At 49.1% G+C, this 67,545-nt stretch overlaps 10 protein-coding genes across 15 annotated transcripts in view; 4 read left to right on the top strand and 6 right to left on the bottom strand.

Moving 5' to 3' along the window:
- LOC120951299 (nose resistant to fluoxetine protein 6) overlaps positions 1 to 234 on the bottom strand; it is a 14,993-nt gene extending 14,759 nt beyond the window's left edge. The window contains exon 1 of the mRNA XM_040369930.2: positions 1 to 234. This exon is cut by the window's left edge and continues 862 nt beyond it. The gene's annotated coding sequence lies outside the window, so the exon portion shown is untranslated.
- A 12,351-nt stretch (positions 235 to 12,585) lies between these two features.
- On the top strand, positions 12,586 to 14,668 carry LOC120949736 (AP-3 complex subunit mu-2). The gene is made up of 9 exons (XM_040367223.2): positions 12,586 to 12,704; positions 12,772 to 12,854; positions 12,924 to 13,011; positions 13,082 to 13,407; positions 13,489 to 13,648; positions 13,714 to 14,014; positions 14,083 to 14,234; positions 14,299 to 14,345; positions 14,418 to 14,668. Exons 2-9 carry the CDS (start codon positions 12,820 to 12,822, stop codon positions 14,551 to 14,553), a joined length of 1,245 nt encoding a protein of 414 aa, XP_040223157.1. The 5' UTR covers positions 12,586 to 12,704; positions 12,772 to 12,819; the 3' UTR covers positions 14,554 to 14,668.
- A 110-nt stretch (positions 14,669 to 14,778) lies between these two features.
- LOC120949734 (retinal homeobox protein Rx-like) lies at positions 14,779 to 22,299 on the bottom strand. The gene is made up of 3 exons (XM_040367220.2): positions 20,709 to 22,299; positions 15,348 to 15,553; positions 14,779 to 15,276 (listed from the first exon to the last, which is right to left on the bottom strand). Exons 1-3 carry the CDS (start codon positions 21,415 to 21,417, stop codon positions 14,875 to 14,877), a joined length of 1,317 nt encoding a protein of 438 aa, XP_040223154.2. The 5' UTR covers positions 21,418 to 22,299; the 3' UTR covers positions 14,779 to 14,874.
- Positions 22,300 to 22,380: 81 nt separating this feature from the next.
- Positions 22,381 to 34,081, bottom strand: LOC120949731 (biotin--protein ligase). The gene is made up of 11 exons (XM_040367218.2): positions 33,559 to 34,081; positions 32,987 to 33,445; positions 32,729 to 32,928; positions 31,763 to 32,665; positions 31,529 to 31,674; positions 31,329 to 31,467; positions 31,056 to 31,262; positions 30,806 to 30,991; positions 30,579 to 30,728; positions 30,353 to 30,496; positions 22,381 to 24,243 (listed from the first exon to the last, which is right to left on the bottom strand). The coding sequence occupies exons 1-11, from the start codon at positions 33,683 to 33,685 to the stop codon at positions 23,734 to 23,736; spliced, it is 3,171 nt and encodes a 1,056-aa protein (XP_040223152.2). The 5' UTR covers positions 33,686 to 34,081; the 3' UTR covers positions 22,381 to 23,733.
- LOC120949730 (kinase suppressor of Ras 1) lies at positions 24,952 to 30,053 on the top strand. Its single transcript, XM_040367217.2, has 2 exons — positions 24,952 to 26,127; positions 26,225 to 30,053. Exons 1-2 carry the CDS (start codon positions 25,722 to 25,724, stop codon positions 29,530 to 29,532), a joined length of 3,714 nt encoding a protein of 1,237 aa, XP_040223151.2. The 5' UTR covers positions 24,952 to 25,721; the 3' UTR covers positions 29,533 to 30,053.
- A 596-nt stretch (positions 34,082 to 34,677) lies between the features above and the next one.
- On the bottom strand, positions 34,678 to 44,432 carry LOC120949729 (uncharacterized). 6 transcript variants are annotated; one of them, XM_040367210.2, is made up of 9 exons: positions 44,318 to 44,432; positions 40,527 to 40,957; positions 40,319 to 40,436; positions 38,992 to 40,197; positions 36,955 to 37,635; positions 36,089 to 36,878; positions 35,742 to 36,012; positions 35,411 to 35,670; positions 34,678 to 35,232 (listed from the first exon to the last, which is right to left on the bottom strand). In XM_040367210.2, exons 2-9 carry the CDS (start codon positions 40,955 to 40,957, stop codon positions 35,045 to 35,047), a joined length of 3,945 nt encoding a protein of 1,314 aa, XP_040223144.2. In that variant the 5' UTR covers positions 44,318 to 44,432; the 3' UTR covers positions 34,678 to 35,044. The 6 variants fall into 6 exon arrangements, with proteins under 6 accessions (XP_040223144.2, XP_040223149.2, XP_040223147.2 ...); XM_040367215.2 differs by lacking the exon at positions 44,318 to 44,432 and adding an exon at positions 44,224 to 44,315; XM_040367213.2 differs by lacking the exon at positions 44,318 to 44,432 and adding an exon at positions 43,945 to 44,213.
- A 536-nt stretch (positions 44,433 to 44,968) lies between these two features.
- On the bottom strand, positions 44,969 to 51,697 carry LOC120949733 (glutamate [NMDA] receptor subunit 1). The gene is made up of 12 exons (XM_040367219.2): positions 50,852 to 51,697; positions 50,514 to 50,636; positions 50,078 to 50,299; positions 49,771 to 49,973; positions 49,512 to 49,677; positions 49,341 to 49,446; positions 49,104 to 49,264; positions 48,624 to 48,840; positions 47,967 to 48,536; positions 47,615 to 47,888; positions 46,895 to 47,321; positions 44,969 to 46,816 (listed from the first exon to the last, which is right to left on the bottom strand). Exons 1-12 carry the CDS (start codon positions 51,017 to 51,019, stop codon positions 46,553 to 46,555), a joined length of 2,901 nt encoding a protein of 966 aa, XP_040223153.2. The 5' UTR covers positions 51,020 to 51,697; the 3' UTR covers positions 44,969 to 46,552.
- A 1,242-nt stretch (positions 51,698 to 52,939) lies between these two features.
- LOC120949735 (innexin inx7) lies at positions 52,940 to 54,780 on the top strand. Its single transcript, XM_040367221.2, has 4 exons — positions 52,940 to 53,227; positions 53,305 to 53,579; positions 53,700 to 54,237; positions 54,325 to 54,780. Exons 1-4 carry the CDS (start codon positions 53,088 to 53,090, stop codon positions 54,665 to 54,667), a joined length of 1,296 nt encoding a protein of 431 aa, XP_040223155.2. The 5' UTR covers positions 52,940 to 53,087; the 3' UTR covers positions 54,668 to 54,780.
- Positions 54,781 to 57,076: 2,296 nt separating this feature from the next.
- Positions 57,077 to 63,074, top strand: LOC120948406 (innexin inx1). The gene is made up of 5 exons (XM_040364683.2): positions 57,077 to 57,814; positions 60,939 to 61,324; positions 61,413 to 61,520; positions 61,592 to 62,100; positions 62,210 to 63,074. The coding sequence occupies exons 2-5, from the start codon at positions 61,076 to 61,078 to the stop codon at positions 62,454 to 62,456; spliced, it is 1,113 nt and encodes a 370-aa protein (XP_040220617.2). The 5' UTR covers positions 57,077 to 57,814; positions 60,939 to 61,075; the 3' UTR covers positions 62,457 to 63,074.
- The window catches only part of LOC120948405 (C2 domain-containing protein 5), a 5,157-nt gene continuing 612 nt past the window's right edge, over positions 63,001 to 67,545 (bottom strand). The window contains exons 3-14 of the mRNA XM_040364682.2: positions 67,359 to 67,528; positions 67,116 to 67,276; positions 66,856 to 67,040; positions 66,580 to 66,782; positions 66,347 to 66,511; positions 66,110 to 66,278; positions 65,696 to 66,034; positions 65,006 to 65,623; positions 64,521 to 64,912; positions 64,279 to 64,451; positions 63,914 to 64,186; positions 63,001 to 63,557 (exon numbers count right to left, since the gene is read on the bottom strand). Of these exons, the coding sequence (XP_040220616.2) occupies positions 63,492 to 63,557; positions 63,914 to 64,186; positions 64,279 to 64,451; positions 64,521 to 64,912; positions 65,006 to 65,623; positions 65,696 to 66,034; positions 66,110 to 66,278; positions 66,347 to 66,511; positions 66,580 to 66,782; positions 66,856 to 67,040; positions 67,116 to 67,276; positions 67,359 to 67,528 (2,914 nt within the window). The 3' untranslated portion in view covers positions 63,001 to 63,491. The remainder of the gene's footprint in view (positions 63,558 to 63,913; positions 64,187 to 64,278; positions 64,452 to 64,520; positions 64,913 to 65,005; positions 65,624 to 65,695; positions 66,035 to 66,109; positions 66,279 to 66,346; positions 66,512 to 66,579; positions 66,783 to 66,855; positions 67,041 to 67,115; positions 67,277 to 67,358; positions 67,529 to 67,545) is intronic.

Here is a 67,545-nt window from a genome sequence, read left to right as displayed (position 1 = left end):
CACACACTTTTCACTTTTGTTTCACTTTCCTTTTTTGATATCGCCACCCCGAAAATCACAAACTATATCGTACAAGCTCGATCACAACACCCGCAACGCACTGTAGCGAAGGGAGGGGTGTGGGGAAAAAGGTGCCACAAACAACAAGCGAGCGGCAGGAACAAGGAGCGAACCGGATGCACACAACCTGCACGCCCGAAGACTGCAATCGGAATGACCACGCTGCCGCTGAGCTGAACCGCCCGTTGCTAAGGCGTTGCTTGCTTGGATGGTGTAACGTAACGCACGGTAACGTGTCTACGTACTTCCCTCCCCGGGAGGCAGGTTGTGTGAACGTAACGGTGTGTATGTGTGTGATACTACGACAGTGACGACGACGATGTTGCTCTTATTCGTTCCCTTTCTCCAGTTCGGCGGTTTAGTAATAGTGGTTGATCCCCAATCAGGACGAGAGAGACAGAGAGAGAGAGAGCGCACGAATGCTGCAGACCACTATTGTCCGATCGATCCGATGGTGCGAGCTTTTGGGGTGCTTTTGGAGAGGGTGGAATAGCTTGCTTTACTCATCTTGCGCCTGTCACAACCTGTGTACTGAGATGGCCACTTAGATACTAGACGTCAACATGCTTTGCCATATGGAGCAACTGTAGTTAGTGCTTGTTTCGCGTACTTCAGCGAAACAATAGAAGCGGTTTCAGTTTCTAGACACGTTTAATAGAGGAAATCAAAACTAAATATTTTGACATGTCATTGTGAGATGCAAAACCAAACAATCTGTAGACATTAAAAAGATACCATCATCCTAATAGTGTACCGCTGAGATACAAATAAGCTTTTTCTGAATGACCTTGAAGGTTTATTTCCTCGATATTACGCCATCTACTTTACGCTCGTACTCGAAATTATCAAAGCGTCTGGATATGATAAGTAGACATCACATCACATGCTAGACAGAATCATTTGTTGTACTATATTAACTGTTTCTAATGTCTGTGTCCAAGTGTCCAACTGTCTACTATATCCATCTCCAAACAGTACATGAACTTGCCCGAGTGTTCGATTCTGCATTTGCATAACTGTACGACCGCACTCCCGGGGACGGATCTGCCCGAGGTCAAGTGTGCGGCAGTGTTTGGTGCCGCGATAGGCGACTCACACCGCAATCTACCCCAAGCATGGTAAACAATTACCCTCCAAAACCATAGCAGCCGATCCGAAGAAAGATGACACATCACAACGCACGGTTGAAGTACGAATTCGAGCCGTAACTCCCCTGTTAGCGAGACACCGCTCAAGTGAGGACGCACAAAAACAGTGGCACAATTTAACTGAACGTCAGCAGCCAGGTGACAATGTTTTCCGCTACTTTATTATTATTTTTATTTTATTAACACTGACACTCTGGGTGTGGGTCAGTGGGAAAGGGCCAACCGTGGCCCGCAAAACTCCATGGCCGGACAGACGGATGGCCCTGTCAAGAGTGGTGTGCTTAGTCGGACGGAATTATTGTTTACTGTTTTTTTTTTTTTTCGTTATAACCTTGGAAATGCATTCTGAGTGTGTGCATGGACGATGGGTCTCGAAAAAGCTTCCAAACACCGTTATGCAATTGTTCGGAAGCTAATGCGAATGCTGCTGAACCCCCCAATACGCACAAGGATACAAACCGATCTAATCGAACACGTGACTCCGCAGGGACCGTTAACGGACGCTCGAACAAGCAGCACGTGCACACCATGACACACATGTGCAAATGTGTTCTACCAGTACACCAACATACTAATATCTTGTTCTGCCTTTTTTTTTATTGTTTTATTTAGCCGTTATGGATGTTTATGTAGCGCACCTGCTGCTCAATAAAACAGACGAGGGAACGCCAGACTGACGAGCAGCCTGCTTAGGCCACCCTCGATGCGTCGTGTGCGTTTGATTGAAACGCATATCATCACCATAGCAATACCCTCTCCCCCACTCACTCTCGCTCTCTCTCCCTTTGTCTTTCTAATTTTGCGCACAGCGCACGCGCGCTGCACACGAATTTCGTACAATTCGTGCATGTGTGTGAATGCATGCAGCATTTGGTCTTAGTGGCGCAAGGTTAAACCCTTGAAACCCGCACTGAATCCATTACGCACGCACGTGTCCGAATTGTGCGCAACCAGCAAAACGGGGGCCCACCAGTACGCGCCAGCCGCCAGCGAGATACGCGACTCGGATGCGCAACGGTTCCGGTCCGGTTTTAAGAATGTGCATTTTTACGAGTTGAAAAGGTCAGTGCGGACCGTTTGTTTTGTATGTGTGTGTGTGTGTGTGTGTGTGAATTTAGTTTCGAAGGAAATCGAACGTACAACGAACGTAAAACATCTGGAACTTTTCTCATGCAATGCAATGATACCAAAGGAAACCGTTGGAGGGCAGGGTGAGAGCTTCACATCCCAATGCAACCCTAAAGGTTGGCGGCACAAATTGGCACAAAAAAGAGAGAAGAAAAAGTGAAACTTACACAGCAGAGAAAAATGACCACAATCAGCAGCATCATATCAGCTGCTAATCCAATGCTTTTTGGCTCAGCGCCGTCCTCTTTCTCGCCAGCCAAAATGAAATGAGGTAGAGAAAATTCGCATTTTAATTTACAAAATTTCCCACCGAAACCAATTGTTTTTTTTTTTTTTTTGTTTGCTATGATAACAAGAGGGAAGGGTGTTTGTGTGCGGGAAATAGGATTGCAGCGGCAGGCTGGAAGCATAAGCGTTAAAACAGCTGTTACGCGCTATATGCGCGATACTATCAATCTGGCCAAAAACCGTTTCGAAAGACGCCCCAAAAACGTGCCGTGGTTTGATTGTTTGTCAATATTTTTTTCGGGTTATATTTTTTTGGTGAGCCCGTTCACATACTCCCCATCCCCCCTCCCCGAAACGTTATTCCGCAACAGCAGCAGCAGCATCGCGGTAACACGGAGTGTGTTGATTGAACCGGAAAGAAAGACCACGGAGTGAAAGACGCCAAGAGTGGGGGGTGAAACAAACCCCAAAACTGCCTCTCTTGCCCCTCTCCCATGATTAAAGGAGAAGGTGGGAGATTTATAATAATAATAATAATCCACCGAAAATCACTGCATCACATAACGGCGAGGGCTCCGTCGTAACGATCGCGTTGTGTAGTTTGGCACGAGATTTCCTCCATCCTTCGGAGTCTTGGTGGGATCCCTTCCGCAAGCGTTGCGTGTGTTTGCATACATACACCCCTGTTCCGATCGGGTGCACAAACACACACACACACACACACACACACACACACACACACAAACTCCACTTCATACACTTCCGAGAGCGCCTCCAAGAGAGAAGAAGAAGGTTCCCCTAAATCCATCGTTTATGTTGCACATATTGGGAGGAATGGCACAAAGAGAGCTGTTACAAACTCGCTGTATCACCAGCGAACGATCGCAAAAGCGTGCCGAAGCGTACACAATCACATAATCATGTGAAAAAAAATGAAAAAGACAAAACTGAAAGAAAATAAAGCCGTGCGTAGCGCGCACTTTGCTAAACACATCTAAACACAGCGGCATTGCGCCGCCAACCCTGCTACACGTACGTAATCGTATAAATGAAAAATAAATAAGTGATATCGATAGGTTCACTCTCCACCCCACCCACCCGGCCAGGTATAACATAACCTACCCTTACTAAAGAGACTTTCGGCAGAGTGGGGTGGCTGTCGGGCATTGCATTTCATTGTTTTACTTTCTAAAAACCCGCTAGGTTCGTTTCACTCGAACCGCGCGGCCAGCCTCCACGTGGTCGGGCTAATGCAGCCTGTCACCACGTGTTTGGTGTTTGTGTGTGTGTGTTTGGGTAAGATGGTTGCACACATTTCTTCTGGAGCACTTGATTTTGTTGCAGCTAGTTGCTGTGATTAGTCACGTAAGGTGCAAGGGTAGTGATCGGTTTTTAATTGCTGTCTAATTTTACGAGCTTCAAAATACAATACAACGAACACCTTCCAAACAAACGACACACAAAGAGCCATCTTTCCCACCATCGCATAGTATCATCAAAGTAGCCCATGCGTCGTTAAGTACTGCGCGCTCTCCGTACCTGTCACATCAATACCGGCAGTGGTGCTTAAATGTGTCTCCATGGCAACTGCACACACACACACACCAATGTCCTTGTGAACGCACGCCTAATCACATCACTCATTAACAGCCCGTGTAGCTGTGATCAACCCGCTTTCCGGACGGCACACTATCAGCGTTTTGGAGTGTTCCATCGGTATACCCGTATTGAGGTTAGCGAAGATCTTCTATTAACCCTCTTTTTTATCGCTCACTTTAAATACTGACCTTTTGTGTATCCTTCCACAACGCGGTGGTGCGGCTAGGTGGCCCGGGCTGGCAAATCAACGGAATCGAAAATTTAAAATTGGCTACGCATCGTTTCTTGCGCCATCGGAGGGGCCAGCCAGTGACCTTTACTATCATTAGAAAAGCCTCACCGAACGAACTACCGATCTCTCAAAAGATGCGAATTGTGACGACGGTTTGCTGGTGCGTCCTTGAGCATTTGGTGGATGTTTTATTTACGTAAGATCTCTGTATTGATCGTGCGTTATGACGCGACACGACCCTTTTACGCAATGGGAAGGATATCGTCAAGGATTGATTTCACCGCGTGGTTTGGCGGTGCGTGCGTGAGTGAGTAAGCCGGAACTTATGATATAGGAAGTCTAATAGCCAAAACGATTAACGATAATCCTACTTGCCTTCGATGTAATTTTGCCTAACCCGCTGTGTCGTGTGTTTTGTAATCACGTTCTAAGGACCGCCTTGGCTTACGTGTCACTTGGCGTCGCAATCACACCTTTCGGTTGGCTAAACGGTTCACCTTCCGCGTGACTTTGCCCTGCGTTCGATACTTACTTTCGTTTCGGGCCAAAATACCAAACGATGGCACGCGGGCCCTGGCTTACCTCACCACACAGGCCTGTGTGCTATATGATTATGGTGTAGTGGGCGCCCCCTTCTACTGCCGTCACATCGCGTGCGGTAGTGTGTGTGTGTGTGTGTGTGTGTGTGTGTGTGTGTGTGTGTGTGTGTGTGTGTGTGTGTGTGTGTGTGTGTTTGTAAGCTAGAATTCAAACGATCCTCGTCTCGGTGGCGCAATCGGTGGTCGGATTGGAGCATTGTTCACCAAACAACTGACACACACACATGGCATCCTGCCGCGGGCTATAACCCTTCAACCGGCTGGTAGGTGCAAGTTCCTGTTTTACTTGAACCATAATTAAGCTCGATCTTGGAGACTACTACTACTACCACTACTACAATCGATCGATCGGTACTTAACCCTACATACAAGAGACAGACTTATATTGCAATGCAAAGGAGAGAGAGAGTGAGAACGAGAGACGATGTAATGTACACAAAAAGCCATTCTCTACGGCCAAGCGTTGTATGGAAATGACCTGTCTAGTTACACCTTTAGGATTGGAATCAATCATCACCCCGACCGGGCAGGTTTACAAACGCTCTCCAACACTCTTTGATAGTTGATAATTACATAAAAAAGCAACCTCCTCCCCTACCACTCCCTTGATGTCGTCGGATTGATCCTACTGGCAGTGTCGCGTGGCAGAGAGATGATGTGCACTTAGCACTTAATGTGCAGCGATTCCTCTAAACTCCTCATTAGAGATATTATCCCCATTAAGAAAAGATGAGTTAAGATACAAAAAAGCTAACCATATTGAAACACACACACACGAAATCATGCCCAAAAGTGCGCCAAGAATCGGGCAGGAAATCAATGTCATATCTTACTGCTGCTGCTGTTGCTGGAATACATAATCAAACATCTTTACGCCATCGCGTGCGTCTTTTCTTGTTCAACGCCTGCTGGTCTTCTCCCTTTCCATGCCCAATCTCCCAGCGATCGTTTAGCAATTCCGTTGAATGACAACATTGTTGACAAAGCTTCAGCTCCTCCACCACGATCGTCGTTTGGTTCGGTTCTGGTCGTCCCATCGCTCTTCGCCCCAAAACTCTTACCACTTCTCCCACATTGGCATTCGTTGGCGGAAGATGTCCAATTAAAGAGGATCCTTGTCTAGGTACTTTGGCTACACAGTACACCGTTCCGCGTTCTACCCCTGCGGCTCCATTCCAATCTGACGGAGTCAACAAAAGGTCGTCTCAAGAGTGAACTCACGGATCTCGCTAATCGTCACGGGTCTGCAGATTCTTCCCATCGGAACGATCTCGCACAGGTGGATAAACACACGGACGACGAACGGTAACACGCCTTCCTTCAATAATGATGCACACACGCACGCACGTACACACACACACACGCGGTTGAGATCGCGTTGAAAAGTTCGAGAGTTTCTCGTTTGATCATGACCGTGACCTCTCGAGCAAACACCGGTACGGATCTTGGTCGTCGGTTCTCATTAAAGTCCGCTTTGGTACCGGTTCTGTGGATAGTGCGGATACTATTACTGGTGACTTGTGTGACGATTTCAACGTAGTTTAGTCGATAAGCGACAAACCGCGTGCCATGCGGTGCGTGTCTGTGTTTTATCAACTTTCGTTTGACAAAATTAGCGACTACTTACTAAACTGTTGAAGAATTAATTTTAAAATATGACTCACTTTACACCGCTGTAAATGGTGGTTTGAAGGTGAATTTATTCATTCGTTACAAGGTACATAATACACGCAAAAACCACATTTCAGTCTCAGGAAACTGATATAATGTGAAACCAAGATTTTGCCATTCTGCGATCATTACGTTCACACATAAACACTTCCTGGATTGGTTGATTGAACGACACGCCTGACTGTGATGAGCCATCTCGTGCAGACAAGTGAAAGTGTTAAAAGAGATCGTTAAACTTGCTTCTCACGACTTGACACATATTTTAGCATGAATGCCATCTGATCCAGAAGACACTTTAATGTAGTAAAAGTGAAACTCATTGATAAAGTGACTCAAGGGCAGGAAATTGTGTGAACCTCAGTTTGAACCATTTGATTTTTTGTAGAAATTGATAACAATTTTGTGAACTTTTGAAAATAAAAACACAATAAGAACTTTATGTTGGCGAGTTTTCAAATCAAGTTCAAATCATTTGTATAGATCAAACTGCGCTCTAGAAACTTATCCATTAGCAGTTATCCATTAGCAAAGCACTCGATCGCTTAGTCTAAAATAGATACGAGATACTGTTGATAGTGTAACGTCCGGACTAATATCGCCCACTGTGCACTCAACCTGAATCCCGAACGCAGCGGTATAAACGCGTTATACATTGACCGCTGGAGCACCCGGTGTGCTAGATGAACTGTCATAGAATAAAGCTCTCTTCTTGGCGCGACATTGAACGAAACAGACGTAAGCCACTGACTTCTGCGTATAATTATTTGTGTGCTCTTCCGAATTGTGCTAAATCTTATTAAAACGGCCAATTAACCTTCCGCCAACCGTAAAACGCTTGGTCGTTACATCTCAGAAGTGGGATTACCAACAAAAATCGCCTGCAAAACCGCCTGCAAGCCGCCTAACCAGCCTGTATCCGTGTGTACCTGTGTACGTGTGTGTATGACACAACGCCATTTTCCATCATGCTGAGGAAAAAAATACTTCGTCGGGCGCTTATCGAGACCGGTGTCGACGTGCCGGATTCCGCTACCGTCACACAATTCCGACAGCTTTATGCCTCCCACGAGCCGGTCGCTCGTTCCCCCCGTGCGGCGCCGCCCACTACCTCAGAGACGACACCGGCTCCCGCTTGTGCAAACCACCAAGATGCCGCCATTTTGTGCCTTCCACATTACAATGGCGACGACGATTTTGCGCATCACGAAAATGTTGCGAACGCTGCCGCTTCGATGCAAAATACCACTGATGCCGTTTCCGCCCTTCCTTCTGCCCATGGTATGGCCGCCGCCCTTCCCCGCGGCCCTGACGACATCGAGGCCCAATTTGAGAAGCTGCGACAGCAGCAGCAGCTAGCTGAATTACGCCAAAAGGTGCACCAACTTGAAACGCCGCAGCCAGTCGCCCTTTGCGTAAAGGACTTTGAAGCTTTTATCGAGCCACTCGATGTCGATAAGAACCCCAATGTCATCCGATGGTTCCGCGATTTGGAGCGTCTCTTTGCACTTTACCGAGTGCGCGATGCAGATAAATTTTTCTTCACCCTTCGGCTCCTCACCGGCACAGCCGCTAACGTCGCAAAAGAACTTGTTGTAACCACTTATGATGAGTTGAAGAAAGAGTTGATCAACAATCTTCACGTCGTTGCTACGCCCGAATCTGTTTATCACCAACTCCGTAACCGTCGATTGCGGCCCCAGGAATCCGCCCTGCACTACTTGTTTGACATGCAGCGCATCGCAGACCAAGCCAGTTCAGAACTGATCCCGATCGTCATCGACGGCTTGGGAAGCCCGTCAATTACGTCGAGTCTGCATTTCATGCCTCTTACGATGAACGACTTCCGGAAGAAATTGAAACTTTTCGAATCTTGCCGTCATCTTTGCACCACCCAGCCCCCTTCCGCTGATGCCCGGGCCACAACGAACAGCTGTATGGAACGGCCCCGCCCATCGCAGGAACCCATCCGCTGCTTCAACTGCTCCCGATTCGGACACCTTCAGAACGCGTGCCCGCGACCTAAGCGCCCACCCGGCGGATGTTTTCGTTGTTTCCAGACTGGACACGTCTACCGTAACTGCCCTGAACGTCGGGCCAACGCCACTGTCGAGGGCAATACTAGTTCGGACGAAGCTCTCGCCACAAATCAAGAGGTGAGTTTGACATTTTTCCACCCTTCTGCTAAGCGTACCACCCTTCCCTGCGTTCGTTCCCTTCTCGACACAGGAAGTCCTGTGAGCTTCATTAGCGACACGATAGTACCAGTTAAGATGCTAGGACCTCTTTCCGGTACCGAATACTGCACTATGATTAAGGGACCACTTTACTCTCGAGGAAAAATCGATTGTACTATCCGATTTAAGAATCATTCCGTTCGACACTCTTTTATTATATTACCTGGAATTGCGTGGCCAGTCATTATCGGTCGCGATTTACTGAACTCACTTAATATTTTTCTTACGTATTCATCTCCTACAACTTCATGTATTACTAAACCTCTATCGACGGAACTTAAAGAAGTAGATACGATTCTTCCAGAAAAATTAGACGATGCTATTAGGAGTATTTGTGCGCTCGATGTGGCTGAAGCCGATAATGAATTGGATTTAGGAAAAACACTATCTTTGGAACAACGTTCAATAGTCAATTCTATTGTTGAAAACTCATACCTCAACTATACTTCAGATGTTATACCGCTCAAACACCCTATGAAAATCAATCTGACTCATGATACACCAATATTTACTAAGCCGCGAAGACTCTCTTATGGTGAAAGACAGCAGGTTAAGCAAATTGTTGGTAAACTGTTAGCAGAAAACATCATCCGGCCCAGTAATTCTCCTTATGCTTCTGCGCTTGTCCTCGTTAGGAAAAAGAGTGGCGAGGTTCGTATGTGTGTGGATTACCGGCCCCTCAACAAAATTACAGTTCGGGACAATTACCCCCTACCCCTTATCGAAACTTGTTTGGAGCATCTGTGTGGAAAAAAATTCTTCAGTTTGCTAGATTTGAAAAGCGGATTCCATCAAGTCCCAATGAGTGAGGAGTCTATCCCCTACACTTCTTTTGTGACCCCAGATGGTCAATTTGAATATTTGAAAATGCCATTCGGTCTTCGTAACGCCCCTTCCGAATTCCAACGTTTTATTAATTCTATTTTAAGGGAATTCATTGATGATGGTAGAATAGTAGTGTACCTCGATGACATCATCATCGCTTCTACTGATCTTAGCTCTCACTTCAGTACTCTCCGGTCCGTATTAGAAAAGATTAAGCAGAACAATTTGGAACTTCGTCTTGACAAGTGCAAATTTGTCCATGAAGAAATAGAATACTTGGGCTACAAAGCTAACTTTTCTGGAATTCAGCCTAGTGATAGGCACATTAAAGCACTTACTAATTACCCTATGCACACTAATTTAAAACAACTCAGACGTTGTCTTGGTCTGTTCTCATACTTCCGACGGTTTGTCCCATCTTTCTCTTGCATCGCTAAACCTATGACAAAACTCCTTCAGAAGGACGAAGTATTTAACTTCGATTCAAATTGCGTGCATGCTTTTGAAACCTTACGTGACAAACTTGTACATTCTCCTATCCTTTCCATATTCGACCCAAAACGGGAAACCGAATTACACTGTGACGCAAGTTCCTTTGGTTTTGGCGCTATTCTCCTTCAGAAACAGGATGTCAATAAGTTGCACCCTGTTGCTTACTTTTCCAAAACCACTTCAAAAGACGAGTCCAAGTTACACAGTTATGAGCTTGAAACTCTTTCCATCATTTACGCTCTTAAGCGCTTCCACACTTACGTTCATGGGCTCCCCATTAAAATAGTTACCGATTGCAACTCCCTGGTTGAAACCCTTAAGAACCGCAATGCTTCCGCTAAGATTGCCAGGTGGTCCTTGTTTCTGGAAAATTACGATTACACCATCTGTCATCGCTCAGGTACCTCTATGCCCCATGTCGATGCACTGAGTCGCACCGAAGCTGTAGGTGCCATCGGTGAGATTGACCTTGACTTCCAGCTTCAAGTAGCTCAGACACGTGACCCATCTATCGAAGCTCTTAAACATCAGTTAGAATCAGAAGAAGTTGACGGATTCTTACTTCAAGATGGGCTTGTCTATCGCGACATACCTGATGGTCAACCTCAATTGTATGTCCCTTCGGAAATGGTCGACAACGTAATTAGACACACTCACGAGCGAATTGGCCACCTAGGCATTAACAAAACCTTTAGCAAAATTAGTCAGCATTATTGGTTCCCCCATATGAAGCCCACCACCGACAAATTCATTAAGAACTGCCTCAAGTGCATTGTTTATTCTGCACCTCATCATACTAATGCCCGGAATATGTATAGCATCCCTAAAGAGCCCTTACCCTTTGATACCATCCATATCGACCATTTAGGTCCGCTCCCTAGTTCTTCCTTACGCAAGAAGTATATACTTGTTGTTATCGATGCTTTCACTAAATTAACTAAACTTTACCCAACCTCCTCAACTAATGCGAAGGAAGTGTGTTCTGCCCTTTCCCAATATATGTCTTACTATAGCCGCCCTAGGCGGATTGTTAGCGATCGAGCTACTTGTTTCACCTCCACCTTGTTTGAGGACTTCTTGGAATCGCATAACATTAGCCATGTCCTCAACGCCACCCGATCCCCACAAGCCAATGGACAGGTAGAACGGGTGAACCGTGTGTTGCGTCCTATCCTTAGCAAACTATCTGATGCTCCAGACCAGACCGATTGGGTATCCAAGTTGCGGTCAGCCGAATACGCTTTAAACAATACCGTCCACACATCTACGAACTTCTGCCCCTCTGTCCTACTCTTTGGTGTCGAGCAACGCGGTAAAGTTCCAGACGAGTTAGCCGAATACCTGGATGAGAAATTTGATCGAGCCTCTAGGGACTTAGAAGCCATTCGGGCTAAAGCGTTAGAAAACATAGAAGAGTCTCAACGGAAGAATGAGGAATACTTTAGCAAAAAGCACAAACCACCACAGTGCTATAAGGAAGGTGACTTAGTGGCTATACGTTACTCTGATACGACCGATAGCGGTAATAAGAAGCTCAATCCTAAATTCAGGGGACCTTACGTCATCCATAAAGTGTTGCCCCATGATAGGTACGTGGTACGCGATGTAGAAGGATGTCAACTCACACAACTACCCTACGATGGGGTTCTAGAAGCGAATAAGTTGCGACGTTGGACCGAGTCCAGTGATTAGGAAATTGAGGGCAATTTATTGTTCAGGATAGCCGAGCTGTAACGTCCGGACTAATATCGCCCACTGTGCACTCAACCTGAATCCCGAACGCAGCGGTATAAACGCGTTATACCTTGACCGCTGGAGCACCCGGTGTGCTAGATGAACTGTCATAGAATAAAGCTCTCTTCTTGGCGCGACATTGAACGAAACAGACGTAAGCCACTGACTTCTGCGTATAATTATTTGTGTGCTCTTCCGAATTGTGCTAAATCTTATTAAAACGGCCAATTAACCTTCCGCCAACCGTAAAACGCTTGGTCGTTACAATAGCAAAAAAATGGCATTAAAATGATCATCTTTTTGCATTCTTCCTCCACCATCATAATTTCGTTTCTGCTGTTTGAATGAAACTGGTATAAATGCTTCAAATGGTGCATATTCCTGATTTATAGCAATCAGCTTACATTGAAGCAGTACAAAACTACTAATAAGTGACTGCCTAATATCAAAAATATAAATTTAATCATCCTTTTCGTTCTCTTCTACGATAATTAATAATAAATCTCTTCAATGAAGAAAATATAACCGTAACATCGAACAAAATGGTCTAATTTAAATTCCTCATTTTTAACCAAACGTCAAACGTTTTGTCCCGTCGAGCGCCAGCTGTATCACCCCGTTTGACAGCTGTATCGAACGTAAACAAAATTTATCAAAATCTGCTGTTTGTATTCGTCATCGCTTCGACTGCAGCTAATTTAATCCAATATTTTAAATAAAACAAATATTTCGCTTACTCGCGCCCATTTTAAAAGTAAAGAGTGTAGTAGAGGTGTGTTAGGAGTCGTGCTTTTTCAATCCGTGTGCTTTTTTTGTTACAGATCAGAGGCGGAGCACAGCAGCAGCTGTCCGTGACCGGTTCCACTAAAATGATACACAGCTTGTTCATAGTCAACAGCAGCGGGTAATAGAACGATCGTTTGTATCCCAAAACCGAGTTGAAACTAATCCCCAACCAACTCACCTTTCGCAGGGATGTATTTTTAGAGAAACATTGGCGCAGTGTTGTATCACGCACCTGCGTGTCCTACTTTCTCGATGTTCACCGTGAATCGGCCAATGTACGTAACAGGGAACGATCCCATGACTGCTCGGCCAGCAGCAACTTTATCTTGTTTGCTTACTTTCCAGAACGTACCACCAGTCCTGTCCACGCCTCACCACTACCTCGTATCGATTCAGCGCAACGGCATCTCGCTGGTGGCCGCCTGCAAGCAGGAGTTTCCGCCACTGTTCGTGATCGAGTTTCTGCACCGTGTGGTGGACACGTTTGAGGACTACTTTTCCGAGTGCAATGAGAATGTGATAAAGGAAAACTACGTGATCGTGTACGAGCTGTTGGACGAAATGCTGGACAACGGGTTCCCGCTCGCGACCGAGTGCAACATACTGAAGGAGCTTATAAAACCACCGAACATTCTGCGCACCATCGCCAATTCGGTCACGGGAAAATCCAAGTAATTTGTTTGCTAATTTGTGTGTGTCTCACTGTTGCTTTAATGTTTCTTTCCCACGCACGCAATTTCTTTCATTCGCAGTATCAGTGGTACACTTCCGTCGGGACAGCTGTCGGCGATACCATGGAGACGCACGGGCGTGAAGTACACCAACAACGAAGCATACTTTGATGTTGTCGAAGAGGTTGATGCCATCATCGACAAGAACGGACAGACGATCTTTGCTGAGATACAAGGCTATGTAAGTGTCCGGTACACTGGCATCAATCCGATTGCAGCCGAATTAATGGCACTTACCTTTTCCAGATCGATTGCTGCATTAAACTCAGCGGTATGCCGGATTTGTCTCTTTCGTTCATGAATCCGCGTCTCTTCGACGACGTTTCGTTCCATCCGTGCGTCCGCTTCAAGCGCTGGGAATCGGAACGTATTCTTTCCTTCATTCCACCCGACGGTAACTTCCGGCTAATGTCGTACCATGTCGGGTCCCAGAGTATCGTAGCCATTCCGATCTACGTGCGGCACAATCTGGTGCTGCGTTCGGGAGAACAGTCCCGATTAGACATTACCGTCGGTCCAAAGACGACAATGGGTCGTACGGTTGAAGGTAAGCACAATGGCGACGGGTTGCTAATGGGGAAACAGTACTGATCGGTTTTGTTTCTTATCCTTCAGGTGTTAAGCTGGACATTTGCATGCCCAAAGCGGTCACAAACTGTTCGTTGGTGGTGAACCAGGGCAAGTACACGTACGACACGGTGAACAAAGTACTGCACTGGGACATTGGACGGATCGATGCGGCCAAGTTGCCCAACATTCGCGGCACGGTAAGTCACTTAAGTTGCACTAAACTTGTGATTGGTTGATTTAACTCCACACAAACTTTCCCAGGTTTCTGTTGCCGCCACCAACTCGACGCTTGAAACGACGATCGACAGGTGAGACAAATCAAGAGACATATGCCTTCCTACCGTTGCAGTAAACTAATCGTCTCTCTTCCCATCTTCCAGAGTACACTTCACCATCTCGCAGATGGCCGTTTCGGGGCTGAAAGTGAACCGGCTGGACATGTACGGCGAAAAGTACAAACCCTTCAAGGGTGTAAAGTACGTGACAAAGGCAGGCAAGTTCCAAATACGTATGTAAGAGCCCTCGAAACTTTATTTGCTGTAAGCGAACACTAAAACCTATATGCAAGAGCAGACGAACAATGAAAATGGAAATATGTAACAAGCACGTTCAGGTTCGTACCGTTAATTAATTATCGTTTTTTTTCGTATTCTTTATTTACTCAGTGTGAAGTAGAGAAAGAAAATGGTGTTAGCTTTTTCCTCCCTCCGTTTTTTCCCCCCTAATCGGTAACATAAGGTTAAAAGTGTTTAAATCTAAAGCAAAGCTACACTCCGGACGTTTCTGGCCACTCAGCAAGACCGTGCTGTGTTAAGTTGTTTTCACTGTGCATTGGTTTTAGGTTTGTTGCAGATTGTTTAAATATTTTAAGCTCGGAAACTGGTACGACTGGCTGCAGAAGTTTGCTGCCTCATCGTGCTGGGGTTTGTAGGCTGTATAGTACTGTCCACCAGCACGAACACTACCCGGCGCGGGATGGTGATGTGCATGATGGTGCTGCAGCTGTGAAACGACGGGCGAAAAGATGGAACTAAGCGTAGAAAAGGACAGCGAATAGGGGCCACTGTCCGGTTTGTCTACTACCCCCGCAAACCCAGCAAGTCCACCACTTGTCGCTGAAGGTGGTATTGCGCCAGGATGGAAGAAATCTTCGCCCTTGCTAGCACTACTACCACCCCCCGATGACTGTGCGCTACGCTCATTGCGACGAAACTTTGCCCTCCGGTTCTGGAACCAAACCTGTGAAGCATATGACATGTACATAAATACATATAACACAGTTTTAAACGTATGCATGTCACCCTCTGTACCTGTACGCGAGCCTCACTAAGCCCGACCTTGTTCGCCAGCTCCTCCCGCACGAACGCGTCCGGGTAGTGAGTTTTTTCGAAAATTTTCTCCAACGCCGTCAGCTGGTTGGTGGTGAAGGTGGTCCGATTGCGTCGGGGCTTTTTCAGCGTGCACGACTTTGTCCTCATCGACAGGTCGGTCTTGTGTGTTGGACTGTCTTCCAGATCTAATTGGGAAGGGAAAAGAGAATGGTTTAACACTTCTCCTCTTAATGCTAACGTCCTGGTTAATAATTATCACTTAATCCACAGCACCAGATCCGACACGAGACACGGGCGATTAATGTTTTGCGCTAATTTAATTTAGCTACCATGCACAATTAACCGTCGTGTTGCTCACCCCGGTTGTTGATCGTTAATTCACACCCTCAGAGAAGCCAACCACCACTCTTCCCCACCAATCCTGCCTCCGTACATCCACACTTTCTTTGCTCTTTCAGCAGAAGTTCAACAGCAAAAAAAGAAGGAAAACCATAATAACCAACCCACGGGGTCCGGAACGGGCCGTGGCACACTTTATGTGTCACAACACAAACCCAACGTGCAGCATAATGATTGACGGGATGAAGGAGCGCCAACCAACCGAAGGGATTGGAAGATTAGAACCACGTGCATAACATGATAAACAAACATAATCCGCTTCAACTGAACTATGCGGCGCGATCTTTGCCTCTCTTTTGCTAGCCCTTTTCGTATGATTTATGAGTTGCTTCTGGGTGTTTGTTTGAAGGTAAAAAATGATCGTTATAATATGGTGACAACAGCAATCATCAAAGGGCTTACAAGACAATCCACTTCAAAAGAATGATCGCTTTTAGAGATGCAATTTTACTAAAATTGTTGGCTCAACTAATGCAACAGTTTCTAGTAAAACCCTTTTAAAAACCGTTTAACACATTAACACACCGTTCATGGTTAAAAATAATCCACGCTGTGAGTTGCCGTACACACAAAAAAAACTAATCCACTTCCCCTAGGGAACCGTCCAAAAGACGCTCCAATTAAATAATTTACCATCTCTCCCTCCACTACACTTGCACTTGAAAGTAACCTCGTTAAAGTGAGCATGAGTCAGTAAGGTACGCGAAAGGGAGAAGAAAGGCTTTGAAGATGACGGGAGTGACTGACAGACGGACGGACGACCGACTCTTCTGCAATGGAAATCGTCCCAAACGCGGGAGAAGACAGCTTGAAAGCGATACACATGACTTAATGCCAACAAATCAGATCATTTTACAACTCACTAAACCGTAACAGCGGTCCTCCGCCCTTCAACCAAACAGCCACGGCAACAAAAAACACACACACACACACTGGATCGTTTCTTTATGGCGTTTGCCGCGCCTTCGGTGTGCCGGAAGATCTATATTCTTCCTTCCTTGTGACGGGGCCAGGCAAATAAAGCCCTGTTGCGCCATCATTAGAAGGGCACACTTGTCTTCAGGCCGTCTTCAGGGGGGGTTTTGCGCGGTTCGCTTCAAACGATTTCCATCCCACGCTGGGGGATCACAGAGATCACGCCAGATGAGCGGACCGCAGCCAAGCCGATCTTCAGTGATGAATGGTTATGAATGGGAAGTACGAACGCTCCAACTGGAAACCATTAAGAGGACGCAACAGGATTCGCAAATTCCCATTGGGGTTGGATCTATCGATCCCACTATCTAATAGCAATGCCCCAAAGTGTTGAAGGGAAAGACTTTCTAATCCCTCTCCAGGAACAACAAATAACAACATCTGTCAACAGCTGTCCTTAGGGATCATATAAATAAATAAAACCATATAAACCCCCATCGAATGGAATGTTAATAGGGAATAGGGAAAAGCGGAACCAATTGTTGTGTAGCTCATTTTTTTACAAATCTAATTGTAATTGTGTACTGCTTCCCTTTTTTCCTCTTCCTTTCGAGGTAATGAGGCGATGATTACTAGCAACAACTGCCGTTTGCGTACCGACACGACACGAGAGCATGTCTTCACTTCCGCCTTTTCGCGCGTGATCTTCCCATTCCTATTGTGAGCGATCGCGCGTGTGTTCTTCCAGCGTCACTAGACATCGATCTTCTCCTTTTCTTCCGATATCTTTTGCTCCCGAACAAACACAAGCACACACACACAACTCAATCCTTTCTAACGCACAAGAAGAGCGTAAAAAACGAAAAACGGCGTACATGCTTTGCGTTGCGTTGTGTGTACGCCGGAAATGTTGCTCAACGTGTGCGGGGTTTTTTCTTCTCTTCAATAAACTGAACAACTGTATGGAGCTGTTTCCGTGCTCCTCCTCTCTGTACCGGGACCTCCTACCAGTGTCGGATGGTGGTCGGGAAAATTGTCTCGCTGGAAGATAGACAGGCGCGATCGCGATCTCCAACGATTGCAAATCATTGCTACCACATGCGCGTCGCCGATGTGATCGTTGTCGTGCATGCTGGTTATTCTCACCGTTTTGACAGAGACGTTGTGGAGCGATCGAGAAATGGGTTTAAAAAACTGAAAATTTGTCGTAAAAGTAGGTAGAAGAGTTGTTTCCCTGCACCTGTCTACGTATTTGGCTAAGCTGGAATAATGATTCGGGCTACACCATGTGGGCTCTTTTTGTGACTTAAATCAAGCAAAACTGCACGATCGATCGATCGTACATTAAATAAGCAATTTTACTTTAATTCCTAAAAGAAACTTTGTATTGCTCTGTCCTCTCTGCAACGTTGTTGTGCAACAGTTAATTTGTCAACGAAAAATCGCTATTTTGATTTCCAATTACCTTTCATAGCAATTATACTGGCTATTAAAAATAATGCAATATTTCATGTCTCTCGCTCGCCGTGTTGAGTTGGGTTGTGCGTGTGTTTTTATGTTTTTTCCCTCCCGCTTTCCTCCTTCACAAACAACCACACACACACCGGTGTCACAAGCGCTGCAGCATCCGCGGCATATCCTCTCGCCTCTAACCAAACCCGACATCGTCACGCTAGCCCGACAGAACCGTGGCTGTGGCTGAGTAGCTACAGATACCATGGTTGAATTATTTTTGGAACAATCAATCCCAATTACGACGGAAGCCTGTTGAAATGTCCTCATCTGCTGCTGCTTTCCCGCTTGTTTTACTTCCCTGTGTTTCATCTCCCTGCGAACGGAGGAGGGATCGACTCTGTTGCCACCGGGCGAGCCGGCGACGGCGACACGATCATCACCATCATCCGGGGTCGATCAGTTTTGGGGTGATGGTGGTGGTGGTATCCATTTCAAAGGAATAGATACATTTTTTCACCCTCTGTCTTTTTGGGCCGTTTTTCGTCGCTTTTTACCGATTTTCCTATGGGTTATGAGATGCAAAAAGGGTTAAAGGGAGCCACCAGAAGCACTGTTGAGTTTGGCTATCAAAAAATAGGGGGAAAAAGCAAAGCAAATTCCATAAACCATTTTCAATATTGTCACGTCTGGCCAGTGGTTGTTCACTCCGGTGGCCAAAGCAAAGGTAAAACGGCCCTTCGTTTGAAATATAATTACGACGCAAACCTACGACACTTCCCTTTTTCGGGAAAATTTCTTCCGAGAAAAGGTAATAAAGAAGGTTTAAATTTGACTCATTCGGTGTGGTGTGTCTTCGCTCGCCACTGTAGTGGAAATGTCTGTGTGTGTGTGTGCAGCAGCATTTGATTGGTTTTTGGAACTCGTTCAGTGCCCGTGTGCGCCAGTTTTTCCCGATCGCTCGTTGCAATCGAATATTTGAAATTGGGACGGAGAAGCTCTCAGTCACTTGAGAAACAGATTTGCCTTCGGTTTTAGAAAATTTTACATGTCATCCACAATTAGTAGTCGTTCCCGCCTCCCTACTCGGTGAGTAGTTGACATCTTCAAAAAGCCAAGCACTGCCAGCAGCAGCCTAGCGTGTAAAATCTCCTTGTCCCGTCCCGTCCCGTCTTACCAGTGTGCCAGATGTTTTGACGCATGTTTCTTGGTATTTGGTTGCCTTTTTTTTCTTCTTCTTTTCAAAGTTATTTGTGCCCAGCTATGTTTTTCGTGATCACGGAGCAAAGTTGTAAATTAATGGTCGTTATTATCACTCGACAGCTTTTTATGATTTAGAAGGCGGAATTTAATAAGCAATAGTCGCTATAACCAGCACAGGAATGGTCAAATCGCGTCAAATCAAAGGACTTTATAACCGTGAAATTATTAAAATACCGGTGGCCCCTGTACCACTGCACGGAGCAGCTGTAATCCCAGCAGAGAGGTCGTGGCCGTCGGATTTTGTGGCCAGATTACTGGGAATGTACTTATTTAATCAATGCCAGTAACTAAAAGCAAGCGTATCCTAACACTCCTATCAAATCTTCAAATAGTGCTCATTGAGAGAGTATATATACTCTAACGATGTAAGTGTTTTGTCAATATTTTAATGTTTCTTAATGGAAAATCTTCATCGTGTTAACTCCTCTCTAAAATGTCCGTTTAGATTCAAGATCCTTCGCTCTTCCTTCTTGTACACGAGCACATTTGTCTAGAATCGAGCATTTTCACTACGTCTAACCTTGTAAGTGGAGCCAATACACTAGCCATCATACTACCAGGTCGTCCCTATAAATGGATCTAAATAGGGCCGGTCTGGTGGTACTGTCGTCTACTCGTATGACTTAATAACATGCCCGTCATGGGTTCAAGCCCCGAATAGGCTGTGCCCCCGTACGTAGGACTGACTATCCTGCTATATAATTCAATCAATAAGTCACTGAAATCCAAAGCTCACTTCACTAGTGGGTACAAGGTAGGCCTTGACCGACAACGGTTGTTGTGCCAAAAGAAGAAGAAATAGGGCGGTCCCGTGGTACAGTCGTCAACTCGTACTACTCAATAACAACATGCCCGTCATGGGCTCAAACCTTGAATGGTCCGTCCCCCCGTAGCAAGGACATGACTATCCGGCTGCGTGGTACTCAATAAAGTCTAGAAAGCCTGTTGGTATAGGCCGGGGCATGTCCCCGCGTAGGACGTTTACGCCAAATAGAAGAAATAGGCATCAATCATAGTTTTATACAAGGTCTTTGGCTCAGATGTTCTATCACTTAAGACAGAATCTTCTCATCCAATACCTTTTAATATAGGTTGCCGTACTCGTTTCTTTCTTGGAACTGTAATATTCAAGAGAGATCATCGCTCAATGTAAATAAATCACTTGTAGCTACTCCCTCTGGATACTTTGGTTCCAATAGTCAGAATTTTTGTGATCTGATCTGATATACTCAATAACTTGTTTAATATCCAAAAAAAAGAATATCCCTGTTTTGCAGAGAAATAAAATCCTTCCACCAACCGTCCACATACCATCTTTATCCACTGGTGAGCTCGGTGATCCCGGCGGCATCATCGTCCTCGAACTGTCCGCTGTGCTGGATGTGCTGTTGAGCTGCAACAGATTGCTCATCAAAAACCGATCCTTCACACCACCTCCGTGGCGCACTTTCTTATCCACACTTGAAGCAGCAGCAGCAGCACCGGGATTCGTCAGCCCGGATGTGCCACTCTCGCCCTCAATGTTTAAGCCACCGAATCCAAGCTCCACGTTGCTGCCTTCGTAGATCAGTGGTGATCGATGCTCACCCATCAACAATCGATTGTTGCTAAACTGATGATGATGCGTATGATGCTGATGAGTATGAGTATGATGATGATGATGCTGATGAGGATGTCCTGTGGTTATCGATAGCTCACCAGCCTCGTCATAATAGCGGCCACTTGGGTCGGAGGAGATGGACGGAGATACATTGCTACAGCTTGGTTCGATCACTCCCGACGTGCCACCGTCACTGGCCGCACTGCCGCCCAGTGGTAAGGCATCGTTTGGCACAGGACAACCCGTCGGCGTTGGAACAACATTGTACCAAACACTGCCAGCAGCTTTGTTATCATGATACTGTTCAGTCTGTGCACCCACTGCGGCAGCATTTTCCAGGATACAGCTTGACCCTCTCGCCGCCACCGTGCTGTCTCCGTAGTTCGTCCCCGACACTGACACACCACCGTAGCAATTCATGATTTCATTAACAATTAATTTCGTACGTTGCGCTTCGTTTGCTCCACTGTGGGCGGCATCTTGTTTGCACTAAACGATCATTTCACGTTTCACTTTGCATTACTCGGCATCGTCATCTTGGGTGTATTTTGGCAATCACTTCACAGAACATCGCTTAATGATTTAATGATTTAATTATTTAATTTCTTAATTGTTACACACACGCACACACTCTGCGTCGCTCCCCCTTCTGCCCGGTGCTTTGTCAGGGCAGATCGTAGAAGAAGGAGAAGGGTTCACATCTCTCAACGTTTCACCACTCACAACCCATTTTGTACTAATTATGCACTGCTGCTGCATCTACTGTAGCTGTTGCTGCTGCTGCTGCTGCACTTCTCCGGTTCCTGGTACTGGTACATCATCCTTCTCCCGATCGCCAACATACAATATCGCTCGCTCCTCTGCTCGGTTCAATCCACCTCCTTCGATAATTAAAATCAAATGTGCTCGCGGTTTAGTAATTTATTTTTACAACGGCAACTCCCTTACACACAGTGCCAGAAACCGTATCTTGTACACGGCGGGTGTGTGTCTGTGTGTGTTGAAGAGAATTCGGATTCCTCGGCGGATTGCTAGAGAACAAAAAAGGGTTTATTTTCTGTCAACCATGGCAGATGTACGCAACTGCTCTTTACTCACTGTACCGATCGTGCACGACGCGATTGGACCTCGTGAGAAAGTGGGCGGAGCTACACAGCACAACTAGTAACCAGCGGTGAAAATGGACCGGGACGGAGGCCAAGCCAATTAAGTGTTTAATTTTTACATCCTCGCTGATCAAAAACAGTTACGAGCATTGTGTTTCAAATGAAGTAGTGTAAATTTATGTTCTTACGACCACAACCGAGGTGCAAGTGTGTGTGTGTGTTTAAGCCTTTCGTTTCAAAGCGAAAATAAACATAATTTCAAATCAAATTCTACACATTTTGTGCTGTGCTTGAACATCTAATTTCATTTATTTTGACTTGTTTGACTGAAGAGTAGGACAACACCGAAACGGACATTACTTTGAATTTGTAGCCTAAACAGGAATAGCTGCTGCTCGTACATACTTCGCTATAATAGGATCATTTGCATGGTTTTATGTTATTTAACAGTTTCTTTTTAATATTCACAGTAACTAGCTAAGCTTTTTGAATGCACATCGTTAAGGAATGGAATTTTTTGTTTTTCTTACGAACATTTCAATGTTTAGATTACGCCGAGAAATTTTGAAATTGGTGCCTTCAATGATATGAACGATTAATTTCGTTATTTTAAAGTTTAACCGTGAAATCTTTCCTTTTTTTCCCCCTGACCATGGTCAGTTTAATATTCTCTCCATTACACTTATAATATTTGGTAAACAGTGAAACTATAACAATTGTTTGTAACAAGATGACACTGAAACGACCATAGGAACTAAACAAAAGGAATCAAACGTAGGCAGCACCGCAGCTGCTAAACAACACCACGATTTTAAGCACTAAATGCAACAATCTCCCATCGACTCCTTCTCCATTTTTAAAAACAATTTGATCGTTTATCATACTATCTAAAACCTTGATGTGTGAAAGACTTTTAATAATTACAGCTATATAAGCACATTCAGATGTGTTGTGTTATGCTTCGAGTAGCAATAAAGCGTACAATTCCACTCGGGGAAGCAAATCTCTTTAACTGGAGGTAAGAAGGTGGTAAGTAAATTTTTCATCGTGAACAGGAGGACAACGGAGATGAGCGGAAACATCCGAAAGACACATGTAGATGTTGTAAAAACACACACACACACACACGCTCTAATTACATTAACATCAAACTACGGCGGCAGTATACATATCTCTTGGTGGCTCTTACACTTACAACAACAAGTACCCAATCAATTCCGACCCTCACATTAAATACTCTAACAGCTATCTAAGCCCACAAACATTGTCCAGCATCAAGGTGTTATAAATGACAAGGTGAAGTTGTTCAGAGCAAAATGACATTTCTCGACTTGACATATCTCTTCCGGGGGCTCCGGTATAAAAATCGGGGAGGGCTAGTGCGGGGTAATGAAATTTGTATGCAGAGAGTGACAGATGTCCCCCACAATGTCGCCCAGCAAAAGCGATAAAAATCAACCTTCTAAATACATTATCCTTGGTCCAGCATATGCAACAGTCAACTTTCTAGTTCGTTCTACGATCCCTCGTGTTCTATGTTATCTACACTGGATCCAATGCAACGCATCAGCTAAACAGGAATGGTGTAACATTTTGTGTTTGATGATCGACTATGCTAGGACATCTGTGCCTAATTGAACTTGGGAACAATCAATCCCTGCATCATGTCGAAGCTATTTCCATCCGGATGCACGGACACGGTTTCGCCGGACGGTTGTTTCTTCACCAGCAGAAACCCGTACTCGTCGATTCCGACGATCGTGCCCTGCAACGACTCACCTTCCGTGCCGACCATGCTGATTTCCGCATCCTGATGCAGCCAGTAGCGGTAGTATTCGTGCTGCAGCACCTCTATACCATCGCGCTGCACTCGATCGTACAGCTGCTCCAGCTTGTTGAAGATAAGGGCAAACGTTTTTTCGTACGACAACGCCGGCAGCGTGGTCGAGTGTTTTGCATTGTACTGTGCGATAACGTCGTTCAGGCAGAGCGTTGGCTTGCTGTTGCTTAGATTGAATCCAACGCCCAGATTCACGATCGCCTCGATGGAGTCGACCTGCGTGTTGAAGATGCTGCCGCCAAGCTTGGATGCGCCGTACGCGTAGATATCGTTCGGCCACTTTAGTCCCAAATCAAGCTTCTGAAATGAAATATGAATGAAAACGATGAAATAAACGATAAAGAAAAATAATTGTTCGCTATTTGTACAGATTGCTGCAACTGAAATTCAAAACTGTGCTACTGTCATACCGGCATCAACTCTTCGATCCGCCGTACTGAACACACGCAATCCCGAACAAAGTGACCAGAAATACCGATTTATCTGTATTCCTACCGATTTTACGAATATTTGTGAAAAAGAGGTTTGAAATGGCAAATAAAAAATAATAGGCCGTAAATACACGACGCGCGTTTCCGCGGGCGCGTTCAAACGCGTATAACAGTTCCGCAGAGATATCCAGCAATAGCTTCTCTGCGTTTCCGCGGTAGCGCGTTCGAATGACATTTCATTTCTATGGCTGGTTTGTTAAACGCGCGTCGTGTACTTGCGGCCGTAGGTGTATGAGCAGTTTTTGTCAATCTGGTGCACTAGCCTGCCGAAAACTGGTAGTTATCCTAGACGAATACTTTTTGGATTGAGTGTATTTTCTCGTGCAGATTAGCACCCCTCCACCCACCCCGCTCAACACTTCAAACCATACCCAAAACTACCGATACAAATTGAAACTCCTACCGAAAACTAGGAATCCTCTCCTACAGATAAATGTTGGTGCTCCAGCCGAAATCTGCCAAAATAATCTGGCCACACTGACTCCCAGCGCCCGCTGACAGTTGCCTGACGTACGGGACACAAGTTTGACAGCGAAAAAATTCATTGATTTTTTCGGAAACCAAAAGTGTCCCCAGGAACGAACAAACGACTGCGACGACGACGACGACGCAAACAAATTTGCGAAAAAAGTTCCACTTTCACGGCCAACGGTGAAGTGCGCTGCGGTTCCGGGGAGTTCCCACCATCACCCCACTCCCGGCACTCTGTTTGAGGCTGGCACACAGTGGTAGCCCCAACAAAGAAAGCCCCTGTTCGTTCCGTGGCCGGCGGTGGTAGAGATAGGCCAGGCCAAGGCGCAACTTGCAAACTTCTTCCACCTGCGGCCGACACACTGCTGTGGACTGCCGCTGCTGCCCCCTCCGTGTATCAGTATTCGTGTGTGTGTGTGCGTCTGTTCCATTGTGAATCCTTTCTGTCCCCTGCCCGTTGCTAAACCGATGCTCCCTCGTGTACAATGATCGATAAGTTGCGACCGAAGGCGACCTTCCTTGTTGAGACACAAACACTAGCCGCAGCAGCAGAAGCAGCAGCAGTAGCGAAAATGTGTGTGTTGAAGAGATGAAGTGTTTGCCCGGTAGCAGCAACAGCCAAGCACGGCCTGCACGGGTTGTCGGTGGGGGTAGGGGAGGAAACGACGGGAGCGTACGGATGTCCAGTGTGTTGGCGCTGGATCCGCACGGACGACGATTGCATTTCACTGGACGAATTTGGTCGCCCGGGCGGCGGGGGCAAGATTTCGCTTCGACCGCCGCAGCAGCAGCAGCAGCAACAACCCGCTGACGGCGATGATGATGGCCAACAATAATTCCAGTGATGTGAAAACTGCACCGGGTGACGGTGGTGGTGGTGGTGATGATGGAGGAGGAGGTGGTGGCGGTGGTGGTGGTCCTGGCGGTGGCGGCAGTGGTGGTAGTGACAGTGCCGGGGGAGACAACAGTGAGGTGAATATCCGGCGCGGGCTGGATGTGATACAGAGCATGATCGATATATCGGCGGATCGGCTCGAGGGCTTGCGGACGCAGTGCGCGACGAGCGCTGAGCTGACCCAGCAGGAAATCCGCACGCTCGAGACGAAGCTGGTGAAGCTATTTTCCGATCTGTTGATTACGAAATCGAAGCTTCCGGAGCGGCTGCCCGCCCAGGGCCTTCCCGCCACCGGGAACGAACTCAAGCAATGGCTCAGAGTTGTTGGTAAGTTCAGAGCGCGAGACACAGGCCGAAACCCGTGTCCAAACCCCTCGCTCACCCCTCATCTTTTTCCCTTTCTTTTGCTTTTGTCCACGCGCAGGTCTGAGCTGTGCATCACTTAATGCTGTGATACAACAGGTCAGCACGCTGGAGGGACTGCTGGAGAAGGACGAGAAGGAGCTGCGGACAATCATGGGCAACAACGTGTACGTCCGGGAGGAGGAAATGAAGCGGCTGACGCGCGCCTGCGGCAACCTGCGGCGGTGCCGAGAGCATCTCGAACTTCCCGCCACCGACGGTAGCGTGAGCCGCAAGGGCACCGAACCGCACGATCTCTTTTGGGACTCCTGGGACCGCCAGCCGGCCTGCCACCGGACGTCGCCGCGCGTGAACCGCTCGCTGGGCAAGTGCAGCAAGCAGAGTGCCGTCGCTCTCGCCGCTGCCGCCGCCTCAAGCTATCAGCACAGTCAGCAGCAGCGCCACAGCAATGGACCGGGGATGCCGGGCGAAGCGATGGGCTCCACCAGCAACACCAGCCCACAGACGGACGATGGCGGCGGCTCACTATCGCTCGCCACAACCCAGCACGTGGAGGGCGCGGCGCTGCTAAACCCACTGCACGCCATCTCGCCCGACGAAGCCTCGACCAGCGGCTGCACTCCCTCGCCATCGCCACCGAACTCACCCTCCAACGTGCAGCTGCACAACAGGCAGAATCGACGAGGCTTTCCCACGACACCGCCGCCGAGGAAGAAACACCAGACGGCGCTGCTCTCCTTCGCTTCCGGTGGGGGCGGTGGCGCCTCCTCGTCCGCTTCCTCCGTCTGCTCCCCGGCAACGGCGACGGTTTCATCGACTGTGGCCAGCACGAACAGCACCACTGTGACGGCAAGTTCGGGCGCCAGTTCCGGCACGGCCGGAGGATCGGCGACCGACGCGAACACGGCGCTGACAAAGTCAAAGTCCCACGAATCGCAGTTCGGCAACGGCCAGGGGCAGGGCAATGGACTGGCGGGCAACAGTGTGGCCAGTGGACCGAACAACAACAACCACAGCAGCCACGCGAACAACAACAATAGCATTAACCACATCAACAACAACATTCCATCGACGGTGGTGTCGCTTGGCGAGAGTTCACTGACCACCACCACCAGTGCGGGCATGCTGATCGGCAGTGGCGGTGGCTCCGGCACTAACAACGGAGGTACCTTCGTGTCCCAGCAGCAGCAACGGTTGATGGGCAATGGGAGCGCGAACCGCATGGGGACGTTTCCTCGCAGTCGGCTCCACACGGAGCCAACGCTGACCGGCAGCAGTGGTGGTGGTGGTGGTGGCGGTGGAACCAGCAACGTCCTCAGCACCGGTGGTGACCACCATCACCACCATCATCACCAGCAGCAGCAGCATCATCATCACCATCAGCCACCCCAGTACCATCATCACCATTACCATCATCACCTGCAGCAGCAGCAGCAGCAACAGCAGGGAGGAGGTTCAGCGACCAGCGCCGGCATGCTGTCGGAAACGGGCGGCGAGTACGGCGGTGATCCGGGCGTGCCGCCGCACCCGACCGGCTACTCGGCCGTCCCTCCCAAGTCGCCCTGCACGCCCATCATCACGCGCGGCATGGGCCACATGATACAGCATCGGTTTACGAAGAAGTTCAAGGTCACCAAGAGCACCTGCGACCTGTGCAACAAGCAGATGTTCTTCGGCTTCAAGTGTACCGAGTGCAAGTACCGCTGCCACAAGGACTGCAAGTCGAACGTGCCGCCGTCGTGCGGGCTGCCGCAGGAGTTTGTGGACGAGTTCAAGAAGTCGCTCCAGTCGGACACGCTGCTACCGACGAGCGTTTCGCCCAACATTGGCCGCGGTGGCGGCTCGGCTGGTGTCGGTGGAGGCGGCGGCGGCGGCATCATGTACGGTGGGGGTCGCGGTGACGCTGGCAAGCTGAGTGGAGGCATTGGTCGGGGTCCGATGCATGCCATCCATGCGTGCGGCGGTGGCCCGGACAGCAGTTCGGCCGGCTCCAGCTGCAACAGCTCGTCTCCCTCCAGCCCGGCGCTGCTTTCGTTGCCACCGCAAACACCCGCCACATCCAAGTACTCGCAGTTCAACTTCCCCGAGGTGTCGAACAGCATCGGCGGCGGCGGCGGTGGAGGCGGCAATGGCGGTTCGCTGATGATGATGAACTACGCCAGCTCGATGGGCGGCGGTAGCAGCAGTGGCGGAATAACGATCGAAACGCACCCGATCGGGGGTGGGACGGGTGGTGCGGGCGGACTGGGCGGAAGCCTCGGCAGCAGCGGCGTCTACACGATGGACACGAGCGTCGAGATACCGAAGCTGCAGTTCTCGGACGATCATAGCGTGCCGGGCGGAGGCGAGGACAAGACCGGTTCGGCCAGCGCGACCAGCACCGACTCGTCGTCCGACCGCACCCCGATACGGCTCGACTCGACCGAGGAGCGTGACCACGAGAGCAGCTGGCCGCGGCAGAACTCGCTCTCGCTGAAGGAGTGGGACATCCCGTACGACGATCTGCACCTGAAGGAGAAGATCGGCAACGGGCGCTTCGGCACCGTGCATCGGGCGCTCTGGCACGGTGACGTGGCCGTGAAGCTGCTGAAGGAGGACTACGTGGCGGACGAGCGGACGCTGGAAGCGTTCAAGCTCGAGGTGGCCACGTTCAAGAAGACGCGCCACGAAAACGTGGTGCTGTTCATGGGCGCCTGCATGAAGCCGCCCCGGCTCGCGATCGTCACGTCGCTCTGCAAGGGCAACACGCTCTTCACGCACATCCATCTGCGCAAGGACAAGTTCAACCTGAACCGCACCACGCTGGTGGCGCAACAGATCTCGCAGGGCATGGGCTACCTGCACGCGCGCGGCATCGTCCACAAGGACCTGAAGACGAAGAACATCTTCCTGGAGAACGGCAAGGTGATCATCACCGACTTCGGTCTGTTCAGCGCCACCAAGCTGCTGTACTGCGATCTCGGCCTCGGCATCCCCGGCGGCTGGCTGTGCTATCTGGCGCCGGAGCTGATGCGCAACCTGACGCCGTACCGGCCGATCGAGGGCGACCTGCCGTTCTCGAAAACGTCCGACATCTACGCGTTCGGCACCGTCTGGTACGAGCTGCTGTGCGGTGAGTTCCCGTTCAAGTCGCAGCCGGCCGAATCGATCATCTGGCAGGTCGGCCGGGGCATGAAGCAAACGCTGGCCAACCTGCAGGCCTCGAGGGACGTGAAGGACATACTGATCCAGTGCTGGAGCCACAATTCCGAGGACAGGCCCGACTTTGCCAAGCTGCTGACACAGCTCGAGCGGCTGCCGAAGAAGCGGCTCGCCCGCTCGCCCTCCCATCCGGTGCAGCTGTCCCGGTCGGCGGAATCGGTATTCTAGATCGGACGCAGCCGGTACAAAGGCACGAAGGCCACGCGATGTCTGCCCAAACACGCGTGCGGCAACATCTCAGGCCAGTGAACGTCACGCCACGTTCGCTGGTCGCTGCTTCCTTTGATTTGGTTAGAATTGTATCAAAACGGTTACGCAAAGGGACGACCGGAATGTGTCGCAGATTATAATACAGACAAAACTAAATAAATATAGAGCCACGCTGAGAGCGAAAGACACAGATCGAGAGAGTGAGAGGAGGAGGCGGAGCAGATGCATTACAGTAGGAAAATCGCAAACGGTTCGAGACTGTCGAAAGAGGCGAAAGATGATAGTAGAATAACAGGTGAGACAACGCAGTTAGAGCAAATGAAATGGACTAGAGGACGAGCCAGAGAAAGAGAGAGAGAGATAGAGAAAGTGGACGTGAACAGTGACAACATAAGAACAAATTAATCACATCATTGGATCAGAGTTGTAATCTAAAATAGCTTCAAAGTTGAATAAAGTGTGACAAAAATACTACGAAACGAACTGCGTTTACGACTTTTGACTACTGAAAGAAACACAACGCGACTGGGGCGGAAATGGGTAAGACAAACAGACGTGGAAATGGGTAAGACAAGTTGCCACCAAACTTGAACACAGTTGGAGCCATTTTCCCGCCCAATCTTCTTCTTCTTCTTTGGCTCGACAACCGTTGTCGGTCAAGGCCTGCCTGTACCACTTGTGGGCTTGGCTTTCAGTGACTTATTGAATTCCCCCCAAAGCGGGATAGTCAGTCCTACGTATGCCCAGCACTACACAGTAATGTTTGTGAAACACTCACCTCATACCCAGGCAGCGACAGGATGGCGGAAACGACGGCAATCGCTACGAGATGCTGCACGATCGGCAACCGTTGTCCCAGCATGCTACTCATCGGGATGTGAAGCTGCAGCGAAAACATGGCACACCCAGGAGGACTGAGCCACTGCAAAGCGAGCACAGAATGGAAAGAATTGGTTAATTTCCCTTTCCATTTTCGGTTTGACGCCTCCCCCATTTTTCCTTACCTGATTGTTGTTGCGGCCCTTGCCTTTGGTTTGATAGCGTGCGATCACCATGAAGCCATGCGTGAGCGTTAAGTTGGACACGATCTGCATGGAGCTGGTCATAATAGGTGCGTAAATGCCGATGCGGCCTATCTTGCTGGTGGTTAAGTTCTACACGAGAAAGAGTACACATAAAAGCTGTCGTTTAGTTCGATGTGTCTGACCATGACCACACGATCCTGCAATACCTCAAAATACTCCACGGTGGAGAAATCTTCTGGACAGTGAAAGACCATCACTGGCAGATGCGAATCGGTTGCTGGATTCGGTGCGGCGTCGCTTTTGCCACAAAACTGTAGCGCAAGCTCATTCATCTGAATCACGTTCGGACGGCTCATGGTGCTCTTCAGTGACTCCAGCATCTGGACCTTTGCCTAAACTCAGCGCAAAAGGGGTCATAAGAGCTGCATCTCCGTGCTCTCCACAACTACCACTTACCTCATGCTTGCCCAAGAAGTACGCATTTTTGTACACAATCGACTGCTCGTCCGCACTGCCACCATCTTTCTCCTTCAGCTTCAGCCCAATGCGGCTTCCCAGCAGGTCGCTTAAAATTTCGTAACGCAGCTGATTCGAGCTGTGAAGCGAATTGTCCGCCCCGTCGATGTTGGATTGGAACTGGGACGGGTCCAGCTCGAGATGTATCTGAAATTTGAAGGCGAACGTTTTTTCAAACTCCTTAAAATTAGTTTCCCTCGTGCCATTGCTTACCTGCGAAAAGATGGCCCTACCACCCGTTTTACGGTTGTGAGCTTCCAGAATGCTGGGTGTGTTCCACGTTTCCTCCTGCGCCAGTATCTCCACCGCTAGCGAGTGGGGCTTTCCTTGGCGATCGGACACGTCCACATATCTGCAAGACATTGTTTAGGTTAACACAGGCTGCTATACTGATCGCTCCTTTTTATACTCACGAAACTGGCAACAGGGTCGAAGTTTCCTCCGATTCTAGTGAAAATTGCTTCTTGGCTGGCGACAGCTGGTAGCAGAATATGTGATGCAGCATCTTGATTTGCTTCCATTTGCGGTACGAAAAGCTAACCAGTTCCCGCTCACGGATCTAACGGAAGGAGAAAGAGAATAAATTGTCCATTTATATAAATGATCTCCAACAAGGCCTAGTCGCCAAAAAGTTCTCCAATACTTACTTCCGCCGTCTTCGAATCGGGCAGTATAATGTCGAGCAGATCCGAGCACAAGCTAAACACCGTCCCGCCGTGTAGGAAATAGTCCAGCAGTATCTTCCGCACCTCCATATCGAGCGATCCGGCCACGATTATCAGCACCGTACTCTGTAGCCAGCTGGCCGCAATCGCTTGTCCCGCCGTAATCGGATAAATGGTGTACGTGTTCGGTTCGAGCAGATTGTTCAGCGTCGCAATAACGTACTCCATCGTCGAGCTGCTGTCGGAGTGGACCAAAATGTTCGGTGGTTTGGTAACGACGCCCGACTGATCCGTGCCCAGCCGTAGCCGACTGGATGGGAACGAGCTTTTGCGCAACGAACGCGTGGGTTTAGGTTTAGCCGGCACCGCGATCGGTTCATTCGGTTTGGCAGACGACGGACTAGCCGGTACGGGTAGCGGTGGATTCGATTTGGCTGGCTGTAATGGTTCGCGAACGGGATGATGCTTCACCGTTCCGTTCGATATTACTGCATCTTTTGCTTCTGGTTCGGACGGTTCTACGATTGGTGGTGTTGTGGGTTTCAGTTCTTTGGCATTGGCAACTACGTCCTCTACTACCGTCATCGGTGGTTCGGCTACAGCGTCATGCTTCTTTTCTTCCTCGTCGCCCTTAGCAACGGCGGTGGGGCAAGGTGATGAGGCTTTCTGTTCAGTCTCTCCGATCAATTCGTCAGTTGTGCTTCGTGACACCGTACCGTCCGGTTCGGGCTCTTCGAACGGGCAGGAATGGTTCGGCCCATTCGTCGACATTAACCCATCAGTTAGATCCAATTGCGATCGATTGCGTGAATTACTTCCACTGGAAAGCAAATCGGCCCGACTTTGACTAGAAACTACAGTGCCATCCAAAAGTTCTAAAGAAATCTGAAACAAACAGAAACCGTTTAGCGAAGGACGATTGAAGGTTGATTATTCACCACAACTTACCTTAATGTCGTTGGATGCGATTATGTCCGGTTGAATTCCAACGCCCGAATAGTTAGTGGAGCAACGTTCGTTCTCAATTCGTTCAGCAACTGTCAGCAAATCCGTAAGCCATGCATCCGTACCAAGATTTCGTTCCTGTGCCTTCAACAGTGCGTCGTCTGGCTCATGCAAAGGCATCGACTCGCCGAGCGTTTCAACACCTACAAAACCGAATACCGAATCAATAGCAGCTCTTGTAGTCACGTGTAAGATACTTACTCTCCAGTTGCACCAGTTTCAAGCGGCCACCATCCAATCCGAATCGTCCACTTCCGAAGGTTGCTACGATCAGCTGGAACGTGCGTGTGGCATCGGTTTCTAGCAGCAGGTCCAAGCTACGGCTCCTGCGATTTCGCCACGCCAAAACCCGTCCAAATCGGCTCAACATGACGGAGTCTTCTTCCCCTTGCTCCTTCACGCCAATAGGATTCTGGTCGCTTGACCGTTCCGGTGGTTCCAGCGTTACGATCAGCTGAACGAGCTCATCGCTGATCGGTTGCGGGCCAGGAACAAGGACTGGTGCTGCTATCTCCGGGATGGTGTACCAATCGGCAAGCGTTATCCGTCGCACCGGGTACACCAGACAGCCGCGCTGGTCGGGAAGATACCACACACAGGAGGACACGTTGGCACCAGCCGAAGCATCGGGAGAATCGAGTTCCGTCACCCCGTCGTCACCTGCACGCGTGAGTGAGAAGATGGGGAAAGAAGCAAAGCACACAGACACACATGTATCAATCGATCGGACGGACGGACACAAGGAAACGATCGGACACTACACAACAACACACCATTGGATGCAGTGTAAAAGCTGACAGCGTAGCGATCGGTCAGTATTTTCTTGATGCTATTTCTTATGGCTCTAAATCTTAACGAGGTACGAAGGGTTATAGCGATGTACACAAGTGTGAACAGCATACTGATGCCGCGCCTGTAGCAGGGGCTGACCAGCGAGCCAGCAGCAGCAGTGGAAATTGGAAGCAACAGGAGTGTGATGAATGGGATTTTGCGATACACAAGCGAGTTTCGATTAGATGCGGTTAATTTGTTAGCCCAAGCTCCGGATACATGCGGGATTGGCACGATGTGGCGCGTGAGTGTGTGTATGTGGTGTGGCCAGTGATGATGGTTAGTCGTCTAAATTACACGCGCTGGGATCGAGGGAAACAATGAGGACGAGCAATCACACACGCACTGCGTCTTTTTTTCTTTGCCTTCGGTTCGATCCGAACGTTCACGCAATAGCACCCGATGACGAGATAAGATTGTTTACCTTTTCTACCCACTGTCACAACATATGGCGCCCATAGTCTTTTTCGGGCGGATTTTTTCCCCAATGTGTCAAACCCCCAACTGTCAGCACCAGGTGGCTCGTGGGGCTTAGTCTGAAGCAATCGATAGTTTTTGTCGATCGTTGGATGAGAGATTGATCTAAAACGCTCTAGCGATTGAAAGTCCACGAAACTATTCACAGGCGGTCCCCGAGATACACGGTTAATCGGGACCGAAAACGGTCACAAAATACCGCGTATCTCGAATTTCCGCGTAAGTCGAATCTCGTGGTTTCCAGCTAAAATATCAGTAATGTTCGTGTAATTTTGCAAGTAAGGGGAGGTTATAGTTACTTTATGAATTAGTTAATATGATTCTCACTGAATATATCAGTTTTAAACCATTTGAAATAGTTTTTAACATTCGATCAAAACGGAAATTATTTGGCAATTTAAAATTGATGTGTCAAATCAGTACAATTTGCTCAAAGAATTGTCATATTTAGAAAACCGCGTATCTCCGAATCCGCGTATAAGAGGTACCGTGTATCTCGGGGACCGGCTGTATATAAGTTAAGACTTATATTATTTTGGATATTGAAACGGACGAAACCGATCATTCGAAATAAGACCACGACATTTTTCACAGTTATTGCTTTTTCTTTATTGAAACGAACAAATACCTAGAATCATATACATATAATCAATAATAATCATCATCGTAATCAGTAATAGTAGGTGATAAACGTAGCATTAAACTTTTTCGTACAAATATAATTGTTTTAGTGTGGTTGTGTGGAGGGGGATGGAATACGCGCCGAGCTGCGTTTTCCACGGGGAGCGTGAGCATGGGTGAGGAAATATGTGAGGAGGGAGTAATAAATTATTGTTGCTTTCTTTTACATCTTCTTCTTCTGCTGCCTCTACTTCCACTTTTCGGTTACCCATTTGTTTCGGTGGCTTACACACACACATACACACTCACACACAGACAGACGCTGCGTACTTAAACGCAACTAAACTTTACACCGTCTTCACTAGAGAAACAGTTTTGGCAATGAAGTCGATACTTTCTAACGCGTACATCTATACCATTGGTGCCGTCCCCGAGCTTTACGTGACAAACGCAACACTTGAAGCATTCGATGTGATAGAACAATCCCAGGCTTTCGATGGCCATGGCCGCACCCTTACCTGTGGAAATGGTGGATAGAGGGGAGGGGGAAAAGTTGGTTAAAAACAGCCACATTACACAACCGAAACTGTCAGTCAGCCGGCGCAAAACCCACGTGGCGATGATACGCACAGCCGTATCGTACGCGCACGCGGCACGGGATGCCGTAAGTCGGAACATTTGTTAATCAGCACGTACCCAGCTCTATTCGGCAATGGGAGCATTCCTTCTTTCCGCTCACGCTCAACACTTTGTCGCTCGTGTTGGAATACTTCTGCTGCGGTGGAGGAAGTGCTGGTAGTGCAGGCGGTTGCTGCTGCTGCTGCTGCTGCTGATGGGGAAGATGCGCATGGTGATGATGGGACGATGGCGGAGGAGGCATCGACGCATGATGATGGTGATGATTTTTCATCGAGTTTATCATTGCCAGATCCGAGTCCTCTGATAAATTGCTGCGGCTGTGTGAGGGAGACAAACAACGACATAAATTAATCTGCCCATCTCGTTTTGAACTGCTTCAGGAACTTACTCCGAGTTTTCCGGACTGGCGGCGTTTAGCTTTTGGACCCGCTGGGTAATTGCATCGATGACAAACTTTGGCAATGGCCGTTTGGCATTGTTGGTGCTGCTTTTTTGATGCTGCTCGATTCGCCTCTGCTCTGCCTCCTGCACCAACCAGTGCTGCCCGTACGGCATGTGATTAGTTCCACCACCACCACCACCACCACTGCTGCTGCTGCTGCTGCCGCCCTGGCCACGGTTCACCACCATCGCTGATGGATGTGTATTTTGTTTATTATCTGCATGAAACGAGCCAAACAAAAAACAAACTCATTATAACCATCATTATGGGCTGATTAATCTCGACTATTTCACCTTTGGGATGTTGCTCAAACATACTGTTGGACACTCGCTGTCCACCACCACCACCACCGTGATAACCACCCACAGCAGCTCCGGGCGGCAATGAGCCATTCATCGCAGGCCGCGGAGCCACCGCTGGACGTTTATCAAACAATGCCGCACCCGGGTGTCCCGTCGGCCCCCGATGATGGTCAACAGCCGGTGGCCAGCAGGATCCGTCGAAGCTGGCGGCCGAGTTGGCCGAAAACTCCTCACCGTACGATGACAGCGACGAGGGATGGGAAGAGGAGGCGGCCACGTTCGACAGGTTCGGCATCGATTCCCGATGCAGCGAGCCCATCTCGTAGCCGGAGTTTACCACCTCATCGAGAAACGGCGCGTCGTACGAAGCGTACGAGTTGACGTTCTGCAACGATCGGCTGTCGATGGCCGGCATGGAAGCGCGATGATGGTGCAGCAGGTTGTGATGCAGGTGCGATGGTTGATGAGAGTGATGGTGCGGGTAGTAGTACGGTTGCTGCTGCTGCTGCTGCTGCGGTGGCGCCTGACGCACCGACTGTACGAGCGGAGACTGCTGCACGGGTTGAGATTGCTGCTGTAATTGATTCGAATGCTGCGGTTGATGATGATGATGATGTTGCGGTGGTAGAGGTTGCGCCGGATCCGTTACAGTTCGCGTTCCAGCAGCAGCGGCGGCGGCATCCGCTTTCGTCAGCTTCTCGTAAAACATTTGCTTCTCGCGCCTTCGCTGCAGCTCCTCTTGCTCAATCTGCAGCAGCTCCCGCTCTACGCTGACTATTTCCTAGGAAGCAATCGAGAAGGAAACGTGCCAATTGAGCTTTCGTTGCGTTTTCGAAACCATTGCGCCATTGTCTTACCTCATGTTCGCCAGGATCGTACAGCTGCTGCTGCTGCTGCTGCTGGAGATGATGCGCTAGTGCCGGTTCGATTCGATTACTATACACCATCATCTCGTGCTGATCTTTGTCCCGCTCCTGCTCCTTCTCTTGCTCCTGCTGCTGATGCTGTAGCTGCTGCTGCTGTTGATGTACCACCTGCTGGACCACTTCATAACTCTCCAAGCTTCTCCACTGTTCGTCCTCATACTGTTGCTGCCGATGATCGCTGTTGTGCATCATCATCCCGATCCCGTTCGCGTTTGGGTCATCCCCGTGGTGCCCGTTCCCATTGGCGTGCGTGTGCATTGCTGCTCCTTTCTCCATCCAGCTCGTGATAATCGCACCGCGTGTCGTCAGCGATTGTAGTAGCTCCTGCTCCGTCGGTTCCTCCTCGACCGGTGGCGGTGGAGGCTTTTCTTTCGGTGGCGTCAGGCTTGACTGCGGTAGCGCCATCAGCACTAGTTGCTGTTGTTGTTCCTCGCTCGCTGGCATATAGTCGGTGGCCAAGGGGATCACGCTTAGCGGCACGATATCGGTTTCAGCCGGTTGCGCGACGGACGGTTCGCGTTCCCGCTGCGAGAGCGCTCCTTCTACGGTGCCGGATTCGTTCAGCTCACTGTCCATCTCTTCGAAAGCCACATCGAGCGCATTGTCGAGCAGCTGTGGAGGGAAAGCCGTGGAGACACATAAAAAAGGGGAAATATTACATCTTTTTGGTCTGCCAAAATGTGACACAACAAAGTCGTTACATTCTACAGGGCATCGTTGTGCCCTTGCCATCGAAAACTAACAGACAAGCTCTTACTCATAGCTTCCATTGCATCATTTGCACATTCCACAGTGCATCCTGCCTGTTGCAATCCCCCCGAAAAGACGGCTTTCTTATGCAATTAGCTGCCAACTTCCCCTCATACCTCATTCCACGCGACGAAAACGATCATACTATCCACCCCGAGCACGGGGTACGGGCCATCGATATTGCGCTTTGCACTAATCGAGGGAGCGAGTGTGGTGTGGGGGCATTCAAAACGGGCGAAAAATGCTGATTTATTTTTCTTTTCTTTTTGCGCAGGAGTAAAGTGGGCGCACGCTAGGCTTACTCTCTAGAACGACTTTACGACTACTACGGCTGCATCCGTCATTGCGCGGCGTCGGCGTTGAGTTGCGAGGTTGCGACGACGTTTGGCTGGTTAGACAGACGCTGCACGAGCCGTTTCCTTTACATTGCATTTGAGAGAGAGAGAGAGGGGGAGAGAAAAAATAGGCAAAACACGGTAATGATAACCTTGGGCCGGTCAACACAGTTTGGCCAGAAGCGCCAAGTTCAACCACAACACGATAATATTATTAAACACACACATAACACACACTCGATGATGAAGAACGGAACAAAACGGTGTGCATGCGCATTCCGGAAGGGGGGTATCTGTGGCGCCAAATGATATTTTCAAGCACCTCGCGCAAATGGAATGTGTGTGTGTGTTTGTGGTGAGCGCGCCAGCTCTGCGCCAGCGAAATGTCACGATGAGTCAATCATCTCATGCAGAATAATGTAGCGGAAAGCATTACCACACACATCGTAAAGAGATATTAATGGCCAACAAACCAACAAAAAAAAAGTAAAAATACTCAAAAAAAATAAACACATTTGGCACAGAGAAGGAATGCATCCAAAAACATAAATTACTCATACGTGCAGCAAACCATGCAAAGCAAATGGGGAGAGCAGGGAGAGCAGGGGGATAAGAAAACGAGAAGAAAATCATTCTGAAAAACGTGTCGCCAACGTAAAAACAAATATTCGCCCATTCGTTATGATCGTGCTAGATGACAAGTTGCCAAAATGACGCCGAGCCCGGTAGACTAAATAGCAGCGACATTCCTAGCGCGACGCGAAAGCGGAAGCGCCACACACGCGCGGGAAAATCCACCGTCGCCTCGCGCATATTATTACTCACAACTCACACAAACATGCCATTTCGTAATTCAAAAAGTCACACACACGCACACACATACCTGTCCATTGCTGCAGTCCGTGTCGGAAAACTCGCTCGCCGAATCGAGCGTGGTCGAGCGGGCCGGGCTCTTGCCCGCCATCAGCATCATCTCGTCCGGCGACAGCAGCGACAGCGAGGGCGGATCATTCTCGTCCGCCTGCGACACCACCGAGCTGCGGGACAGGTCCGTCGTCGACTGGATGCCACTGTCCTCGCAGCAGTCGGACGATCCGCCCCCATTGCGCTTCAGCTGGTTCAGGGCCAGCTCGAACCGCCCGGTACTTCCGTTCACGAAACCAACGTTCGATTCGGACCGGCTCTTGACGACCACCGTCGTCGCTGTTGTGCTGCTGCTGCGGCTACGACCGCCTACCAGAAGCGGCTGTTGCTGCGACTGCTGGTCGTGCTCTTCCGCAATCATTTCGTTCGACTGATAGCGCTCGAATATTGCCCTCCGTTCCCGGATGCTGGCGATACCTGCCGCGAGCCATTCCGAGGTGGAAGTGCCGGAATCGCCATCGCCCCCGGTTTCCTCTAGCGGGCGTTCCTGCTGACCTCCGGCAAACGTTGCCGGTGGTGTCAGTTTTGCCACACCTGAGGGCGTTGTGTCCGCCACCGCTGGCGTCGTCGTGTGGGCCATTTGCTGCAACTGTTCGAACAACCTTCGCCGCTCTATGACGTTCACCTTTGGACGTTCTTCCTGGCACTGCTCTTGCTGTTTTGCCTGTTTCTCCTCCTGCTCCTCCTCTTGCTGCAGCTGCATTCTGCTCTCCATCGGCTGCACCGTCACCAGCGGGGTGGACCGTCGTTCTTCGCGTCGTGTCGCCTCCACCAGCAGCCCGGTGGACTGCAGCTTCTGCGTCACGCGCTCCACCTCTGCCACATCGCTCTCTTCGCCGGCGCTATTATTGCTTTCGTAATTATCGTTGCTAGTGCTTTCAATTGAGCTAACTACGGACGAGCTCGTCGTGGCGGTCGTCACAATGCTACTGCCTAATACACCCGACACCCGGCTGCTGCCGTTGGTGGTGCTGGTGCTCTGTGTCATGGGAAATTTGGACTTGTAGTTTTCGATGGCGAGCGAAAATTCATTCATTTCCGGCACTTCCCGCGCACTACCGTGCTCGTCCAGCTCCTCGTCGGCCGCTTTCGAGTCACCGTCGGCGTGCTTGGACGAGCAGCAGCTGCTCGTGTCATCCGTGGCGCGATCGTCCGTCGATTCATCCTGTTTTGAATTTCCAAATTGAACGCAAGTGAGTGAGTTTGGTTGGGGGCGGATTGGGCGCGAAAGTTGTAGGTGTGGCGAGATTAACGACCAACCCCGCTCGTCTTCTTCCCTCCCTTACCTTGTACTGCTGCTGCTGCTTGGAGGTATCGGTGGGATCATGCAGATCGTCGCTGCTAAAGTTCGCCCCTTCGTCATCATCCTCGTTCTCCGGCAGTATGAACCGTCGGCGCGATCCACTGCAACGCAAACACACGCAAGAGACACGGCCATCATTCACCATTTATCTAATAGAAAACCAGCCCCCTTCCTTCCCCTTCAAAACGTACCTGTTTTCCAGCATCTCCGAAAACGTTTTCGACTTTTTGCGCGCCCGGCACACCTCCTCCTGCTCGATCTTCTTCGCCTCGGTAATCTTGTCGATAATGTGCTCCACCCGTTTCCTGCGCGACGACTTCCAATTGTCCAGATTGCACTGCCATTCCTCCGCGTCCTCCACCTCCCGGGGCGGCTTCACCTCCTGCTGCTTCCGCTCGGTCGACGGTTTGTTGTTCGCCTTGCTCGGATCGTACAGCTTGGCCGGCTTGATCTGCACGAACTGTAGCGGATCGTAGGCCGGTTTCGGTGGGGCCGCCCGCGTCACCCGGCTCTTCTTGATGAACTCATCTGTTTCGATGTGCACGTTGTTGTTGTTGTTGTTGTTGTTATTGGTGGGGCTGATGCTATTGCTACTACTGTTGTTCGATGAAGTCGCCGCCATCTGCGATGTATAACGACGTTGTGCAAGCGGTTCCCCCGACGACACCGGACACCGCCGATCGACAGAGAGAGAGGGATAAAACAGGGAAAAAACACCCAAAATTAGATTCTCGTTTTATTTTCTTTCTCCAACCCACGGCTGTTTCCGGTCGTATTTTAAAACACACACACAACGCGACGGTTCGCAAACGGTTTATCCTCCCCAAATGGGGTTTGAAATGGATAAGAGCGCGAATGACTTAAGCCCTCCCTCCCTCCTCGCGACACATGGGCGCGCCAAAGCGGTCTCTTGCGTAACACGCACGGGTTGAGCCCGCTGTTGCGCTGAACTGCATTCGTGCCGAAGGTGACTAGATTGTTGCCGTGTGTGTGTGTGTGTGCTGTGTTTGGCTTTTTTTATCTGCTTCTTTCGCCTCTGTGTCCCTTTAATGGCAGTGGCAGCGTAACTTTCGCCTACGTTTGCAGAAAGCGCAGAAACACCACGTACAACACAGCAACGCGAACCCGCAAGGCGGTTAGTGCAAGCGAGGGAAAAACTGTCCCCATCCCCTGGCCTGTTTTATCAGCTGTTGTGTTAGAGCGATATCTGATCGGTGGAAAACATGATTGGCCCACCTTCCATCATGTCGACTGATCGAAATCATAAACTTCTGCGCACACACACACACACAAACAATGCGTATCTCCATTTGACATCATTTTCCCATTTAGCACAATTGGCTGGGATGGCGGGCGGATACGTCTTCCACACCCTTCCACACAGAACAAAACGTGTCACCGCTTGAGAGTTGTTTTTTTTTTGTTGTGAAACCTAACGTTTGTATAATCTTTCGCCTTTTTGTTAGTTTCTATACTTTTGCCATCGTGTTGTCCCCATCCGCACCTTTTTCCACCGGGAGTTTTTTTCGCCCCATCCACAATGAAGCAGAAACAGAAGAAAACTACACAACACACGGGACTAATGATGAAATGGGGCGGTGGGGGGCAAGAAGCGGGCGGCTAGCGGGTTTCGCGGGAAGGTTGTCCGCACTATGGAGGGCAAAAGTACCGTTAGCCTAAGCAGCAGCAACAGCAGCAACAGCAACAACAACAGCGGCAGTAGCGCAATCTCTAAACACTCTGCTACGCGCTGCGTGAAGAACGTAACGGCTGCGTGTAACGGAGGGACAGGCAAGCAGCAGCGGCAGCAGCATAAGCATCAGCAGCATATAAACACTACATTCCTAATTGTGTGGCGCTTCAGCCCTCTCCCCCCTCTTCTGTGACTCACGAAACTTCTTAGCACTGTTAAGGGGAAAAATCGAACTGAAAAACGCTTTTCACTCCCACAAGGTGACACGCCGACGGTGGTGTCCCGGTTTCCCCCGACAAGTTGCGGTGAGTTTGGTCGCGCACACGCACAAAACTAACGGCGGAAGAATGAAGTGAAACCCACAAAAAAAACGGAAAAAACACCCCACAAACTACACGTCCCGGTCCTCTTGGCCAGAATTGCACGATGCACGCACTGCCTAGTGAGAGAAGGGAGCACCATCACACACCATACGAAAACCTACTGAAACTATCTTTTCTCGAACTGTCTGTCCATCGGAAGGGAGAGTAGGCGGCGGCGGCAGCGGTCTCGGGTTTCTTTTCGGGGTTTCGATCGACGACGACGACGACGACGACGACGACGAGCGAGTGACAACAGCGCACGGCGCAGCGCGTTACTCTACACACTCTGCTGCTGCGACCATCGAAGCAAGCCAGTCAGCCAGCCAGCTAGCCAGTCAGCCCGCTAGAGCGTGGTGGTGGTGGTGGTGTGGCTGTGTGTGCGCGCGCGAGTGAACAAGGCGCAGGCCCTCCTCGCGGTGAGAGAAAACCTACTTTGATCCCATTCCAATCTCCGTGTTCCGTTTCTCACCCTTTCTCCATTCGGTGTCCCGCGCGGCCAGCAGTTGTGCAGCACACACAAACCTCCTCTCCCTTCTCTTCTCCGCACACTTGTCTACTTCCACAACCTGTCGTGTCGTGGTCGTCGCCGTTGCTCCTCTAATTCATCATGCAACCAGCCCCTGCGCCTTTACTCTGCTGCTCCTAGAGTGTGCTGCACCTAGGCCGTCCTCCAAAGGTGCGAGCGAGACGGAGACACACACACACACACAGGAATAGGGGAGAAGAGGAAAACGCGAACGCTCCCAACGGGTGTACGGGCGTGAAGGCACGGTGGAAAACTAATCCGACTCTAACGCTCGTTTGTCCATCCACCCCAATTGCATGCTTTACGCTCGCGCTCCATCCCGTACCCTACTACTACTACATAGTTTATGCTACACTATAGTGTATCTCGCTTTGCTTGCCTGTGTGCGTGTGCCTCTGTGTATGTGTTGATCCACCTGTTTCGGTCACTTTGCGAACCAAAAAAAAAAAAACAACAAAAAACTCATATTTGCTCGCAGTCACGGGCTTGCGACCGCAGATTAGCCGTAGTAGATTATCACTTTTAGAGCGCGCGCGCGCGTGTTTGGAGGGAAAAACATTACCCACCCCATTTCCACAACACTTTCCTCACCACCACAACCACAACCCTGCCTGCGCAACCCGCTCGCTCGTACAATTGCTTGCTACTATCTCTTGGCGAGGCGATAAAATAAAAATACCGACAACAAACATTTTATTTACATCTCCGCCGGTTATCTTCCCACCACCCCCGTGCGGCGTGTTGGGTCCGGCCACGCCACGACACGATACAAATCACGCAAAACCCACCAAAATGGAATAAAATAAATCTTGCTTCCAGCGCAAATGCTTTCACTGCCCTGTACACGCGCGATCTCGCTCTCTCTCTCTCTCTCTCTCTCACTCTCGCTCTCTCTTTCTCCCTCTTGCGCTCTCACTACACACCGCTACACAGCAACGGAACGTCTCATGTTTCTGCCGCATTTTACCACATCCACGAAAAGGGTGTAACTATGGTGCCTGGCCATATGATTGCGCGGTACAGCATACCTTCACTGCCCTTGTTGCTGCAGCTATTGTTGTTGTTGTTGTTGTTGCGGGGCGGGTGTTCGCAGAGCTTGCTGCGTTGCATTACCCTAAAAAGCAAACAAACCGTGCACTAGCTGGCGGCGCACGCTGGCTTGCGGTGGTCTGCGGGATCTCTTCTCCGTGACGGAACTTGTGCTGGAACGCGCTTAGTTAGATCACGGCCAACGTCACAACTTTTCGTTTCCCACCTCGCCGCTCGCCCGCCCGCAACGGCGGCACTACCACTCTCTGCCTGCTCACCTGGAATGCACTTCCAGCAGCGCTCCCACACACACACACACTCACGCAAACACACTGTCACAACTCACAACCGATTTCGGCACCGCTTAATTACCTTTGTTTTGCGCCGCGCTTACTTTTCACTAACTTTTCACACGATGCGATGAGGAAAAGCGCACCACCTCCGCGCACTAGCTTTTTGTACAACTGAAGGTATTTTTTTTTGTTTACGTTCAATCACGGCCTGTCAAATAACCTGTGCATTTGCTCTACACAACAGGTGGCCACACCGGTCAAGGTGGATGACAAGCTGGAAGGAAAAATGGAAAATTAAAAAATGAATTCAATTACTGCTTAATTTTTGTTACCAGCTCAGTTTCTCCTGTTCATTGACGTTCATTTTTGTTTAAATAATCCACCTGAAAGGTTTTTACTATTCCCGCAAACACTCCATTCTGAACACCGTACCGTTGTAAGCAAACCTGGCCAGTGCTGCTCAACCCCAACACCGCCGCAAAGGTACGCGCGCCCAAGGTGTTTCCTTTTCCTTCGATAACGAGGAGCACTACAACAGTAAGCGCGGGGAACTGCATTTGCAGTGCTCCGGAGAAGGCCGTTGCCATAGTAACTCTGGCATTTGAGAAAATAATATCCACAATAAAAAAACAACACTATCCAAACACACAGCAGTTAGGCCGTCTCGTTAAATGTTTTGTTTTATTCATCTCTATCGTTGTAGGACAAACAATGCGGCGTGAGCCACGCGTTTCGTATCGAATTGTCAAATATGTTTTCCTTTTTATTACTCAGTTTGTTTTCATACATAATCAATATAATGACTGGCTGTATATTTTGTTATCCTTGTTTGCTCCTCCTGCTCCTCCTGCTCCAACCAACCAACACACCTCCACCACGCATACACTCACACCTTACGACCACACACACGCACACACACTTGGGTTGTGGTTTTTTTTTTGTTTGGTTTGGTTTTGTTTTGTTTACTCTAAGTTTCCACATCTTTCTTATACATGTTAACAAATGTTTAGCATCATTGCATGTTTTTTTAGTAAGGGTTTTGGCATTTTAAAATGTTAATGTTACGATTTTTTAAACATAGACTTTTATCATCTATTCCTTTAGTTTTCTTTTAAATGTACGTTTAGCTACTTCATTTCTTCTTTTGGCATTACGTTTTTTGTTGTTGTGCAAATGACTGAGCTTGGTTAAGTTTTCTGTTCTTGTTTGTTTTGTTTTTGTTTTGTTTTTTTTTGTGTGAGTGTTTCGTTTTGTTTTGTTTTGGTTTTGTCGTCCCATCGGTTTTTGTTAACAACTAACAGTGATAAAATTACTTTCTTTTCCTTGGCTAGTACTGTTTGTTTTTTTCTTTTTGTTTTTTGGGAGACGTTAGGCTATCAACTACTGTTAATGCAGGACATCATACGGTGCAAACCCCGCCCATCTTTTTCTATTTGTTTTTCTTCTTCTTCTTCTTCTCTTCTTCATCTTCATTCGTCCTTTAATTCTTTGCCCTTTCTTTGGTTCACAAAAATATATCTCAAACCCGACACAACAATGGAAAACAAATGGCAGTTTAATAGGTTCAACACATTCCCGCACGCGCTCTGATCGGCTTTCAAACGATCTCCCGTGGTGTGTGGGGGGCTGGGGGCCCTCTTGGAGGACCGAACAAAGCAAACGCAAGCAGTTTAGTTTTGTTAGTGTACACAATAGTTAACTCACAACTAGCACCTGATACAAATGCACTATTATTACGCGCGCGCACGCTGTTTTTTCTCTCCTCCGTCGTCTTCTTCTTCTTCTTCTGCTCTTTTTGGCTATTAGGTGGTTTGGGTGGCCGCACGCACCGGAAACCGGTGCAACGGTACCGAGAAACATATGGCTTTAGAACGCGTGTTTAACATGGAAACCATAAAATGATTGTACACACACACACACACACTTACTCACACCACACGCACGCGAAATGTGGGCGCGAATCCTTCACCTCGTCGGCTCAGCATGGCGGATTGATTCGTCGTTTGCAGTTTGTGTTTTAAAAGTGTATACTTATCTAACGAATGTAAACAATTACCTGTATTGAACAACACGCACACGGAATTGGAGTTTTCTTCGGTTATCTGTCCTCGCATTCCTTCCCTTCCCCCTTTCCCGCCACTTCTTCCCCTAGCTTCTCTCCCCGTTCCCCCCTCCCTAGTCAACGATACTTAACGGTAGTTAAAGTGTTTTGGCTACACTCATTCATTAGGCGCAATTTGGAGACCGGTGGGGTGGATGGATACGGTTCCGACCCTTTTTTTTTTTAATTTCCCTCCGATAATTTGTTTACCATTTAAACTATCAAGTGAGACACATCGGTAGCGTAAGTGGGCATGTAGCGCGGCGGCGGCTTCCCGGCCCCGCTACTGTTGTTCTTCCGGTTCACGATGTACTCCTTGTCCTTCGGCCAGGCCCGTTCCGGTGTGCGGGGCAGCGGCGGCAGTATCGGGTAGCGCGATTTCTCCGCATTCTGGCTTTGGACCGATTTGGACACCGAGTTCAGCCCGACATTATACTGCCGCTGCATGGCCAGGGAAGCACGTAATGTTTTTCGTTTCTGTCGTAACGAAATTACAAAAATGCGATTAATAATGTTGCAAATCTACAATTCCAGTCCTGTCACGCCATTCCTTACCTCTATTGTGCCACGCCACTTGTCGGCGGCGTGGCGGGCAATCTCCATCTTTTTCTGCTTCTTTATCTGGTGCTTCTTGTAGACCACCTCGATGATGATGAGCCCGATGCCGCCGACGATACCCGCACCGACCAGGATGAACACGCCGGCCATATTCTTCAGCCCGAGCGTGTTGGGCGTCTTCTCGAACTGCTCGCATTGCTGTACGTTCCCGTGGAAGATCCATTCCTTGTCGAGCGATTCCATGAACCCGCTCTCGTGGAAGTCTAATATTGCTAATGTTACCGCATCCGTCCAGGGTGAGCCCTTCTGCAGCCCCACGCCGTACCCGCTGCGACCGAACAGCTCGCCCGCCGTCACGAGCTCGCAGTCCTTCGATGCTTCGTACTCGAGCCGCGACGAGTCCCAAATAAATGCCATCAATTTTCTAGGTAATAAAAGGGACCGCACACAAAACAAGGGATTAGATACGGTTTGTACAATAAGCAAACAGTCAAGGGGCTCTATAATCGAATCCGGGAGTGTTTGTTGTACGATTTCGCCGGATTGCGTTAGCTACCATCGGGTGAGAGGCCTATTGCCACTGTACCACAACGAAAATGTACAACAAAACCCATACTAGACCGTTTTCCCGACGGAGCTCCTTTAACTCAAGGGACCCCGGATGGCCGCCCAGTCCGCCCTCACGCCACTAGGAGCATTGAAAGAGGTGCTTCTTACCCATCCTTCACGTCTTGAATTGCTTGTTCGGCGGTATCGTAATTGTTCGCCTCCATCGTACGGTACATGTTGGACAGCTCGACCTGCCGCCGGAAGTACATGTCCACCGAGGAACCCTTCACCGTGGCGCAGGTAAGGTTTTCCATCGTGTTGCGCAACCGCGCATCGTTGATGCCGGTCAGCTTGGTTTTCGGTCGCTCCAGCACGAGGAAAGCGGCCAGGTTGGCGGTGTACGACGCGACGATGATCATGGCAAAGCCGGCCCACACCATACCTGCAGGAAAAAAGAAACTCCAATTAGTCACCAATTCCGGTCCGTTCCGCCGGCAGTCGGTCAGTCGGTCGGTCTTACCCAACACGCGCGCCGAGAAGCTGCGGGGCGTCCCCTCCCCAATGCCACTGTTTAACAGAACGCCCCAAGCGAACCATATCGCGGAGCTGAGGTTAAGTGCGTCCTCCTCCGTGCCGTCGGTGGTCGACAGCTTGAAGCGGCCGAACGGCGAAAACCGATCCAACAGGTACAGAACGAGCGCGACCACGTGCACCGACACCATCACCAGTATCCAGAGCGTGTTGCTGAACGGCTGCAGGAAGGACACGAGCGTACTGGACCGGGACGGTTTCTTCTCCAGGATGGTAATGCCCTGGTACTTGAACGGTTTGGAAAACTCGATAAACTCCGCCCGCTCGGGGTTGATCGTGAGCGGCGCCACGATCAGATCGGCCCGCTCGGCCACCAGCTCCCCGATCAGCCCGTTCCACTCCTTCTTCACCGTTGTGCCGATGCCGGTGGTGTGGTTCTTCAGCTGGTAGTGGCCAAACTGGCCATCGGGCGACAGGGCCAGATCGTACGTAAAGTTGATCCGCTGGGCAAGCGCCTTCAGCAGATCGATACAATATCCTTTGCAGCAATATTCTTGCTCTGGAAGGGGGTGGACAGGAGAGGTGAAAAGAACCAAGTCAGCACGGTTCGTATGTGAGGATGTCACAGGCAACGGTCGTTCCTTACCATTTCCATTGGTAATGTTAAAATGCGGACACACCACCTCATCGTCCGCACAGTCAATCTCATCGTCCAGCAGCTTGCGCGCGTACACGAACGGTTTCTCCTCGATCGTCAGTACCTTCAGGTGCGTCGGGATCATGATACCTTCCGGCTTTTTGCCCGTATTGCCCGGCCACGTTATGCTGCTGTCGTTTATCTTGAGGCGCATCTTACGCTTTTCCTGCACACAAAAAAGAAGCAAAAGAAAGCAACACCGTAATTAGTAAGATAGATCGATCAGCATCAGATCAGAGGCAAGGTTGTAAATCTATCGCAATGGGTCTAGCTTTACAGAGACAAGGATCTGAGATTTATTGCCCACTGGCAGGCGATAGGTCGTATCGAAAGTACGTGACGTGATTAAAAATATTGCCTTGCGATTTTTAATCAACACTATCACAATGGATTAGAAGCACACAAGCACACACAAACACACGCACTCACCGAATCGTAATGGAAGCTTCCGACTTTTACAAACGAGTGCTTCTCGTGCACATTGATAACATCGTACTCGGCGTACATGCGATCCCCGTTATCGTCAAACGCAACCTGGCCCGTTTCGCCACGAATGTTTCTCGTCTTCAAGTACCCAAACAGTCGCTTGCCTGTTGAAGAAAGCCCAGAAAGGCCATTAATACCCAGCGTTTCAGTGCACTAGAGGAGAGCGTTGCCAGCACCTACCCGACTCCCAGATGACACCAGAGTCGTCACAATCTTTCGGCGCCTCGGTTATGGTTTCGTTCACCGTCATCTCCTTGATCGCCGATGCCAGAATGTAGATCGCATCCTTAAAAAAAACAAGGGAATTGTTTAACAAGTTGCAAAAGAGTTCGTTTCCCCGAGATTGCTTACCTTGATGTGATCCGTCTCATTTTCCGCATTGTTCAGCTTCAACCCGATGATGCCCGTCGGAGTGTTGTTCGCGCTGAGCGCTTGCTCCGTCACGATCCAAATGTGTCCGTACTCGGTCATGTTGTGGATGGCCGCGTCACGGAATATTACGTACGCATCCTCTTGGCTTTAGATAAATGCAGAAAGTGAAAGATATAATATCAAAAAAGGAAGACACCCGTCTGGCAATGAAGCTCCAACAAGAAAACCCCGTACTTACCTCGCATAAAGTAGATAGACACGTGATTGGGCCGTTTTCATGTCCATCAGGTAGGAGCTGAAGCTGTCCAGCTTCGGTTCAAACTCCACGATCGATTCCACCGTCGCCCGCACATCGATATCGTCATAGTTTGTCTGGGACGTCGTCTGAAAGCGACCCAACACGGCACGGCCATCCGTATCGGAGCTGTGTATGATGATAACCTAGATTTTTTTTCATTTGGGTTCGAAAGAAAGAAAGCAGAGCATAGAGATTAGATGCCTCACGACAGTTCGACCCAAGGTCCGTCATCTCCCTCGTGTCCTACCTTAGTGTAGCCGAAATGGCTTAAAATTTCCAACCAAACGTCCGCCTGGTGGTAGTACGGAGGCACCGTGCGTAGGAACGACACGTGAATGTTCTTATCGGAGAAGGCAGCCTCGCGGGACGAGATCCCGATGACGGGAATTTGGTAGAATCCGCTGGTATAGCTAACGGCCGCCGGGGACAGATCACCCGTCGGTTCGTGCGATACCACTACCGCGTAAACCTAATGAAGCGGGAGAGAGAGAGAGAGCAAGAGAGAGAGAATGAGAGGAACACATCAAAGCGAACGAGAAAGAAAGAGAATCAAATATTAATTATAATTTAGCAGAAAACAATAGACAGTATCGAATAATCAAGAGAGAGAGAGAGAGAGAAACAGAACTACAATTCTTCAAGAAGAAAAAGGGAGTTGCCGCCCATCTCGGAACAATACCTACCCTTCGGGATATCAGGTGTTTACAAACATTGAGCGCTGTTTTGATGGGATTTTTATCGATCCGGATCGTCTTATCGTAGTAGGTGGTACCTCGTGGCACATACTGTTGGTCAAAGTTCAGATGCTGCAAAAACATGGGAAAGAAAGGACGAAAGAATGCACTACATACATACAAACACACACACACCCACACGCAGAGCGTTGATAAACACAACGGCACAACGGCGACGCGGCGCCTCCTGCGCTTGTCCGCCCCATTCGCCAGGATGAAGGATGATGGATGGATGGACGGATGGATGGTTGCGAGGAGATGAAGGAAATTGGTTAGATAACACTTACCGCAATCACGGTCGCGAAGTGTGATTCACTCTCATTATTGCTCAGCACACCGCCAATGTTGTAGTAGGAAGGACTTTCGCTGCCGGTGGGCTTCTGGGCGAGCAGGGCCTGCGGTATCATCAGGCTCAGCAGCATGCAGGACGCGGGCAGCATTCGTGTTAACTTCATTTTCAGGCGTACGCGGGTACTCCGTCCTAGCGGGGACCGTCCCCAATCCTTAATGCATAGTCACTTGGTTGCTTCTTCCACTTGGCACATACATGCACACACATGCACGCACGCACGCACACACACACTCACACACGCGCACACACCCTTTCGAGAGGATGTCCTTTCGCGAGAGGTCGTTCGTGGTGCTGCTGCTGCTGCTACTGCTGGGAACTTGCTGCTGCTGGTACTACTACTACTACTGCTGCTGCTGCTGCTGCTACTGTAAAACGCACAATTTTCCAAACTTTCCACACTTCGCACACACACACACACACGGGCGCGCGATGGCGATAGTAGCACACCTTATTCTTGCGCAATTCCTTCACACCATCCTGCTGGGTCGTAGTGTGCTGTGCGAAAATGCTGAACTTTGCCACATTTTTCCACCACTATGGGAGCAGCGAGCTGTCAAAAAACGGCGTACAGCAGCACAGCGCTGCCAGCAGTACCATGTCCTCCTGGCCCCAAAAAAAAAGCACCAAACCAGCAACCAGCGTGCTAGAAGGGCGTTAGGAGTTCCGTTTCCGAGCGCGGCCACACTGCGCATGACAGGACGGACGAAACGGTACCCAATCCTAACAACAGCTGATTGATTGAAGGACGCGAATACTAACGAGAGCAAGAGAGAGAGAGAGAGCGAGAAAGCTAGAGAAAGAGAGTGTGGATATGGGCGCGCGAGTCCTTCCCAGTTGTGCGAAGCAGCGCACCAACGAGAGGACGAAAGTTATTTACATTCGAGATGCCATAAAACATTTTATTACCGGAAACTGCTGGACGTACGCTTGGGCAGTTTTCATTTAACTGTACAGCATCACTGTTGAAACGGCTGTTGCTGAAATGAATTGCACGCGGGTGGTTGTAGGAGTGAAGGGGGGGGGGGGAGAGGCTAGGGAAGAGAGGGATTAACTTTAATACAGGGTGCTAAATCCAGCCTACTACGTGTCCCTTGGGTCATGCAATCAATGCATTGCGCGATATAAGCTGATGATGATAAAAATGCGTTTTAAAACGACAATCATCGATTTAATATGCTCTCGTGCTCTCTTTCTCTCTCTCCCTCTCTCCCTCTCACACACACTATGGGCAAGCTTTCAGACGATGCGTTCAGATGGCGCTGGTAGTAGAGTAGTATACTTAACGTTGTCATCTAAACGTGACATGAGGGCAAATTTCAAATGCGAAATGATGCTGCTGTTCGTTGAATCAGCAGTGGCGAGCTTCAAAGATAACCTAGTTTTAAAAGCATTCCCATAAAACAAAGATAAAAATGTAGCTCAGGTAGCTGCACTACGTTCGTAAATCTTCCACTAACCCACATTTCCTTTATTCTGATAAAGCGATGATGTTGTTGATGGTGTGATTATCTCATTCCAGTAACATTGTAACGCTGGATGACTGTTTAGGACACTGAATCATCGAAATCTTGCAAGAATTAAGGCTATAAACCGGGAGCAATGAATTCTTCTGCTCGGGAAATCAAACGCTTGATAAATTCTTCAAGAATAGGAAACTTTCCAGTGTATTCTAGGGCACATTCCATCACATTGCAGCCAAAGCGTCTATCAGTGTAGGTGTATACACTCCATTGCTTGATTGAACATCGGTCCACTTTTATCCTCCATCAAACACACCTGTCACCACTCCCTGCTCCCTTCCCCTGTACCGAACTGCACGACGCACGAAAACGCATCTATCAGTAGATTGTCCACCGCAAGCGGGGGTACCACACCGCGACCATAGCCGCCAACCTGCTGCGCCACCCACCCTTCTCAAACCACCGGAGGTCGGTCGGTTGATAACGTTATCGGCGATCTTCCAAGACTTGGGCAAGAGTCTTTAGTTTTATCAGCCCCTGCAGCGGCTCTGAGACAACGGCAGCGGTCTGTCTCAGTTCCTCCTCGCCCGGTGACACCTCATGACGACCTCGACTGAGCAGCAGCTCGTGAGCCCGTGTGTACAAACTGGGCATCAAAACACTGGATAAGGTTGTTTTTCAGTGGGTTTCACCTCCCCAGACGGTCCGAAGATGCTGAATACGTTCTCCGTACTTTCGCCTCACCTTAAGTTTAAGTACAAGTTTGTGACGATCGACAATTTGGCGTTCAAGTTTCACTACCGTGCGACGTTTATCATTCTGCTCGTGTGTACGCTGCTGGTGACATCGAGGTAAGTGACAGTGACTGGGGAGGTGGTCCCAGCCAGTTGAGTGGATTTCAACATTTCCCTTTTCCGCTTCCCGACAGACAGTACATCGGAGAGCACATCCGGTGTATTACGGGAGGTTCCATACCGGAGCATGTCATCAACACGTTCTGCTTCTTCACCACCACCTTCACCGTCATCCGGCACTACAATGAGTCGCTGCTGCAGGATGGGGTGCTTCCGCATCCGGGCGTCGGTCCAATGTACACCGAGGATCCGGTAAAGCATCACGCCTACTATCAGTGGGTTCCGTTCATTCTCTTCCTGCAGGCGCTCACGTTCTACGCACCCCACATGCTGTGGCGTGTAAGCGAAGGTATGTCTCGCGAGTTTCATGTCACGTCAGCGCAAAGTTCACGGTCTGACTCACGCAAACACATTTCCTCATGTATTTGTTACTTCCTCTTCCCTTATCTCGCTCGCTCGACGGTCAAAGGCGGTCGGTTGAAGAATCTCGTCGACGGGTTGCACATGGCGCACCTTAGCGAGCACTACACGGCCAAGGCGAACATTACGATCGGACCGAAGTATACGCTGCTTTCGCGGGACACCGTCGACGCCAAGCTGCGCACGGTGAAGCGTGAATTCTCGAACCACTTCATGGTCCAGCGCCACTGGGCGTCGCGACACATCTTCTGCGAGGTGCTGAACCTGCTCAACTGCATCCTGCAGATCGTGTTCACCAACATCTTTCTCGGGCGCAAGTTCTGGAACCTGGGGCCGAGCTTCCTGGAGGAAGACTTTACCGGCAAGATGGACGTGCTCGATACGGTGTTCCCGAAGGTGACCAAGTGCCACTTCTACAAGTACGGTCCGACCGGTTCGATCCAAAAGCATGACGCCCTGTGCATAATGGCACTGAACGTGATTAATGAGAAGATTTTTACCTTCCTCTGGTTCTGGTACGTGGTGCTGTTCTGTGTGGCCGTACTGGCGATCGTTTGGCGCATGCTGACACTACTCCTGCACAACAGGTAAGTAACACCGGAGGATGGGTGTGTGTGAGAGGTTCAGGAAGCGAACAACCAAGTACTAATGCAACCTCCTGCTCTGCCTAACAGATCCTACAAGTTTACGGCACTGATCTTGTCGTTTGCCAGCCCGGGACGGTTAAACCCACAGGATGTGGAGATCATTACCAAACGGTTGCGCTTCACCGAGTGGCTGTTCCTGTACTATCTTGCCAAAAACATGGATGCGCACCTGTTCCGCAAAGTGTTGCGCCAAATAACGGACGAGCTAAGACACCCGAAGGAGGACGAGGACGACGAGCATGACGACGACGACGACCACCACCACCGCCATCATCGTGGCATCGATACAGTTGATGGTCACCATGACGACGATGATAGTGACATAGAGATGGTTAAGCTGCGGTACGAGCATGACCATAAGAAGGCCTAAGCAAAGCAATGCCGCGGCGGTCAGGGCAGAAGCAGACGTTTCTAACAAAAGTATTATAATTTTAACTTTAATTGGACATTATTTAGGAATAAAAGACTCATCCAAACACCGAACATTTGGTGGTGTTAACGCTGCACTAAACGTTAATGGGGGGATTTGGCGGCATATTGCAAACTCGACTGTAACACGAGAAAGCTGCCCATTCCACACTTCCTGTTCCTACTAAAACATACAAACCACAAATAACACCCCACCTCAGCGCATCATAACACGGTACCAGGATCTCATTATCTCGTGCTGGTGCGACCGTGTTTCAATGACCCAGCCCTCAGCCACAAGTGCCCATAATTCCGAAGCCGAAAATTGCTTTCCTACCCTCCCTTCATCGCTTCAAATTGCTTTTGCGTTTTAAAACCCAAACATGGATTGGGGGGGGGGAGGGAGGGGGTGGTTGGTTGGCCTCGCCGGGGCTTGCCGACAAGCTGCTTGCGAGACAATAATAATTACTATCCCCCTCATTCTGCCTCAAATGAGCGCACGATGGGAACCATTCCCAGGCGAGATGAAATTACCGTAATTTATTAAATGTTGCAAACAAAAAAGCGCATACCTCTCTCCCTTATTACTAATACTACTGCCACTGCTTCAGAAACTTGGGTGACAACGAAAGCCGGCATGTAATAAATTTGTTTGTCTCCTCAGCAGCAGCAGCAGCAGACAACTCATTTCATCTTTCACTAACTTTCCCTTAAGCTTCTTTTCGGCGAATTTTTGTTTTGTTGTCCCTTTTGCCCAGATTTCCCGACTCACAGCTCAGGAAAAGTTATGTTCGCTCCGACGACATGCCATGTTGGTGGTGGTTCTTTATTAACCTCGATTTTATCACAAATCAAACCCCCGACCGTCCCACCCTCTTGCCACAGCGGACACACAGCGGAAAACGAATGTATTGCGCGATGTGTGGTGCCGATTTGCGGAAAATTAATTCCCTTGACTGCGCGTTTACCCCCCCCCCCCCCCCCCTGCTAACGCCTTAACACCGTGTCACGTTTTTCTTCACATCCTGTACACATCCATCCAAGTGACCCTTGATTTCCCAAGAGAATGGCAAACAGGCGTGACAGGGAGTTTGGATGCGGGGCGCGTCGCTTGCTGCCATCGCAATTAGCAAGAATGTTAGTGGATATTAGCTACTAATGCCATGACACGGGAGACTATTTTTGGCGCATATTTTTCCCTTTTGGGGTTCTTTTTTCCTTTTTTTTATTAAAAACACTCACACTGCTCTGCTACTGCTCAGTGCTCAGTGTGGAAGTGCTATCCAGTGAAGAAGGAAACAAGGGATTGCATGCTTTTCCAGGAAGCGAAAAGAGCATCACTTCTCTGTTTATGTTGTGCTGTTACCACAAAACAAAGAGAGAGAGAAAGAGCATCTAAGACGGGGCGAAAATGTAGTATTCTCTTCCTGCAAGGGGTGCTATTGGGTGCGTTTGTAGGTTTGGTAGGTGTTTGATTTTGTGACAATAAAAACAACTCCAACTATGAATGCACGCACTCAAGATGCGCACCTTTAAGTAACTTCCTTATGAGTAGATGCAGTCATCGCTCTAATCCCCACTACGTAGGAGTGTTTTGTAAAGATCGATGTTGGTGTGACGAATACTGTATGACTCAGTGTTTGAAACGCATCGCCTAAAAACCATCAACCATCACTCTTTGCAGAGCCGGTGCGTAACTTTGATTTCTCTGCAAGTTTTGAAGAGCTGCGGGAGAGTACAAAATTGCTCTCGCAGCTCAATTTGGGCATGCTCTCTCTCTCTCTTTCTCTCTCTCTCTCTCCCTCTCTCTCTCTCTCTTTCTCTCTCTCTCTTGCTCTCTTTCTCTCCATACCTTTCGCCCATACAAAAGAGATCAGCGAAAGACTTCGTGGAAACGCGAATTATCTCATCAGCCATCTAACGAGAGAGCGAAACAGCACTACCGCGATGTCGTCCAGGCGATGCCGTCATCTCGTGTGTTGGAGAGATGTGGAAATTAAAGTCATACAGTGGTGGACGTTAATGTATGTGCTGCCTTATTTACTGATTATTAAGACCTTTTTTGAAGAGGTTCCTCAAGTTTTGAACAGTCGATGCTCGTGAAAACGTGCGAATAATTTAAGGCTTTGGTTCTACGTCAATTATTTCCTCAGTCATTAATGTTACCGACACGACCAGCCCCTCCCCAATCTGGTCGCTCAAACTCAAACCTGTTCAATGCACTGACCCAACTTTCAAGCACTGTACTTCCCGCCAACGGTACTATGGTAACATCACGTCACCTAGGGCTGGAAGGCTATGGGAGAGGGGTTGGTCGTTCATAATAACACCACGGCTCGAAAACACGTGAAAGGGGTGGAAGGGAAAGGGCTAACACAAAAGCCGAAGCTGGCAGAGCGTCCATTATGCTCGGCCGAGGGGCCACCACGGGGCCCTGGCTCAAGCGAGCTCTGAGCGATGTAGATTTTTTACTGCCAGCAGCTGGCATACGTCGCTCTCCGTCGGAACGAAGCGGATCTCGGAGCGCAGCAGTGCAGCAGTCGCGCTTACCCCGTGTGTATGTGCGCGCTTGTGGTTGACGCTATGTTTTGAAGGTTTTTTTGTTGTTGTGTTGCTTCGTTTTTCGTTTTGATTATATTTATTTACCTCTAACGCTCCCAGTTCGAGCCCGCGTGTTTGCGTTCTCCGTTTCGGTATATTTCGATCGATTGTGTGATAAGCCATTCAACCTACCAGTTTCAGTGCTACAGTGTAATTGTGTGTATTTTGTTGATTTTGTTTTTAAATTCTCAACAAACCGATGCAAAGTTAACACAAAAGTGTACAAATGTGATAAGCCTGTTCAGGAGCCGAATTATTGCATTCTGGTGCAACGCGGTTCAGCGTCAAAAGTGTCTTAGTGTGCTGCTTTACGCACTCCACCTCACATATAGCGTTACAGCCTTTAAGTTACTTTCGATTACAACAACAGCAAAAAGGCAAAGGTGAATTTCTGCTCCGGTTCGAGAGAAGAAACAAAAAACGATCACCACTCGGGAGTCGCTCGGGGTCATACACACAAGCGTCTCCGAAGGGAAAGCAGCCAACGGAATCGACAAAACGGCAAAAGGTGAGCATTAACTCAACCCAGCCCGAGTCCACACCGCCACGCAGATTGTGGCCCCAATTTCTCGTTGCCCTGGTTGTGTACTTTTCCCTTGCGCTTGCAATCAAACCGAATCCCACTGATTGAACGTGGCGGCTCGCGCCTGCCCTGGTCTTCGCATGCGTCGTTTTCATTCGCTTGAGCCTCCTGCTGCTGCTGCTGCTGCTGCTGCTGGCACTGTCAGCCCTCAGAATCAACATCGAAATCGAAACGAATCCAAGTAGCCGCAGAGGGGACCGCCACGGGTGAACGTTGAGACGGTGTGTAAGTTGCTAAGGGGAGAGCACATCATTACTCCCCTCTCCCCTACACACGCACTCTCGTCCAGCGGCTGCTGCTCTTCTGAATTGTGTTGCGCGAGATGAGCCCGAACAATGACGTCGTCATTGTCATTGTCGAGGTATTGGAGCGAGCAGCAACGGCAGCATGGGGCAGACGCGCCACTCCGGCAAATTCAACCTCGATGGACGCAGTCACGCAGTAGTGGACGGACCACCCCTCCTTCTACTCCACACGGCGGACGCTCTCAGCATCAAGTGAACAAGTGTCATTTTTATTAACCTTTGCTGTGTGTGGAGACTGACTCTCCACCAATGGTTCCCCACATTCCGCATCAGAATTACCAACGACGACCACGACGACGACGGATGGATGAATCAAATAATGCGCACCACGTTCTGCCAGCTCAAATCTCTCTCCTTTCCGGGCTGCAGCGTCGTGTTCGGTGACACGTTCTTCTGAACAGGAAAACACAACGCAGCATAACGTCTCTGAAAGCACACTTAACCACTGTCTGTCTGTGTTTGTGTGCTTGGAGTTAGATGTTAGAAGACGCGCACAAAACCAAAATTATTGCTTACATTGCAATTACGCGCGGGTTCATACATTCGTGGTGTGTAAAACAAGTTGTCCATACCGGTGTACAACAACCTCACACACACACACACACTTTGCAGTGCACGATTTTTTGTTTTACGAAAGGCGAAACAATCTCTCAAGTTACCGGCCGTGCAATGGCGATCCAACCCAAACCAATCCTAATCTGTCGCCGTTAGCAATTTAGGCACAAGGCTGCAACATCACGCTCTCAGCTCAGCACCGGCTCGACAGCAGCACGAGTACGAGGTGCAGCAAAGTAGGCGACGAACACGTTCGTGCCGGGGCGGTGGAGAATAAAACGTTCCAGAAGTCCGACCCAAACGACCAAGAAATCTGATGGCCTCGACCTGCCCACAAACCCTTACCCCCCTCACGTCTTCCCCCTGAACTTCCATCCATTCAACCCGGGCACCGTTTAGCCCCTAATGGAATTGGAATGTTTGATTGGAATGAATTGGAATAGCTCTCTCGTGCTCTCGCTCGCTCTCCTATCTACATTACCTAACCGAGAACCCACAGATGTGCCCCCAGCGCAACTGCTTCTTCTTATGTTCTGCCTCTCCTTCTTGGTGTGTACTACTTTTCCTTCAAGATCACCTTTCCCTTTAAGACGCTGGCCCGGCTGGCTGGCTGGCTGACTGGCAACACTGTTGTTTCAGCGCCAGCCGGGGGGCTTCCATTCGGAAGAAACGTTCTTGTCGTTCCGCGAGCTCACGGACTACCCTCGCCAACTACGATCTCGCGCCACTGTAGGACGACTCCGCTACCATACATTCTTCGTGGACAGAACCAATTAACAACACATACCAATGCACTGTTCTGTATGGGGCAGGTTTTGATCAACCCCCTTGATGGTCATGCACGCACGCCTTCGTGCGCCAGAACTGTGAACGCTCTGTGCATAGAAGCAACAGAGAACATGAAAGAGGCAATACACGTGGCACACGTTAGAACCGACGCTCCGGCAGCTCTTCCCACAGCGGAAAGATGTTGATTGAATTTTAATTAGAAGTTTGCGACCCACGGGGGTTAACAATGAACGCCGCCGGAGACACAAATATTGAAATGCTCAGCAATTGTAACTTGCCCGTCTTGCCACATGTGCGCAGAAAAGTACACCGCCGTATCACATTCTCGGATTCTCTTTCCGTGACGATCTTCTGTATTGGTTTCGCGTTTTATTAGAACCGACATATGCCATTCGAAACGGCTGCTGTTTACACAACTGGTCGCGTTCTGCCCCGAATAGTGTGCAACCGAAGCAACTGCGCCTACTATTTCGTAGCCTACTCTACACTTCTCCACGCGAGCAGATAAGATGGTGTGCTATTCGTTTTAAAAAAGCAAAAATTTCACGTAGGTTTTTTTTAGCAAACCGTTGCAGAACACTCTTTGAAAGGAGTTGGTACCGAGGACCGGGTCGTAGTAAATTGTCCCACATTTAATTTGTTTACTTTAATGCTATTACCCTCCAATCTGTCCCATCCGACCCTCGCTGCAGATACGATGGAGTTGTTTGTGTTTCAAATGATTGCAACAACATGAAATTGACGTTCTGTCGATTGTAGGCGACACAGACACAGGTCTGCTGCTGATGTGGCTAGATAAATCTAAACTTTATCAACAACATAAAACGTGAGATGTGGTGGAGATGGCTCAGCACGATCCTCTGGTCTGTGCACGATCCTCGATCTATGCGATAGACGCAACATCCGAGCAGCGACATGCCAGAGATTGGAGTGGAATGATTGCAAAACGTGTCAATTATAAACTGATAGGCCTGTATGGCACACACAAAGAATCGTTAATCAAGGACATTGCTTGAATAATAAACAACAGATGCTCTAGAGATATTAATCGTACTTTACAAATGGTCTGGTGCACTACAAATGTATGGAATTTGCCACGTGGTCTATGCTGGATCTTTTTCAAACGTTTGATTTTAAGCTCTTAGCTGATCTCAAACTTCCTTATTATTGTAAGCATTTTTTGTATTTTAAAAACAAACAATCATTAGCACGAGTAGGTAAATAGTAAACAGAATCCATAATATCAACCAGCAATGCCTACTGCACTCCAACTTCCAAAGGTTATCCCAAGGTTTGAGAAGGTTATCAACGTAACACCACGGCTGGCAATGGCGCTCCGTAATAATCGTTTCAGCAAAAATAGTTCCTAACGTCTTGGCTTTATGTTTCTTTCGTTTCAGTAACACTTGATGCACGTGTCATATTAGCAAGGGCGTACGATGAATTAGTCTGGGAACTGGACGAGCATTAGCATTACTGTTGTTGCATTAGATATTCCTAACCACACAGAAGCGTGAAATTATAAGACAAAGCCACCATGTTTAAGCTGCTCGGAGGGTTAAAGCAGTACTTCAAATGGCAGGACATCCAGACGGACAATATTGTGTTCCGGTTGCACAACACCTTCACCACTGCGCTGCTGCTCGCGTGCAGCCTGATCATAACCGCCACCCAGTATGTGGGCAACCCGATCAGCTGCATCGTTGGCGGCGTTCCGGCACACGTCGTGAACACGTTCTGCTGGATCTCTAGTACCTTCACCATGCCGGATGCGTTCCGTCGACAGGTAAATCGGATGAACAGAGACAAAACATTCCTCTCAGAGAGATACTTAACACGCACTTCCCGCTTTATTTGTGATATATCATCTGCAGGTTGGACGCGAAGTAGCACATCCTGGCATATCGAACGACTTCGACGATGAAGATGCGAAGAAATATTACACCTACTATCAGTGGGTCTGCTTCGTGCTGTTCTTCCAGGCAAGTCCGGAGCTGGGAGAGCTGTCAAAGAATTTGCCTCATTTACCTTCGAACCTCTTCCTTCTCCACAGGCGATCGCTTGCTACACTCCAAAGTTCATCTGGGACGCGGTCGAGGGCGGACTGATGCGAATGATCGTGATGGGGCTGAACCGGGGCGCGTGCAAGGAGCAGGAAAAGTGTGCCAAAAAGCAGATCCTCCTCGACTACCTGCTAACTCACCTGAAGCGCCACAAGATCTACGCCCTGCGCTACTGGATCTGCGAAGGGCTCTGCTTCGTCAACATTGTCGTGCAGCTGTGGCTGATGAATCGGTTCTTCAACGGCGAGTTCATCTCGTACGGTTGGGACGTGCTGAACTACTCGGACCAGCCCCAGGAGCAGCGGGCCGATCCGATGGTGTATGTCTTCCCGCGCGTCACCAAGTGTAACTTCTACAAGTATGGTGCGTCTGGATCGATTCAAAAGCACGACGCCATGTGCATACTGCCGCTGAACATCGTCAACGAGAAGACGTACATTTTCATCTGGTTTTGGTTCATCATTTTGGCCTGCTTTTTGGCCGGATTGATTGTGTACCGGTAAGCAAAACGTTCTCGCCACACACACACACACTCTGAATTGTTGCATTGTACAGCTAACGATTGTTCGTCGTGCTCTCTCCCTTTCTTTCTCACACACTCCAAACAGAGCTGTCATCATCTTTGTGCCTTCGGTGCGATCACAACTGCTGAACGCGCGCAACCGTATGGTGCCTCGGAACGTTGCGAAAACGATCTCCACCAGCCTGGATCTGGGCGATTGGTGGATCGTGTACATGCTAGCACGAAATCTGGACCCAATCATCTTCAAGGACGTAGCGACAGAGCTTGCGAAACGTATCGAGCTGAACGATGCGGACGAAAACGATCAGAACGAGAAGAAGCGTATGCACTAAATTGGAATTCAGAGAAAGATCACCGCTCTCGTACGCTAGCGACACTCGCACAGTCTATATAGTAGCAACACAAAAGAAAGCATTACGAACTATGCATACATGTAGAGCTGCAGCCGTTAGGAGCGATGCTATTGTGTACACCCGTGAAATCTCTCTTTTAATCTCAAAACACCTTCATTCCACGACGTGTGAAGTAGGTTTCCTATACTCTGTGCCACAACAAGGATCGACATTCCACGTTTTACTTCCGTTTAGGGCAGAACAAGGTATTGTAACAATTATCGTGTGTTTTTTTTAAATGGAATCGTTTCTATATTTATACTTCCGCGACCATAAACCATAAGAATAAGAAACAACACTTCATCGCGCATTGCAATGCTTTTCAAGATGCTAGTAGCAAGTAGTAGTAGTAAGAGTAGTAACAGTGGGGGTAGTAGTGGTCGAAGATAGAACACAGGGTTGCGCATCGCCGCGGAAGGCTCGGCCTCTACTCTACCCAACAACAAACGTGATTCCCCTAAGCCTTCATTCAAAAACCGTTGCGAAAAGTTTTAGATTTTATGTTTTAATGTAAAAGACAATCAATAAAATGCAAGCTATAAGCACAAACTCTCGAAACTCTGCTACCTGCCACTATCTGCCATCTCATCCCCACCAGACCAGATATCCTCGGTGTGTGGGTGTGATTGTTACTAATGCGAAAAGGGAGGGATTTATTAAGGATTTTATATTCGTGCGCTTTGCAGGTTAGAACAAGCATCCGACCGACTAGAAACAATAATAAATTCGCCTCCAAATTCGGCGCAAACAAACCTCCTGTCCAGTCATGATCGCATGTTAGTGTTGTAGCTTTACAAACGGGTTAAAATCTCTCTAGTTAGTTAGTACCTAGTCCCTTCTTGTCCCTTTGCGAAATGGAACGTCGTACTGACTCGGATGCGCTCGTTAGTAGGTCCCGTAGTACGCACGCGCGAGCGAGCGAATGAAGAGAAGTTGAGATGAAGCCAATTTGGGTTTGGATTTGTTAACAAACGTTCACTTTTCATCCTTGTGGAACGATACAAAAACCACATCGCCACCAACGCTGATGAGACATTGGCCCTGGAAGAGACAAAAAACGGGCGAGAGTATAGAGTCTCGGTTTGCTACACCTAACCAGCTAACGTCACTCAGTAAACAAGGTGACTAGGGGCAGGGGGGGACTCCAACACGACCGGGGACAATAAATCGGGGTAAAACTGAAACTCGAAATCGCACACTCAAACGAAACACTAACGAAGGGTTTAAATCACATGCCCATGCTACACAACAATGCCTACGCGCAATGTACTACACACAACAAACTGTGACCCCACACACACACACACACACACACACACACACACACACACACACACACACACACACACACACACACACACACACACACACACACACACACACACACACACACTCACCTGATTCTTGTGCACGTTGTCCAGAAGCGTTAGGTCGTTCAGATAGAATGCAATCATTGCATTGCCGCCGAGGGAGGTTACGTGCGCCCGCACTATGGACAGCACCTCCGAGATGAAGCTGTGCACGAACCCGCAGATTCCTCCGCTCTCCCGGATCGAGGTACATTCGCGTATGAAGAAAAAGTTCAAATTCCCGAGATACTTTTCTATCTTGCCACCGGGAATGTAGCTGAGTGTTGTAATGTCGACACCGTACCCGTCCTTCAATGGTATCTGTGGGGGAGGGGGCAATATTACTGTTTAGTGTTTGATCGGCTCAACTTCAAAACCACGCCGCCGCCGCCGCCGCCGCCCCAAATACGCACCATTTTCCCTGACCGGTTGATCTTGCTGTGATACGACGAAGCAGCGGTCATCGCTTTTGTGCCCCGAGATTTGAAACTTTTTACAATCGATGGTACCGGCGTTGATGCTGGTGCCACCGGTGGCCCGGACGTATCCATCGAGTCTTCATCCAACGAGAACATCATTTCATCGTCTGGGAATGGGTGAGAGAAGGTTAGAGAAGTTGATCGATCGATTTCCCCCCTACCTTCCCATTACTCACCGTTGCTGCTTCTTGCCACCGAGCTGGAGTGTACCGAGGGCGAAGGACCCGGTGTGTGATGGTTCTGTGTGCTGCACTTTCGCTTCAACCGGGTGGTACCGTCCCCGAGCGCTAGCGTCATGCCCGAAACGACGATCTGAATTTCGTCCGTTTCCGGGAAGTCCAGCTTGTAGCGAAGATCACACAACACGCAGGGCCGCATCGAGCGCAGCTTGTAGTAGATAAGCTTCAGCAATCCTTGGAAGCGCTTGTTGAGATTTCTGGTCGTGTGTTGGAGCGTGTAGGGCAGCTTCGCTCGCCACACCTGCGTAAACATCTGAAACTGCTTCACGTTATCAAGTACATCCGTCGAAATGCCCGGCATTGTTTGTAAGTTCGCTACATAAAACCCACTACCAGAGAGAGAGAGAGAGGAACAAAACAAACCACTTATAAGTTTCGCATCTGATAAGATGATAAACAACATTGTCAGCGCCCAGACTCACTCCGGTGCAATTTCCGGTTCCTTTTCGAACGTCAGCAAATCCAAATCGATTATATCGTCCAGCTCGAGCACGCAGGCCGACTTCTGCATGCACACCAAATCCAGCTCCTTGCCATCCCGCTCCTCCCGTGCACTGGCCGCCCCGGTCGCCCCTGCCGGCGCCTGTTCCGTGTCGGAATCGTAAACGCACTGCAGCTGGTAGGCCTGAATGTTTTGCTCCACAATGTTTTGGACCATCTTTTGCAGCTCCTGAATCTTGCGCTCGTCCGGAAACGAGCTGCTATCAACGATCTGCGGCAGCAACGGTTTCGGTAGCGCGGTCAGATAAACCGCCGTGCCGGTCGCAATCAGCGCGATCGTTTTCTCCCCAATCGTTATGTTCGAGCGCAACCCGAAGATGGCATTCATGCCCTTGATTTTGAGCTTGTTCACCAGCAGCTTGTGCAGTTCGTACTCGAGAAAGGGTAGCGCGTCCGAGATTTCCTTTCCGTTCGCTTCACCCTTCAGGTCGCGCTTCTGCCGGCACGTGTGGGCCTGTATGAGACTGCCCCGACCGAACACGGGCACACCGTCGGGGATTTCGATCGTTGTAATAAGCACATCCGGCACGATACCATTTCTGAAAAGTAGGGAAATTTTAACTAACATTCAAACGTTCGGGACCATTGAGTTATTTGAATATTCTACTCACTTGCACATGAAACATTTCACTGCATTGATGCGAAAGTTAACCGACCCGAGCGAGTACGGCACATGGCACATCGTGCATTTGCTGTTCCCCGATCCGCTTGGCCCATCGTAAGTACCTTCGCCCTCTATCGTGTTGGGCGTTTGCTCGCGCGATCCACTACACTCGCGATCAAAGTCCTGCCGATCGAGGGAAGATGTCATGTGCTCCTTGGCCTGTGAACTGTCGGCCCCACCGTCCGCGGATGCATTCAACGACGCATCGGCCATCCACATATCGCTACCAAACTGTAAGTTTATGACTGCCGCCGTACCAGTGGCCGAAAGTACACAAATATCATCACTAAAGGGGAGGAAGGGGAGAAAATGATGTAAATACCGGATCGTTTGTAGCGCATGCGAGGAGGCAATCACATACTCAATTGTTGTTTGCTCTACGTAACCGAGAATAACGTTACATCCTAGCGAGCGTGCATGCGACCGAACCTCCGTCCGTATCTCATTCCACCAACTGTCACGGGTTTCGGGCTCGTTAGGGTTCGGCACACGCTCCAACAGCTTCACAGAGCGTGCGGTCACTGTGGCGCCTGGCAAAATTGCAAATCAAAATTTAGTTTACTCTCTCCCGTAAGCTGCCATAAGCCAATTCCTATACCTATGTATCGTATGATTCCGGGCGGATACTTGGTCATGGTGAAGAAAGGATACTCTAACATTTCCAACATGTCATAGTTCATTATCATGATCGATTTTGCATTGCCATTGTTTGCTCCGTAATTGCGCACGATGCCTATGCTCTTATCGAGCGGACATGAGCTTCCTGCGAAAGATAAAAGGGATCTTGTTACACTCCCACACACTTTCCCCCGCATACCCGTGAATGCTTACCCTTCGGTGTGATACTTAGATCCGAATCGGACGACCGTCTACAAATTGGCACGCAGACGGTATCCTTCGTTAACAGTGAATTTACAATCGGTGTACCCAATTTCGTTGGACTGTTGCCGGTTGCATGATTGTTGCTCTCTCCGCCAATCGCCAGCGCTCTCCTGGGAGGGTCACCAAAGTCTGAACTTCCGGACAGTTTATGCCTTAAAAGGTAATTCGCAAAAGTCAATTAATGAAGGCATTTAAGCATTAAAAAGGGCTATAACAGGCACTCACTCCTCCACCAGGATTTCTTCTCCAATGTGCTGCGAAAATGATTCGTTGATCTTCGTTAAGGAAACGGCCGTACCGATGCCACGCGCTACCACTCCCACGTCGCCCTCCAAATCGTAGCACTGCATGTAGCCTATCACCGCATTGGCGCCCATCTCGATTGCTTTGATGCCAATCTTGCGTTGCACCTGAAAGACACACAGCGAACGTCATCGCACTTCATACGGGTTTCGATACGTGCAACCGCACCAACAGTGGCTTACCTGTGCCGATAGCTTCATAAACGCCAGTTGCCGCGCTTCGTTCGATGCACGTGGTGTGCGAATTTTATCGATCCACTGATACTCGGGATCATCATTTACGACCAGTTCCTCTACGAAACCGTGATACATTGCAATACTATAACCGTAAGGTATGTTGGAAGCTGGAAAAAAAATCGTTTCATTCGTAAGTTCATTTGCACAGTTCATTAACAGCATAGTGGGTTGGCATGTTGGCATACTTACAATGGAAGAACAACACTCCGCAAGAGCTTTGGCGAAACTTGTTAAAGTCTGTGAACAGATCTACCTTTACAATAACGTTGATTTCTCCACGCACGCCGTGAATTGTATCGTACACCGGTAGCCAACCGGACATAATTGATCCCTTCCCTGTCCTTGATTTGGTCGTGGAGCTGTGCCGGAAAAAGGG

This window comes from Anopheles coluzzii, chromosome 2 (genome assembly GCF_943734685.1).
Source record: "Anopheles coluzzii chromosome 2, AcolN3, whole genome shotgun sequence".
Lineage (NCBI taxonomy): Eukaryota > Metazoa > Arthropoda > Insecta > Diptera > Culicidae > Anopheles > Anopheles coluzzii.
The sequence above is the reverse complement of the archived record's forward strand: the minus strand, read 5'-3'. Positions and strand labels throughout refer to the sequence as shown.

Bases quoted from the DNA above. Each gene is read 5' to 3' on its own strand.
- LOC120949736 (XM_040367223.2), top strand. From the start codon at position 12,820: ATGATACACAGCTTGTTCATAGTCAACAGCAGCGG. The intron at 13,012-13,081 runs GTACGTAACAGG...CTTACTTTCCAG, and splicing joins TTCACCGTGAATCGGCCAAT to AACGTACCACCAGTCCTGTC. The intron at 14,015-14,082 runs GTAAGCACAATG...CTTATCCTTCAG, and splicing joins AATGGGTCGTACGGTTGAAG to GTGTTAAGCTGGACATTTGC.
- LOC120949734 (XM_040367220.2), bottom strand. From the start codon at position 21,417: ATGAATTGCTACGGTGGTGTGTCAGTGTCGGGGACGAACTACGGAGAC. The intron at 15,554-20,708 runs GTATGTGGACGG...CTTCCCAATTAG, and splicing joins CTCACCAGTGGATAAAGATG to ATCTGGAAGACAGTCCAACA. The intron at 15,277-15,347 runs GTACAGAGGGTG...TATGCTTCACAG, and splicing joins TTAGTGAGGCTCGCGTACAG to GTTTGGTTCCAGAACCGGAG.
- LOC120949730 (XM_040367217.2), top strand. From the start codon at position 25,722: ATGATGATGGCCAACAATAATTCCAGTGATGTGAAAACTGCACCGGGT. The intron at 26,128-26,224 runs GTAAGTTCAGAG...GTCCACGCGCAG, and splicing joins GCAATGGCTCAGAGTTGTTG to GTCTGAGCTGTGCATCACTT.
- LOC120949731 (XM_040367218.2), bottom strand. From the start codon at position 33,685: ATGCTGTTCACACTTGTGTACATCGCTATAACCCTTCGTACCTCGTTA. The intron at 33,446-33,558 runs GTGTGTTGTTGT...TCACGCGTGCAG, and splicing joins CTTTTACACTGCATCCAATG to GTGACGACGGGGTGACGGAA. The intron at 30,992-31,055 runs GTAAGTGGTAGT...CGCTGAGTTTAG, and splicing joins ACTTCTTGGGCAAGCATGAG to GCAAAGGTCCAGATGCTGGA.
- LOC120949729 (XM_040367210.2), bottom strand. From the start codon at position 40,957: ATGGCGGCGACTTCATCGAACAACAGTAGTAGCAATAGCATCAGCCCC. The intron at 37,636-38,991 runs GTATGTGTGTGC...TTCCCTCCACAG, and splicing joins CGGACTGCAGCAATGGACAG to CTGCTCGACAATGCGCTCGA. The intron at 36,013-36,088 runs GTGAAATAGTCG...CGTTTCATGCAG, and splicing joins GTTTGAGCAACATCCCAAAG to ATAATAAACAAAATACACAT.
- LOC120949733 (XM_040367219.2), bottom strand. From the start codon at position 51,019: ATGAAGTTAACACGAATGCTGCCCGCGTCCTGCATGCTGCTGAGCCTG. The intron at 48,537-48,623 runs GTAAGGAACGAC...ACCCCCTTCCAG, and splicing joins TAACATTACCAATGGAAATG to AGCAAGAATATTGCTGCAAA. The intron at 47,322-47,614 runs GTAAGAAGCACC...TTTATTACCTAG, and splicing joins ATTCAAGACGTGAAGGATGG to AAAATTGATGGCATTTATTT.
- LOC120949735 (XM_040367221.2), top strand. From the start codon at position 53,088: ATGCTGAATACGTTCTCCGTACTTTCGCCTCACCTTAAGTTTAAGTAC. The intron at 53,580-53,699 runs GTATGTCTCGCG...CGACGGTCAAAG, and splicing joins GCTGTGGCGTGTAAGCGAAG to GCGGTCGGTTGAAGAATCTC. The intron at 54,238-54,324 runs GTAAGTAACACC...TCTGCCTAACAG, and splicing joins ACACTACTCCTGCACAACAG to ATCCTACAAGTTTACGGCAC.
- LOC120948406 (XM_040364683.2), top strand. From the start codon at position 61,076: ATGTTTAAGCTGCTCGGAGGGTTAAAGCAGTACTTCAAATGGCAGGAC. The intron at 61,521-61,591 runs GCAAGTCCGGAG...CCTTCTCCACAG, and splicing joins GCTTCGTGCTGTTCTTCCAG to GCGATCGCTTGCTACACTCC. The intron at 62,101-62,209 runs GTAAGCAAAACG...CACTCCAAACAG, and splicing joins GCCGGATTGATTGTGTACCG to AGCTGTCATCATCTTTGTGC.